We start from the raw sequence: 58,617 nt of genomic DNA, 5'->3' as shown, positions 1-58,617 counted from the left end.
CATTTATTCAATTATTGATTGATTTATCAATACAGAATTGGGTTAGAATTGGGATACCACACCTTGCAGCATCAGTGATTTGGCAACATATAGTATATCGATCACCCTTTGGAGTATTCGCTTCCTATCGACTGCTCCACTTCAAATAGGCGGAATACTTTTACTGTGTTCAGTTACAGAAAGTCTGTATCATTAACAGTGGCAATAGATCTGTTCTTTAAACCTGAATGTAACAGCTCCTATTTCGGTCGTGAGGGATGAGGGAGAACCACCCAACCTCAATAGTTGAATAAATATGCCACATTTGAAGGAAGACAAAAATGAAGAAGACTGCATCTTGTCTTCTTAGTCTTAGTTTTACTTTATTTTAATAACATTGCATAGTAATGGAGATAAATTTCACCACGGTGGTTGTCATTTTGGAAAGAAATGGGAAGCTTTAATGTCAGATTATGGTAATGAAAGAGAACAGAAAGATGAAATGTAGTTGATAGAAAGGTATTTTGCATTTCTTTAGGGCAGTGCGCACACATTTTGTTAAAAAGTGTTCACTGAAGTTTACAAGTTTTGCATGTAATATTATGTGATTTTATTATGTGTAACCATTACTCAGACTGATTGAGACGTTAAGTTATAAGCATTCCATTTTTTTCACAAGTATTCAAACTGGCATTACAAAGACAGATTTTTCAAGTCTGCAAAACTTTCTTACGACCACAGAACCTCAAACACAAGTACAAAGTCCTTCCTACAAAGATTCAAAACTGAGCATCGACATTTTAAGACTGGTTCCAACAAGCTGTCAAAACTTTCCCTGCTCTGAGGCCCTGCCCAAGATCACGGGCCGGTCCTCAGTGAGTTTGTGGAATGGTGTGACAGCTCCCGTTTGGAGCTGAATGTCACCAAGACCAAGGAGATGTTCGTGGATTTCACCAAGAATGGAGTGGGAAGGACTGCGACCATAATTCATGGGGAACCAGTGGAAGCTGTACACCAATACAAATACCTGGGCAGTGTCATTGATGACAAACTGCACTTTGAAGCCAACACAGAGGCTAGGGCTGGGCGATATGGTTTTACTCAATATCACGATATGGTTGAATTGATTTGAATTGAATTGAAGTAACTGCCACAATCTGAAAGCTTAAAGCTAAATCGACAGCTGTTTGGTAATGTTTCCACCCAAAGATCACCTTCACGTTTGTCGAGTACCAAAACCAAATTGTGACCTCTTTGAACTCGCACATTAAACTAGAAAGGATTAAGCCAAATTGAATCCATTCCAGAGAGTATAGCAAATATAACATAAGCTGCTGCATCTAATCGACGAAGGGTTTTCGATCTGACAGTAAAGAAGTTGAACCCATTTAGAATTACTGCTAACAATTGCCGTTAGAAATAAAACATCCAGTGATCTATGTACACGCACATGCCTTAATCAGTGTACAAGCTCAGTGGAAAAACCCTGAGACGGTTCTCCTCTCCTCTAACCTGGATGCATTTCTATAAAAAGACAGGACGCTGTGGTAGTGTGCACTCTTTAGATACGCCTCTATTCTCAGAACCAGGCAACCAGGGCAGTTAGCTTGGTTTATTGAAAAACTCCACAGAGGAAGACAACATCAGCTGAGCTTAGCCATACATGGGCTGACCTAGTTCCCCCGTTTTCTTTTTCCAATAAATTAGACTCATCTTCTGAAATTGCCTCGTTTTCTGCGTTTCCAAGTCTTTTTCGGACTACAGCTTTACGTTGTCAAAAGAAGGAAAAGAAAGAACATTGATGGCATTGCCAATATCATGCTGAAATGCAGAAGAGTGGCGGTTTGTGCGCCTCTCTCGCCATTCGATTTCCGATCTTCCCAAAAAAAGCAATAAGCCAACTACAATTATTACAGAACTCAGGCTCTAGAGTGTTAAATAAGACCAGGAGTAGAGCACTTATTAACCCAGTTCCTAAGTCTCTGCACGGGTTACCTATTAGTTTCCGCATTGATTTTAAGGTTCTTTTATTGATCTCTAACTCAAATCTCTATTTTTAGAACAAATCTTTGTAGACATGTGCCTTTTACAAGCCAAAAAATCTATGGCATTAACATGGAAAAGTACCGGCAAGAGAAGACAAACAAGAAAGGTTTCAAAATATCTGGGGCCCATTTATAAATTATATTAGGGACAAGGATTTATATCATATGTTGGACGAGTCTGGGGAAGGGTAATTATAGCCTCTGCAATAGAGGTCATTTAAGCAACTGTTTTAGATGAATGTAGTGCAATATAAGTGATGAATCTACTCACCCTCATGCCAAATGAAACACAAGTGAAATTTGTTAGTCCGTATAACACACAGGGAGGTTGCCAGCACAACTTGGTAGCAGCCTTCTCCAAAACAACTGAAGTCAATGGGGACCTGTTCTTTAGAGTTCTTAATCCTCTGCTGCACAGGAAGTGATGCGTTTTATGTTTCCGGTTTGTTTGGAATAAACAGAAGAAGAAGAACTGGATAGTTAGCATGAGCTGTGATAGCCGCCATGCTAAAAAGCAGTTAATCCCATTCTGTAGCCCTTTGCTCTAATATTCTATATGCACAAACTATAATCTTGGTTAAGGACAAATATTCCACAGCTAGACCACATTATCATTGATTGCCATGGAGGAAAAGAGGAATATTTGCAAAAAAAACCCCATAATAATATTTGATAATATTGGATATTGCGGTATTTTCTGCAGTATTGAATATCGCTCACCCTCCCCCTCACAACTGGGCAAACTTTTACATTTATAAACCTGTAATCTACTAGTGGTAGGATGGTAAAAAAAAACAGTTGTAGTGAAAAATATTGTCATTTTATTTCAAGTGTATTCCCTTTTCCCCAATCAGCCCATTTTCCCTTCCTGGAAATGGCAGGGATGAGCAAATTACACCAAATGGCTGTTGTTTTTGCTTGAATAGAAAGATTAAATTAGGCTATTAGTAACAATAATAATAATAAAAACACGACCGACATTATTACATTTTGGATATCGCCCAAGCCTAGATGCAACAGTGTGGTAATGTTCTACAGAACTCTCTTGGTTCTGGTCTATGTGAAACACTTCCTCCAAGAAGCTGTCACGCTCCACATGTAAGTTTAGTAAACAGCAGGCAAGTTATGACTGTACAGTGTCCTGAGGGAGTGTGTGTGTGTGTGTGTGTGTGTGTGTGTGTGTGTAACAGAGAGGGATAGAGAGAGAATATGTGAGAGATAGAGTGTAAGAGCGTGTAGTGAAGGAAGGAGAATCATTTTCATGGCCAGTCACTTTTCATGGCTTGTAACTTTTCTTTTTTTCTTTTCTAATTTTTTTTTTTTTTTTGGTTTTAAATGGAGAAAGTAGTGGAATAAAAAGCCGGGGGAAGTGGCACCTCCAGGCAGGAACATGTACATAAAAGTGGACAGGATGAGGAGAGTAAAGCAACAAATGCTGGCATTCATCCAGTGTGTGTGTGTGTGTCTGTGAGTGTATGTGTGTGTGTGTGTGTGTGTGTGTGTGGAAGGCTGAAACAGCATTTAAACCTTCATGGGACACTAAAACTGCTACTAGTGCTACTATTAATACCAAACATATTCATGTATACTTGTGTGGAATCTGATCAAAATCCCATTAGAGTCAGTTCAGGTTAAGCTCTTCACATAGACAACCAGTGTAGTATTGATCAATTCTACAATAGATATGTAATCAATCAAACTGCATCATATCCATCATATCAGAAGTGGAAGACACTGACTGGACCAGATCCCATTTTTAACAAAACACCAGTATCGGCCCCTGTATATCCGTCTTAAACCTAGTGTGAATAATAATGGGCGTCAAATTGGAGTTTATAGAGTGAGATTGCTCTGGGGCACTGAGCTGAAATCCCCCCCCCCCCCCCCTCCCCTCCCCTCCCCTCCTCCTCCCCTCCCTATCCTGTCCTTAATGGGAAAAACATTAAACTGAGCTGACCACACACCAGTGCCAAGGGGGAATCTCCACACTTTTTTAAACTGAGGATTTATCATTTAAAGAACCAGAGTCCCAGCTCTCCAGAATCAAGCAAGCATATTTTAACATGAAATCTGTTTTTAGGGTGGGGGGGTTTATAAGTCAGTCACACAGGCAGCATTAACACCCATTTTGCTGGAGGTGCGGTTTAATGGCACTGTCTATTCTGTTCCAAATAACTGGTTTAGCCCTGCTTTAACAGCCTGTTAAAACTGCACCTGTCCTCTATAAACGGTGTTTATCTGTGCTGGTAAACTTTACTCACATTACTCTGGTGTATTTAGATTTTATAAAGATTTATAGAGTTGAGAAAACCCAAAGGCAGTGTATTTATGTGAAAAACACAAAACCATATTTTTTTCTAATTATTCTACAGGATATTGTGGGGAAACAGCCAACATCAGTAGGCTACTGCATTATTTTCTGAATGGATTTTTTTTCAAAGTGGCACATTCTCACTGGTCACATCATCTTACTATAGCCCCGATACGTTCAGTTCTTGTATGGCGAGGAAGTCACACCAAACTCCATTCGAAAATCTGACAATTTCATGCCTCCTTGCGTATTAGCAGTAGATATACCTGGTAGAGCCTAATTAAGAACTTTTCTGAATGATAAATATGTTACACTTTTGTATTCGGCATAGCTCTGATACAACAAGCTGCACTTATTACCGTAATATTTCAACTTTCAACAAAAAAATTATTGAAATAAAGTGCTGCTTGGTGCATCATTTATATGCCGAATTTACCAGAAGACCTTACCAATTTATAAAAGTTCTTAAGCAATGTTCTACGAGTTGTCTATATTTGCCAATGAGCAAGTAAACATCAAATGAACAGACTTCTGAATGGAGTTCTGCGTGACATTCTTTCTCCGCTTAAGAGAACGGCACGCATCGGGGCCAGTAACGGTTCGTCTTACCTATGCTGGTTTCGCACGGTCCTTTCTGGATCTGGCTGATGCCGGGGAGCCCCTGCTGCAGCGCCTTCCTGCTGGTCGCCTTCAGCTGGCACACGTTGCCGTACGTCTTCCCGTCGCTGCCGCACACCTCCTGCCTGAACTTGCACTGGCAGAAGCCCTTGGAGAGCCGCTTGCCCGCCGGGTGCTTGCACTCCAGGCCGTCCCCGCAGGGCAGGTCGTCCTTGCGGCCGCAGGGCTCGCCTTCCCCCTGGGCGCACACCAGGCAGCAGTTGCAGCGGTCCGGCACGTAGCCGCTGGGGCAGCTGGGGCTCGGGCAGGTACTCACATCGCACCGCGTCGGACACTTGGCTTTCGGCTCGGCGTGCGCGAACTCCTTGAGGTAAAGGGACACGATGGCGAACAGTAGGATTTGCATTTTTTATTTTATTATTATTTTAAACTTGAAGGATGCTGAGAGGATAAAACGAAGGAGGAGAGGATGAGGAGTTTACGCTGAGATCATAGTCGGTGAAGAAGCTGGAGTGGCTCTTTGGAGACTGCACCTTTACGCATCACTTTCCCGGGACTCTACAGACGGAATTTCTCATGCACGAAAAGACAGCGGGTGTATCTTTGTTGCTGCAGCATACATTAGAATAGACCAACTCAAATAATCTTGGAAATTCCACGATATATATAAAAAATGGATCCTAGACCCGCGCGTAATTGTGCGTCCAGAGGCGACTACCAACGAGCTGGAGTTGCTCAACAGTGTGACGGACTGTAGTGTTTTTCTGTCTTTTGTATGACCAAGTTTAGGGAAGATCCAGTTGGCTATCAGTCTCTTTTTTTATCCGGGTCTGCCCACTGCAGCCGGGCCGGGCCGGAGAGAGAGGGAGGAGACCTGGGGAGCAGCTGCGGTCCTGGAGGCGTGGTGTCGGAGCTCACTTGACTTCTCCATCATCCTCGGTACAGATATTACATTCATCACCGCAACCATGCGTGACATGAACTACACTGACTTCAAAAATCACATCTCTAAACATGCCAAAGAAATGGCAGCAGGGTGTTTGGTGACTGTGCTGCCTTCAAGTGCTCCTCGTAAACTTCTACTTCCCATTTTTTGGTGGTGGTTTTGTTTTAGAATTTAAATGGCACAAAGCTAATTTGTGATGCAGCACATCAATGAAGAGGAGAAAATGTACATCAGGCATTTGATTGATGTTTTTATTAATTTATTAGCCAAAACGTGTTGTATATGCGTGATGTAAGATGTAAACAATTAGTTAGCTGTCTGTTTTGTATGTTCACATGTCATTAGCAGGACAAATACATTTCCATTGAATTGGAAAGTAATTCTAACTTAAATGAACTATTATTATTTATGAAATTGACTGAAATTCCAATCCAATAAAATACAACCAGACACTAATGTTCAGTTCATTTTATCTATTTCAGTCTAGTTGATATCAAACCAAACAAATTTGTATTTGTGTTGGTTGGGTATATTATGCTTTCTTGAAAATGTGTTTATATGGATAAAAATAACATAATATTTTTTCTTAATACCTATAATAAAGCTCTTTTAAAAAAGCTCTATAAAAATAAAATAAACAAAATATAAAAAATAAATAATAAAATAATAATAAAACAAATAATAATAATACAAATAATTAAAACAATAAATAAAATAAAACAAACTGTAAAAATAAAATGCATCAATTCCTGTGTGCTAGATGATTTTTCCCGGGAAAGAGCTACCAGACACCAGCTGTTTAGAACAGACAATATAAAAGCTTTTATGAACTGGATATAGGTTGAATCACTGCTGAATTATATCCATTAGCAATAGCAAAATGGAAATGTATTTATATGAAAATGTTGCTTATATGTACTTTAACTTCTGGGACTCCAGAGAAATGTTAAATGAATTTGGAGTGTTGATGTAAATAACTGTCATTGATCCACACCGGCCTGCAGGCAGGCAGGCAGGCAGGCAGGCAGGTCCACGTGCTGTGCTGCTTTTTTCTTTCTTTTCAAAACATTAAGTAATTCATTCTTCCCTCCAGACTTGGGATATGAGGACATGCTTTCATTAGAGTCCCCTTGTAAGGGCAATTTAACATGACCAGACCATGCACTTGCTCTCTCTCTTGAGCTCACACACACACACACACACACACACACACACACACACATTTGTCTTACTATACGTGTGAGGACCTTCCAGGACATTACATCCCTCACCGCTAACCTGAACATAAATTAGGCTCCATGCTAACACTTTAGCGTACACTATGTTGAATGATAGGCTCCATGCTACTTTAGCATACACTATGTCAGTGGTTCTCAACGTGGGGTCCGGGGACCACCAGTAGTCCTTGAGGGGGTTCCAGGGGGTCCCCAGCAAACTGATAAATTGTTGAACTTCACCATTATTTAATTTACAAGAAGTCAACACAATTAGAGATTGTAGAAGAATGACTGTTTTGATCTCTGTTATCTCTCTACCTACAATACAGATAGTCATGGAATTCTGGAGAAAATCATATCTGACAATAAAAATATTCTCAGATTTGGGTTCGAGAGGCAAAATCTCCCTCTAATGGGGGTCCGTGGCTCTAATGTGGACTAAATTAGGGGTCCATGATATGAAAAAGGTTGAGAATCACTGCACTATGTTGAGTGATAGTAGGCTCCATGCTAACACTTTAATGTACCCAATGTTCAGTGATCACTTAATGGCTAAATTGACCAAGAAGACAATCTACGAAACGCTCACTGTAACCCTGAACCCATGTCCTAATCCTAATGTAGCCCCTGATAGAAATGAGGACCGTCCAAACTGACCTCACTTTGCAAAAATGTCGCTACTCCAAAGGTCTAAAAACTCCAAGTGGTTCTCACGAGGATAGATCGCACAAGAACTGAAACACACACACAGACACACAGACAGACACAGACACTGCAGATGTCAGCCTGTTTTTAATACATACTTTCCCCCTGGCAGGCTGACATTCATAGGGGGTTCAATGGGGTTCTGGACCGGGCCTAAACCACGGATGGAAGACAGTCCAGGTTTGTTTGGGTAGACAAGAGGGGTGTCGACCAAGTCATATGTATTTCAGCCGACCGTGGGTGTGTTTATTTGAAATGGCGACGTCAGACACTTGAGGAAACACAGGCCTCCTTGTTCACTGGGAATAAACACTATTTCTGGGGTTAATGGAGGGATACAGGCAGCACTTGGTGATATTTGTCTGGGTTTTCATTCTTTATGACTCATTTGATCAAATACTATAGAACTATAATAATTCTATGATAACGGTTTCGTGAAACCATAGGTGAGAAAAATAACATCAAGTACAGTAAAGTCACTATAAACTCACTATTGAGTGCGGCAGACACTACAAGTCCCTATAGGAATATTATAGGAATATTATAGTGAGTTTTCATTAAGGACATTTCAATGGAAAAATGTCCAGAAATTGTGGTTTTATTAACAATCTCAGTCTTTCTATTAGCACACACACACACACACACATACACACACACACACACACACAAATTCAATCATCATTCCCATGATATGCGGTGGAAACAGCTTGCTGATTTGGCAGTCAAGGCCCACAAATAGACGTTACTATATGTGGTACAATTTCCATCTGATGCCAAATTCTTCCAGGCCAATGAGGTATGGAGTCTCAGAGTGCATTATGGGTCACTAGGGAAACTCAGGCCTCCTGTCATTACAGGAATATAACGGCAGACATTTGCTCTCTTTGTATTTTAGGTCAGATGTGAGGGAAACGAACAGTTTGGTTTCATCAGTACAAATACAGAAATCACAACATGACCTGTACACCTAAATTCAATTATGCGGACACGGTGAGAAAGGTTCATGTAAAATAAACCTGGGTGGATGAAGGGAACCGGGAGGCGCTTTGTTTCAACAAACATTTCAATCTGAGGGAAACCTGATCTCCTGAGAAGTGAAGGTGTTTCTGTCAAGCATCCTATCTGTGGATCATTACAATAACTGTTACAGCAAAGATGGATGATATATGATTTTTAAGTTGCATCTCAGATTTCTCTTCCCTCTCTGGTTGAACTCACACACACATATACTGTATAGATATATATATATACAGTCTCAGGCTGAATGCTGAGTTAGTCAGTTAGTCGTCAGTTGGAGCCAAGAGCAACAGAAACTGAATCTGCAGGCCTGTTATCATGGCTTCACACACCAGCATTCATTCATCCTCTCTCTTCCACTCCCTCCCTCCATCTGCAGTTGTTCCATCTGTATTTCCTCCACCCAGGTGCATAGAGAGCGCTGACACATTTAAGTAATTGTCAAATTTAATCTCAGCATATGGTTCACATTAAAACAGTGGTTCTCAAAGTGGGGTCCGGGGACCACCAGGGGTCCTTGAGGGGGTTCCAGGGGGTCCCCAGCAAATTGATGAATTATTAAACTTCAGCATTATTTCATTTACAAGAAGTTAACACAGCTAGAGAATGTAGAAGAATGACTGTTTTGATCAAAGTTTCACTGTTATCTCTCCACCTACAATACAGGTAATCTTGGAATTATGGACAAAATCATATCTAACAATAAAAATATTCTCAGATTTGGGTCCAAGAGGAAAAATCTCATCAAACTGGGGTCCGTGGCCCTAACGTGGACTAAATTAGGGGTCCTTGATATGAAAAAGGTTGAGAATCACTGCATTAAAACATTCCCACCCTGATTGGCGACATGTAATTCAAGAGAGAAGCGTAGAAAAAAAAGGCACGTCTGTGGCACATGGATGATATTTCCCTCTGGTATTTGTGGTCTATGTGGTTGATGACAGATGTACAGTATGTGGGTCAGTCTGTTGGTCTTCACTGTAACAGCATACAGTCTGTTTAATCCAATAGGAACCTGTAGCATAAGAGTCCAGTATAATGTGTTGTGCAGCAGGAGCTGTGGTCTGTTCCAGGTCTGTCGCCTCCATTCAAAGGCCCGACTTTTTTATCTTTGATAGTTATTTTCACTGTCCCACAACACAAAATACATACTGCAACATAATATATCTGCAGGTGTTGAGAAGGTTGCAGATCAATGCCAATGACTCAATGATTACTTCGCCAGATGTTGAGATTTCTGGTTTTCAAATCTCACTTTCTGGCCTGCACTAAAAAAAACATCTCCCCACCCATAAGAGTTTTAGAGAGTTTTAGAGAACTGTTGACGTTGTTGCAGTTCCTACTGATTGCCAACAGAGGCCGACACAGGCCATGGACTACTTAATGCAGATTTAAGGTACTGTAGAACTTGCAAAAATCTTACAAATTTGAAAAATTACATATTTACAAGCTTATATACTTCTATCTGGTGTAAGTTTTTATTTTCAGACTGAGAGACAGACCAGGGGAGATACAGGAGAGAGAGCTAGACCGATATATGGGGCCCTATATAAATCAGATCTAGTCCAGTCAGTGTAATTTACTTTTGATATGATGGATATGATGCAGTTTGATTGATTACATATTTATTGTAGAATTGATCAATACTATGCTGGTTGTCTATGGGAAGAACATAACCTGAATTGATTCTAATGACATTTGTAATATATGGAAACACTGAATACTTGTTAATTTTGGGGAATGTTTTGGCATGGAAATGTTCAAACTGAAAGATATTGTCTATCAGCACAAAATGTCAGCTATTGGCAGCTTCATCCAAATATATCAGTGTTGACCTTCAAAAAGCCATATAGGTACCATCATACAGAAGGTGAAAAAAAGCAAAGATTGAGGGACAGAATTGCATAAAATAAAATAAAAAAACAGAGCACTGCTTTTGTTTAGAGAATGTAGAAATGATTGGTGATCTTTGGAAGAACAGAGCTGCTTTGTGGCAAGACAAGAATCAAAAATTCCAAGGCAACTCTCTCTACTGAAAATATTATAAAGCCTTTGGTTATGTGGCTATTGCATCTTGCAAGATTAAAAACGCACCTCAGCATTTGCGGCATGGTTGCCGTCATCAAGGAGCACAATTTGCTGAGATGCTTCTGAGAAACCCACTTTCACTGTTGAAATGGCACTTCACAAGATGATAAGGAAGAAAGATTACAGCTCCTCTTAGAAAACGAGATGTCAACCAGCTCTTTTCCTTCTTCTGATATGACATGAATGTGGCATTAAGCTTCTAAGATGGCCATTTTGCAAAGGTATTTAAGATCCATTGTCTCTTTGTCATGTAACCCCGATGAAGACCTCCTGCCAAAACACGTTGGTTTCTCCAAGAGTTGCTGAATTTGTTCTTCCTTTCACGCTTCATTCATGCACCTTGATTGTAAGGTGAGGTAGCGACAGTTTTGTTTATCTTGTGAAAGGCTTCCCAAGGTCTTCCCAAGGTCTTCCCAAGACGTTTTCTTCTTCCCTATCGTCCGGCGGCCTTGTACTGCGAGGTGCTGCTGCACTGCTGGTCTGGTGCGATGTTGATCCTCCTCACGTTCAGGTCCGCGGCGAATCCTCTCGCCTTCTGGTAGAAGAAGAGAGAGAGCTCGCGGTCTACGAGGAAGTTGTGATAGATGGTGGCCAGGCGGGTACAGAGCTGCAGCTGTGACTTCTTGTTGCCCAGATCCATGGCTGCGGCCAGAGCCAGGTGGTAGTAGCCTGCAGCGTCAAATGGGTCCTACAGAGGTGACAGTGAAACGTTCAGATGTAGCCATCAGAGAAAACCTGTCTTTTACAGTCCTTTCAGGAATCTACAGTTTAGCAATCACAGTATTTAATGCAAGTTCGACTTTACTTGAACTTCAGATTAGCAGCTATGGAAGAATATGGGCATCTCAGCTTTCATTGTGGCTCTATATTTACACAGGTTTTCAATGTTGTACCAAGGTCTTCAAAGTCTATGGTAGTTGGTAACCTCCAGACTCACATGATTGAAAACCACTGACCTAAAATACAGTTAAATCAATAGTTCCCCCATCATCTAGTCCTTTACCTTCAGGTCGTAGAAGATGATGTCCCCCAGTATCTGGTACACCCTGACGTAGTACAGTGTTTCCTCATCGAACTGCAGAGGCGTTGGACAAAGCGTCAGGCTCTTCAGGTAATAGTGCTCAGCCAGTTCAAACTGGTCCAGACAGTGGTACAGAGCGGCCAGGCGGTGGTAGGACACCCGCTCATTCAGACGCTCACCTATATTTAAACCAAAAAGACATCATCATAGATTGTTATGAAATGTTTCAACTTAAAGAGTAGCCTAACTAAACCCCAAACCTGAATCTGTGTAAAGCCTGACATCTAATGGTAAAAAGCATACTACTGAAATTGCCATCTGCTATTGGCTGATCTTCAGTGCCAGGTGATGTCACCACCTGTTACTCTATAGAAGGTGACATCACCTGGCACCAAAGATCAGCCAATAGCAGATGGCCATTTCAGTAGCATGCTTGTTATCATTTGATGTCAGGCTTTTAGTTACTCTTTAAATATACAACTTTTAAATACATTTTTAATGCCTATTAGAACAACTGTAAGCCTATCAGAATATCGCTCTGTGTGACTCATCCTGTTTCAACATCCCCCCTCAACAGGTTTTAAGATTATTATTACTAATATTTTGATCAATTATCAATTGGTGCATTTTGAATGTTTGACTGCTTAAGTCCATGTCCAGTACCGTGATACAGTCTTTGTAGTCTTACTTTGTTGTAATTTATCTGTGAATTACAGTAATGTCACATGGTGTTTGTTTCAATGTCTGTATTTATTTGATGCAGTAATAATAAATAAGATAAAGCTCTGAGTGACTGGGCTGATTCCTCATCAGAAACAGTGCACCAAGAAATTACAACATTTTTTATTAATAGCCTACCTTTAAAACTGAATTTAAGACTTTATTGAATCCTTTATTTAACTGTACTCAAAACCATTTAAGGCCTTGAATAAAATAATTGAAGACATTTTAAGGCCTTTTCAGGACCTGAAGATATCCTGTTGTCTGCATATGCATTTGTTATGAATTTGTCAGTGCTGTGATTATTGTCAGTATCAAGGCCAGTTGTGTTAAACACTGACATCTAGTGCTCAAAAGTAGAAAAGCAGTTGCTGCTTTTCTACATCCTGTCTTAATAAAGAGTGAAAAGGTGAAGAAGCACATGGGTAAAGATGATGTAATAACGTGAAAGTAAATAGTATGAGTATATAATTTTTTTTTATTAAATAGAAAAATTAAATAAAAAGAGATTTTATTTGGGTAATAGAAATAATAATAATAAAAAACAATTTGTATTATTTGACCCCAGAGGATAGCTCAAGAAAGTGTTGCTCAAAACACTTGACTTACTTCCATCATGGGAATAATAAATTCACATACAACACAAAACACAAGCAAAAGATCCAATCAAAATGAAGATAAATCATTACAGAAAAGCCAGTCTAAAAAAAAAGAGATTTTATCGATGTTAATGATGAGGAAGAATATTTTAGAAAAGTTCAAGTGTTTTTCTTCTGTGTTGTTTGTTATTGACTTCAGTTATGGGTGAGTCATGCATCACGAGTGGATGTTTATTTTAAATATCTTAATTGTGTGTAGTGGACGTTGGCCTTTAGTGGTAGTGTTTTAAATCACTGTCACAAAGACAATAAAAGGTCATAAGGTAATAAAAGGGTAAATATTGGCTCTATATATCAGTCTAACCCTAGTTTTAAGTATAAAATTATATTTAGAAAGTGTTAAATTTGTGTTGCAGTTGGTCTCCTCACCCAGTGTGATGCTGATGTCCAGTGCGGTCTGAGCGAACTCCACAGCTTCCCCATAGAGCTTCAGACTGAGCATCAGCTCCACCAGCTTATTGCACAACCTCAGCCTGGTACGAACACTGCCGCTCTTCACTGCAATGGGCAGAGCACGGTCCTATGTGGTGGAATACACACATATACACACATCAGTACACACACACACACACATACTGTATATAGAGTATACACACACAGCTCCACCAAATTATTACATGAGATGGGATGAAACTTCAATGATCCTTGTGGGGAAATTGGGTCGTTAGAGCAGCAAACCAAAATAGATACAGCAAAGAAAAATATAATACAAATAAGAATAGAGCAAATTAGAGATATTAAACATGCAAACAAACTTGACTTACAATTAGAACACCAGAACAAAAGTATGAAATATATGAATTACAGCATGTATATACAATGTGCAGCAGTAGAGCATACTGAGACAAAGAAATTAAAGCATGAATGAAATACGTAAGTTCAGAAAAAAAAACGATATATATATATATATATACATAACAGGTGAAAATATGAGAATATGAAGAAAACACATATGTGAGTTTTAATGTACATGATGTGAAAAAATGTGCACTGTATTTACATTAGCAGGCCTACAGAGGGTCATACATATGTAAAGAAAGTGTCGAGGCAGATACAAAAACGATTCAACCTTTCAAATATAATAAATTTATAGATAACATATGTACAGAACATACAGATTTGGATATGTGCATTCACTTGGAGGAACACTAGCACTAACTGTACCACTAGAGGGAGACAGAGGCTACCCATCCTCTCCACCATGCTCTCATTTGTTTACAGAAATGATACTGTGGTACCAATGATAATGTTTAAAAATGGGATGCATTGCTAGTGGTCTTGAAAAAGAGCATCGGTGGATTAGGCTTGGGTGATATCCAAAATGCAATATCACAATGCTGTCCCTCCAAAACATTGTGATATACGATATTATCGATATTAACATAGACTCGTCGATTTTGGGGTTATATCATGACCAGGAAGCTATACAACCCAAGGTACTACATTACATTACATTACATTACGTCATTTAGCAGACGCTTTTGTCCAAAGTGACTTACAATAGTACATTTTGTCAACAGTAGTGAAACCAACTGTGCATCACAGTCTTCATCATCTAAGACTTTTAATAGGAATAAGTAGCATTCGTCGTTTTTTTAAGTTTAAGAAGGGTAAGAAGATATACCCTGTTACAAGCGGGCAGCTGAGCCGATCTTTTGACCGATCTTCTTCTCCCACCCCTAACGAGGGTCAGGGGTGGGAGAAGACAGAGGGAGGGATTTTGGAGCCTGTCTGGTCTTGTGGACCAATTCTGCCCCCATCTCTCATTGACCTGTTGGCTGCTGGTGTCGTCAGTGATGATAATGAGGGGGAAGAGGATGAGGTGGAGATTGATGATGAGATGGATGACGATGATGATCAGTGAAAGCTAGTAGCTAGTATTAACAGATTGCCATCAATGTCAGTTAGAGTGACTGTCATCCATTTAATAACCTTGCAATTGATATAAGAGAATAAACTAGTTTCATTTGGCTATTGCAGGAAACTATTGCGAAACAAAATAGCAAAAGTAATATTGTTATGAGCCTAAAATTTGTTATTTGCCTGTTTTTCACCAATAAAGAATGGTTGTACCATGTCAATGACCTTTTCATTTGATTCCTGGTGTCAAAATTTTATGAAAAAGTGGGTTCATTTGTCTTTGTGTGTTGTCTGGTTCAGGAGTTATGAAAATCAGCGTTTTTCGCCACTCACGTGGACATCAATTCAATATGGCCGCCAAACGAACCCCATGGGCCATTAGTTGACCTTGGTAACATGAAAAATTCTTAACTAGACACCATTAGGGTCCTAAAAAAACAGGTTACAAAAAAATACATGGGAACCTATTTCTCCTGCTAGACTAATAGGTTAGTTCAAGAAGGGTCCAGGTGTAACCTGAAGAGATCCGTACTACCAAAGTTCAACATCATGACCCAATATATGGGTCTAACACTAGCATCCACATGAGGCCATACCCTGTAGAAGCAGACAGCCTTGTCTCGGTCCTGGCAGCTGTTGAAGAAAACATCTCCTGCAGCTTCCAGGAGCTTCAGGATGAAGCCGGTGTCTCCTGTACTGAGACTGACATCCTGAGCCACCTGGACAATACATGAACAAGAGGAAAAGCTTTTATTCCAAAATGCTACATATTGAGTTGAAATGTATCACTCTATTGTTCAAAAATGAATGATTTAATTCCAAAAATATTAGTATTTTGTAGAAAAGGTGTTAAAATACCTAATGACACCCAATTAGTTTACAATGCATGCTGTATGTAATTAGATTTTTTAGCATTTGCATTAGCTTGGATGTGACAGTAAAGATTATTTCCTGGTGGAGACTGAGATGAAAACACTTGACTCGCAATGAAATTCTCCATGGAAGTTGTTTTTCAAACTGGACAAGAACCGTCCGAGAGACATTAGACTGTCATGGTCTCTGTAGACCTGGTTTCAGACCTGGACGTATAGATCCACCAGTTCGGTCTGGCCCAGCATGTGGTAGATCTTCCCCGCCTGCAGCCAGCCGTAGGCCTCCTTCTCCCTGCAGCCCAGGTCGATGAAAATACCCAGACTCCTCTTGGTGTGGTCAAGAGCCGTCCGGTACGCCCTGAAAACACACACAAACAACAACGCTCTGCATCACATGCTTTCACTCCAGCAATTTTTCAATTTTCATTTCATTTTTCATCAGACTGCTTAGTAGGAAGGATGCAAAATAGCCATCGGGAGTCTCATCAATCTGTGATGTTCAATGTTATTTTGTGATGAAATGTTGTAATGCTGTACCTACTTTCCCTCAACCTGCCTCATCTACTTCTACTGCAGAATCTACTGATTTCCTACATTTCCCAGAATGCCTTTCAACAACCCCCAATAATGGGTGTAAAGTTTTTCTATTTACCTGTGGGTTGTGCATGACTGGAGAAAAGTTGGCTTGATATTGGCTATTGGCTAGTCTGTGGATAGATTTTCTCAAATATTAAAACCAATGGTAGTAAATTGTTTTTCCCCTTCCAGTAATCACACTTCTGTGTTTGTGACATTAGAGGAATGCAAGCTCTGATATTTAGCCTGGCGTTAGCTTTTTACTAATATGGATTACAATTATGCTTTACAGTTCATGAAGGCAGTGTTAATTTGTCAAAATTATCTCATATAACAAATTGTATGAATTGCCTGCATTAAACACAGAGCGTATTTTTGGCATCAGTCCAAAACCACGGTAACACTTTACAATAAGGGTACATTAATTAAGGGTTAATTAATGCTTAATAATCATTAACTAACCCTTAATTAACAGTTAACTAATGTGTCTGGTAATCATTTACTAATGGTGTTCATGTTAACTAAGGTATTAATTTATGCATTATTTAATAGTCATCTTTATAAACTATTAAATAATGTATAAATTAATACCTTAGTTCAGTGATTCTCAAACTTTTTCATATCAAGGACCCCAACTTTAGGCCACATTAGGGCCACAGACCCCCATTTGATGAGATTTTGTCTCTCGGACCCAAATCTGAGAATATTTTTTTTTTGTTGTTATAAATGATTTTGTCCAGAATTCCATGACTATCTGTATTGCAGGTAGAGAGATAACAGTGAAACTGTGACCAAAACAGTTCTCTAATTGTGTTAACTTCTTGTAAATGAAATAATGGTGAAGTTTAACAATTCATCATTTTGCTGGGGACCCCCTGTAACTCCCTCAAGGACCCCTGGTGGTCCCCGGACCCCACGTTGAGAACCACTGCCTTAGTTAACATGAACACTATTAGTAAATTACACATGAGTTAACTGTTAATTAAGGGTTAGTTCACGCTTATTAAGCATGAACTAACCCTTAATTAATGTACCCTTATTGTAAAGTGTTACCAAAACCACATTCAAAAATCCATTGAAGTTATAGTGGGGCTGCGGCCAATGAACCATGGCGGAGCTAACTTCCGGGTTGGCCTACAGAAAAAACGTCATCGCTGGACCACTCTATAGCTACACATACACACACACACACACACACACACACACACCTGTCCGTCCCCAGGCTGAGGTAGAGCTGGCTGATGGTTTCCAGTGCCACTCCCTCCTGTCCTCGGTCTCCTCGGCTCCTCAGCAGGTCGACCTGGTGTTGGTTGTAGATGATGCACTGGGCCTGGTCCGGACTCACCGAGCCGTGCAGCTGGCAGAGGAGCTGGGTCGCAGCGAGCTGGCCTGGCATGACAATACATATGATTTATTGGCATTATTTGCCAAGTATGAATGCAAAGTAGGGTGTTAATGGAAAAGAGCATGAGCACTATTCCTGGACAGCTAAAGGTTAAAAAATAAGAGAAATTAAAGCTGCAAGCAGCCTCGAAAGGTGTTATTTGGACTTACGGTTCAGGAGGAGAAGATTGTCAAAGGTTTTTCAAAATTTCCAAGATGGCGGGAAATCTATCCAGGCGGACCTTATGGGTCCCAATTTGAAATTTGTTCAGCATGCCAAATGACAGCTATATACCAAGTTTCAAGTGTCTAGGTCAAACGGGGCGGCCTGGATGACCGTTTAAGTTTCACTGCGTGTTATAGTGCCCCCTGTGGCTGAAATGTAACAAAATCGTTTGGAGACCTTCTTACCGGGAATTGCGATGTTTGCGCCAAATTTGAAAAGTTTTGACCAATCAGACTAGGAGATAGAGCCATTTACAATAGGGGAATAATAATAAGAAGAATCTGACCAAAAACAATAGGTATTCCCAGCTAAAGAGAAATTATATAATACAATATGTTATAGTTATAATAGAGAATGAGAGTAAAAGAGGGCATACAAGAAAGACCCAATACTTGACTCACAGTCTGAACGGTTGGCCTTGATAGCGAGCAGCAGGGCCCACTCATAGCATCCCTTCCCATAGTCCAGCTGGCCCTGCTTCACATAGTGCTGTCCCAGCTCCAGCAGCACGGTGATGAAGTTCACCTCATGACCCGCTTCATCCAGCTCAGAGAAGAGCTGCACAGCCTCGGTCAGATGCCTCTCCGCTAGTCCTTTGGCCCCGGCCTTCAGACACAACAGCCCTGCAGGAAGAGGGAGAAGTACAGAAGAGAATGAGTATACAAGAAGAAGAGTTTTTTTTTTTTATATTATAACTGTCAGTGTTGTGGAAATTTGAGAAACTCTCCCTTCTGCTCGTCAACAGAATCAAACCGGTTTAGAAATCCAGTCTACTTCATGGTGAAAATGACATCATGTACGCCCAGATTTTAATGAACGCTCCGATTGGTCGAAAGTATGCATAGTTAATGAGCCAGGGACAGTGTGAAAGAGAGCAAGGAGAAATGTGACAGACAGTTTGCCTTGGTGACAATAATGCAGTTATGTGCAGTTTTCCACTTCACTCTTTATCTTGAACAGGCGTATTATTTTTCCATCAGACTAATGAAGCTGAGCGGAAGTTAAGCTGATGAGGGAGCTGGTGTGTGTGTGTGTGTGTGTGTGTGTGTGTGTGGATGAGTGAGTTAGGCAGAGACTCGGAGGGAAGGAGAGAAAATCCTCTGATAACATTTGGCTTGTTCTTTCTTTTTGGCATGAAATTTTACATTTTACATTTCAAATATTTAATTATTTTCGCAATAGGAAAATAAAAAATATTTACTTTAGCACAGATTGTACTGTGAACTTCAACTAGATACTTCCGCTTCGGCCATGATGGCCAATAAGAAATGGGTGTTGCTCATTGTTGTTGGACAGGAGCAACCCCTTCAACCCCCTGAGGATTGGCTTAGCATTGAGAAAGGGGTACTTAGACATCCATATCCAAGCATAACTAAAAAAATAATTAAGTGACTTGGATTGTAGGAGATGCAAAAGTGTAGGAGAGTATAGGAGATGCAAAAATTGAACAAGAAGTACTTTTTCTGTCTACATAAAATTGTATCTCTTTGTTTTTAATTATTTTAAAATGTTTCTTTATCATATCTACATGCTTTTAATCCAAAGACGAAGTAGCGGAAGGGCCAGAGATTATATATTCATTGAATTCATAAAAAAAAAATCAGCTAGAAAAACTTCTGTGCACCGAGTCGACATATAAGACAGTGACAAAAAGCTGCCTGATAAAGCTTTTTGTTTGTTGGACTGGCCTTTGGCAGTGTGAATATTAATTCTGGCACTGGTGGTGTGTAATTTGGGTTTGTTTGGGGAATAAAGTCCTCTGTGCTGAAGGCTGAGGAAAGAACGGACAGAACTGAGGAAAGAACGGACAGAACCAGAAACTCTCCAGTGTCTGTTCCTTCAGTAATCTCACAGGAATAGTGTCCAGAGGAAGAACAATCTTAAGCACATATGTCACCTAGGTTAGCCTGGGCTACAGCCCAGTTGGGTCGGTCCTCATCCTCTTCGCAGATGTCAATAGCTGCCTGGTAGCTCTCTGCTGCCCTCCGGAGGTCACCCATGCACCGAAGCGCCACACCACGCATGTTGAGGAGCACACCTTCACATCAAAGGAAATCAGATGAGTGTCTGTTTTAATATCCCTGGAATAGGCCAGTACCATTACCCAAGATAGTTTTTTAAAGGTGCTATGTGTAGCACTGTAACATTGATAAATTGTTACCGTCTTAATTTTGAGACATAGTGTAATTACTGTAAACAAATGAGACCATTACTGAGAAGCCTCTACTGGCCTCTACACTGCATTTGCCAGGAAATCTGCTTGATTGCATTACAGCACAAAACAGGAAAAAGGCGCTTTGAGACTCTGAGAGGCAGAGTTTTGGCAATGGCAGATGGTAGAAGGAATGAAAGGCCAATGGAGAAATCACTTCCAACATGTATATCACAATTCATTCAAAAGACAAAGAGAAAACCTTTGATTGAAGAAGTAATATCGTTGACAGAATGCAACAGGGTTTATGGGAAATGTGGTCTGAATTTTGATTAACACTAACACTAACAATACCACAATGTAAGATAGAGGCTACCCATCATCTCAACCATGGTCTCATTTGCATGCAGTAATTATACCAAGGTATGATCAAAGTTAATATATTGATGTTTAAAACTACTACATGCAACACATTTAACTACAGAACACCACAGACCTTCCTGAGGGGTGGTGCAGTGTTCCGGCATGGAAGCTAGGACAGAGTCCAGGATGTCCAGAGCGACATCTGGCTGGTTGTCATTAATGTGAAGCCATCCTAGCCAGATGAGGGCGCTGTTTCTCTCTGGGACGGAGACAGAGAGGCCTTGTGAAGGCGGACTGTGGTTGATCAGAGCATGCATGTAGCAGACAGCACGTCCAACCATTCTGTGCTTCTGAAACAGCTGGGAGAGACAAAGAGTGAGCGGCAGGCTCAGCACATGGCAGCGGTCGCCTCCTCCTCCATTTTGTCCAACCTCGGTAAAAGAGAGCGCTCGGTGTAAATACGGAACCACCTGAGCCGGAATGGAGGCTTCCTGTTTTGTGATCCCGTAGAGTCTGTTGGCGTTGTCCAGAACCAGAACCATGTCGCTGAGGCAGTCGCTCAGCGTGGCAGACGGCTGCAGAGAAGCTCTTCGGACTGAACTGACACTGAGGTGGGGAAGGCAGAGCTCACTGTAGAGCCTCCCCAGGGTCAGGTATCCATGACTGGGAGGTATGGTCCATGTTCTGGGAGTGTCTGCAGAAAGAGCAAGTAGCCTCTCGATATAAGGCACAGCGCGGACACCCTCACCACACCTCCAGTGGCGCTTCGCCACTAGGAAACAGGCCCGGGCCTCCGCCATCTTGTTGTGAGACAGAACCGCTTTCTTCAGAATGTACTTAAGAACCTGCAAGTCGTCCTCCATGCTCACCACGCAGTCTGGGACGCCCATGATCAAGGCAGCGATACGCTCCGTCAGAGCAAAGTACTTTTCGGTGTTTTTCTGCGTAAAATATATGACAGCCAGGTTGGCGTAGATGCTAGCCAGTAGCCTCAGGTCCGCAAAGCCCTCTCGCGGCACGCTGAGGGCTTCCTCAAAGTAAACCCGGGCCTGGCTGAACTTTGACCTCCCGCCACAGAGCTTGCCCAACAGGAAGCACAGGCGGCTCTGCGACCAAAAGAGGCGCTTCTTCCTGGCTGTTTCCCTAGCGACACCCAGAAAGGCCGTCAGCTCGTCCTCGTCGGATTGGCCAACGAAGGTGGAGGAGGCGAGGAGTTCCGGGGTCAGTCCGTAGAGGACGCCAAACTCTAGTTTGTAGTCACGGCTGTCCAGAAAGGAGAGGAGGGGAATAAAGTTCTCTGTGCTGTTATTTCCCTCTACAACTGGGTGAACAGTGAAACAGGGGGGCTCGGGATCTGACGTCTTAGTAGCCTGGATTGAGTCCTCTTGAGTCCCGTTTGTGGTTGCAATGGAATGAGATGATGAAACATTCCCCTGGATAAGAATCCTCTCAATATTTCTCTTCAATTCAGACTGCTGAGTAGACACTTTGCCTGAAGAACCGTCTGGAAATGATTATTGGGAGTATAAACTCAATGTTGTAATATGGAGGAGACAAGGTTCTTTGAGATCCATCAAAACAGTAAATATAAACTGAGTATCATTGGGGGGCTATTTGTGCCAAAATGTATGGGGAGAAACAGAAAGCTTACTTGACGTTTTCTTTTCAGCACCTTGGTGATTGATCAGATCTGAGAATGAACAATTCAAAGCAAAAGAATATGAATGAAAAGATACGTATAACACTTAACAAACAGCTAGTAATGAAAGCAAGTTGATCAGGCAGCTATTTAGCTATTTTTACCTAGAGCTCTACCAAAAAGTATTGGTTTCATGCCTGAGATGCCTCAATTCAGTCAAAACTCAAGGACACATACGTACATACTGTGACCGAAGTATTCAAAAGAAGCAGTAAGTACAAAAATGTCCTTTTTGTTACTCTGCACACACATACTTTTGGGATATTATCCTAACATCCTAGAATAGATACAGTCATCCAAAAAAATCAGATATGAGCAGCAATTTGGGATTGAGAACGAAGGCCCGCAGTGTGAATATAGCCATTGAGACTTTAATCAGGTAGAACCCACCTTCAAATCTAGATCTAAAGATGAATTCTCCAGGCAAGATTTCTGTCTTACCCAGCTTGTAGTTACAACCAATATCATTTTGAGATGTCGTCTTCAGCAAGGCAATCGTCTCGTCTATGACTTGCTCCTCATTCAGACTGAAGAAGACCCTTTCCTCTTTATCCAAGAAGATGTCTGTTGAGCTGGAAGGGTGACAGAGAGACAGATACCCTATGTACTGACCCATCAAGCTCAGCCAAATGCCATCTGAGTCATATGGTGCAGTGATCGAAACAGTAATACTGGTGACACACTTACTCACAAATGTCATTGGACGGTTTGACCAGGCTCGTCTTGACCAGCCCCACCTCTCCCGTTGCCTCCATCCTCCCCGTGAACCAATCGAAACAAGACACCAGGAGCCCCACAATGACGATGCGATCGCCGGGCGCCACGCTCAGCTCGTCGGGGCCCTCGGCGTCGTACTCCGCCGTGGCCAGACAGGTTCCTCTGGCTGAAGGGGGTGAGGGAGGTGAGGAAGAGAGGGAGAATAGGGAGGAAAGAGAAGGAGAGAGATGGAGGTTTCGGATGGAGTATGGAGTGTCATGGATAAGATTAGATTAGGTGAAATGTTAAAGGGGCTACAAGTCAGGCTTTTACTCTCCCATAGCACCAAATGTCCATATATATCTTATGGTCACTGGTCATCACTGGAGGGTTTGATAGGGTTGTTGATCAATACCAATGACTCAACAATTACTTAGACAGCTGCTGAGATTTCTGGCTTTCAAAACTCACACTCTGGGCTGTACTCTGTTTTGGAACAATATTTTGGAGTTTCAAGACACTCCCAAATTACTGTAAGGTATACAATATATGCAAATGAGAGAAAATGTGGGAATATGAAGAAAATGTGCATAATTTTCATATTAACAGGTCTATAGAAGGCCTTATGTATGCATAGAAATTGTGCAGGTGTGCAGAGGTGTGCTGTAAAATTTAGCTAGTCAGTTTACAGATGTAGATAACATGTACCAGCCATGCAGTTTTGGAGTGTGTGATTGTGTGGAGGGTGACTATAATTCTACAAATTGAAAAATTTGAGGTTTAATTGAGTTTGATTTATTGCCAAATGTGCAAAACAACACAGTCTGGAGTTGATTTGACTGCACTTACCAAACTGGAGAGGGAAGTCACAGGCAGGTTTCCCACCGCCAACTAAAATGTTCTCTGCACAAGATTTGAGAAACCATCTGTGGGCAAATAAGACCATATGAGTTTACTATTTACTATTTACTATGTACTATTCAACAGGCACCTACATCTTTCTGAATAATGGTTACAGTCCAGAACAAACAAGAACAGTCACAAATAGAATAGAATACAATAAAATGGTATAGAATAGAAAGTTTGACTCATTGATTGACAAGTCAGTGTGGACCAAATCCTCCTGCGAGGGCACACACACCACACACACACACACACACACACGCACACACACACAGATCTGACTCACTGATAAAAGGGGATGACAGGCTCTAAGGCGGGTTTGCGTTTTGTGCCCCGGGTTCCATCAGCCAGGCAGAGGACAGTCCACCCTGAGCCCAGGAAGGGAGGCTCAAACTGGGCTACGTCTCCCTGCTCCAGGTACAGGTCGCCTCCAGAGGTGGAGCTGTCAAACATCTGGTTGGAACTACAGCTGGCAAACAACGAACCTGAGGACAGAGAGAAAGTATTTTGGTTTTAGCGTCCCAATGCAGTTGCAGAGGCAGTGCCATAAAGCAATCCAGCAGATTTCCCTCCAAATCCGACCCAGGGACACACAATGAAAAATGCAGAGTAGAGGTCGGTAGAGGCTAGCAGTCTTCTCAGTGATGGTCTTGTTTGTTTACGGTAATTATACTAATGTCTCAAAATGTATGTGGTGATGATTTATTGATGTTAAAATGCTACACAGGGCACCTTAAATAACTGTATTCCATCACCCACCATCTTGCATGAGGATGCCTTTGTAGATGAGGTTGAGTGTTTCCTCCTGGATGGAAACCTCAATACCGACGTCTTCCTCCAGAGAACTGAGCCAGAACTCTTGGTCTAACAACAGATTCTCCATACACTGACCTAGAAAACCTGGAGGAGAGGAGAGTGAGTAGAAAAGAAGTGATGTGATGACATGAAATTAAATAATATTTCAAATTATTACTAATATTATTAATAGTAGTAGCAGTAGCAGCAGCAGTAGTGGTGATAGTGGTAATAGTAGTTGAGTTATTGTTATATAATAGTAATAATAATAATAATAATGATAATAATAATAAACTTTATGAGATACATATCTTAAATGTCCTTTTATGTCTGTGTTAATACAATGCAGTAAGTATCTCTAATGATTGGCTATTGCAGCGGTTGCTTCACCGTAAATGCTTAACTGCAAATACAGTCAAAATCACTGCCACTGAAAGCCATTTCATTCTTGCAATGCACACCTATTGAGTAATATGTGGTGAACTTCCATATTTCTTCAAATGTTTTGAATGTCACAAATATGATGTTTTCTTCACTGTTGATGGAGAGGAGATGAGCTGACAACTCCTAGAGAGAGAAGAGAAAAGGTTTCACAATAAACAGACACTTATGTAATGTTTGTTCTCAAAACAAGACAACTTCATGACAACTTAGTAGAAGTGGCTACATGAAGTTAGAATGTGTCATGGCTCATAAATAGCCTCAAATATGAGACGTGAGTCATCAAGTGGGAATTGTACTATAACAAAAACAACTTTCAAATGTGAAATTGGTAAAAAAAAAAAAAATGCATTTGAATTTGCTGGTGCTAGTTCCCGCTTCACTTTGTGTAGCAACCATGGGATCCGTACTTCATATTTCCGTCCATGTGGTATTCATACAGACGTGTTTCAAATACTGCATTTGCATACTGACATGTCACATACTAAAAACTGCATACAACTTGTATGTAGTATGACAACAACAAAGGTCATGTCCAAATTGTCTAAATCTCACGTGCTAAGCTGGCTAACGCCAAACTAACACAGTTGGTGGACTTGGTGGACTAACTGTAGCTAAAAACCACTGCGCAGCGGATGAATACGTGGTTGCTGACCAGAAATAGTTCCAAAAATAAACCTGGCTACATCAGCTATATATATTGAGTAATGATAATTAATTTTTAAAATGTATGAATCTACATGCTATATAATAAAAAAACAGTACCAACTTTTTACTACTTAAAGGTTAGTCGTCTTAGTTTGGATAATGTTAGTTGCCTATCAACATAGTCATGTCAACATAGTATTAAAGTGTTAGCATGGAGCACCTGAGCTAATGATCTACCTGGGACACATGGATGGTTACTGGTGGCGGTGTCTATGTTCTCATCATTTAATGGGTAAGTTGACCAATGGGACTATCTACTAAAAACATGATGTATCCCTTTAACTTTCAATTCAGCCATCAGCCAATTTATTGAGGAAGTAGGTATTCTTTACAGCTCACAGTGTCAGGAGCTGAACATAAATCTGGTAGCCAGGTGTGTGTGTGTGTGTGTGCATGTGTGTGCGCGTGTGTGTGTGTGTCAGGTTTGTACCATGAATAGAGCGTTGACCTCGGTGCTGTCAGCCTGCAGAATGCGCAGTTTCCCTCTCAGCATTTCCTGTGACTCCTCATCTCCAGGAAGTCGGTCAGGACCCGCCACCATGGCCAGCAGCATCGGCAGGGCTAAACCCACAACACACTGAATTAGTACAAACCAATAGGTGATATTTACGTGAGTATGAAGGAGGATGACAACACCCCCAAATGATTAAATGCATCCTCATGGTTGTCCTTTTAGGATAAGATGAAAGTTTAATGATCTCAGGGAATTTGGGTTGTTGCAGCAGCAAAATAGCAATACAGCGAAGTACTAATACAGATTTTCTTTTATTACACCAGTAATTTCAACAAAGTAATTAGCCTACTTCTACTTAATAGGGTGTTTTGGTACTCTTTCCACCCAAGCTAGCAGCATGAAGACGCTCCCTCTCTAGTTAATGTTTACTAAAAGACACAAAAGCTGAGTGGTTTCTGCTGCGGTAGCAAAAACACTTGCTGATGCAATAGAACATGATCCACATTCCACGTAACCTTGCAAATTAAAAAAAAGGAGGTTATGTGTGAACCAGCAAAATTAGCATATTGACTTGATAGCATCTAATATCATTTACCACAAAACCTCCAAACCTGATGATATCCACTAAATTTCTGATTGACAAGATATCATTATTTGGTCAATATGATAAATTATTAGATGTAGGGACTGACAACCTTGGTCGTAATTTTTGCTTGACTTGTGCTCTCCATTATTGTCAAAAACTATAAGATCAACTTTGGACTCAGGATACGACACCTTGCCATAAGCAAGTGACATCCATGCTTAAAATAGCTACCTAATGTTGCTGGGCTACCTGTGAATCTAACCTCATTTAATGTGTTGAGTTGATGAAACTGTGTAACTGACTGACTCAGGGAGATTAATCAATGACTTCAGAGGTGCTCATAGGTTCAAGGTACTGTACAAACCACTTCAAATTCTCACATGATTTTCCACAGAGAGGTCAGCTCAGTTTTATAGATCATTATGCTTTTTTATGTTTGCACTCATGTGAGTATTGTGTTTTATAGGGGCTGACAATACTAATTATATTTGTATGACGTATTTCTTTACAAACTTTCTGTAAAGTACACCATGAGAATCATCCATGCCTATACAAACAGCTGCAAAATACATTGAACAAAATAAACATATTAAAGGTGCTACATGTAGCATTTTAGCACCACTAATCAATCCCACATTCATTTTGAGACATGATCATATAATTACCGCAAACAAACAAGACTATCGCCAAGCAGATTGGGAGCCTTTATTGGCCTCTACACTGCATTTTACATTGTGTGCCACCGCAAATATCTGCTGGATCGGATTTGGAGGGAAATCTGCTGGATTGCTTTACGGCACAGAACAGGAAGAGAGCGCTGTTCTTCCAGAGCAAACAGAGCAAAAGCTTTAAGAGTTTCTGGCAATGGCAGACGGTGGAAGTAGTGAAAGGCCGATGGAAAAATCACTTGCAACATGTTTATCCTCTTCACAGAGGGGGAGGGGAGACAGGAAGCAACGGGGCTTATGGGAAATGTGGTCTAATTTGAGAGGCACTACCGCTAAGAATACTACTGGTATGAGACAGAGACGACCAATCATCTCCCCTCTTCCTTTGTTTACAGTAATTATACCAAAGTAGCACAATTAATTTGACAATGATATAATGATGTTTAATTGTCTAGCTTGCAAGTTGTTCATTACAAATCAGTAATCACTATTAGCCTATATTATTACATTCTTATATTATTTGGTATCACTGTTGAAAATGAGGAAAAGGGAATTGATGACATCACACAATGCTGTATGGGATGAGTCGTTCATTCCCTCTTAAAAAAAGGTATGTACACAGTAGAGCTGCAACGATTAATCAATTAATCGATTAATTGGTTTGAGTAATTTTTTAAGAAAAATAAGTCAAAATTCTCTGATTCCAGCTTAAATGTGAATATTTTCTGGTTTCTTTACTCCTCTGAGTTGTGTTGTGGACAAAACAAGACATTTGAGGACGTCATCTTGGGCTTTGGGAAACACTGATCCACATTTTTCACCATTTTCTGACATTTTATAGACCAAACAACTAATCGATTAAACAAGAAAATAATTGACAGATTAATCGACAATGAAAATAATCGTTAGTTGCAGCCCTAGTACACAGTCTTGAACCCTTTTTTCTGAATCTATTATTATAAGCCTGTGATTCAGCTGGTAGCTGGTTGATTTGGTTCAAAACGTAAAACTCTTTATATTAGGATTAAAAGAAAATTAATTTGAAATTTACTCGCAGAACTCGGGCCATTGAAACAGGGCGTGATGTATACTGTAATGACACTAATAGAATAATGGAGCTGCTTCAGTAGGTGCAGATCTTTCAATTCAACATTATCCTTTAAATTGAGGTCCGGGCCTCCAAATTTGGACGGGTTAAGCCAACGTTCTGGTGCCAGTACCAACAAATCCAGCGATTCAAGACCAAGAAGTCTGTGACAGACTCCACACTAGGACGTTACCTGTTGGGAAGTTTTCCTCAGCTGTTGACAGAGTTCTCCTCAGACTCGCAGCATCCCTGGAGAGACCACGCTCTGTAAAATAAACGAAGGAACACTTTAGAACTTCCATATGTTACTGGAACCTTGTTGCATTATGGCAAGCTGTCAGTGTCAGGTGAAAGTTTTTTTTATCTCCAAATGTCAGAAACAAAGAAAACAACCCTTGGCGACAATGGGTTTTGAGAATGTTTCATAAGCTGAAGGGTGGTAGAATTTACTCAGCCTATAGAGAAACCATGTAATCCTTCAATTGAAGTTAAAATATCAAAATCACCAACATTTCAGTTACAAGGTTTACGAGGTTTTTACACGACAAGTGCTTGTTGCTTCCCTGTAGAGGAGTTGTTTAGATCAATAGCTCTCAAAAGTGGGGTCCTTGAGGGGGTTCTAGGGGTCCTTGAAGGGGGTTCTATGTGTCCTGGAGGGGGTTCCAGGGGTCATTGAGGGGGTTCTAGAGGTCCTTGAAGGGGTTCTATGTGTCCTGGAGGGGGTTCGAGGGGTCATTGAGGGGGTTTCAGGACTCTGTGAGGGGACTTCAGGGGTCCTTGAAGGGGTTCTAGAGGTCCTTGAGGGGATTCTAGGGGTCCTGGAGGGGGTTCCTGGGGTCCTTGAGGGGGTTCTAGAGATCCTTGAGGGGGTTCCATGGCTCCTTGAGGGGGTTCTAGAGGTCCTTGAGGGGGTTCAAGGGTGCCCGCAGCAAAATAAGGAATAGTTTAATTCCTCTATAATTTCAGTGTGTAGACAGTTCTACAATTCAATACTGAATCAACAAGATGATCTTACCACATAAATCCCTGGGACTAAGTCTGATCAAATGGGGGTCTGTGGTTTAATTTGGGCCTATTTGGGGGTCCGAGACATGAAAACGAGGACACCTCCTGGTTTAATGCATTCTAGTTTTGGGCTTCCCATTGACCCATTGGTTTAAGGGCTTCCCATAGACAACCAGTGTAGTATTGATCAATTCTACAATAAATATGTAATCAATCAAACTGCATCATATCCACCGTACGAGAGGTGAACAACACTGACTGGACCAGATCTGATTTTTAATAAAAGGACTATATCGGCCCCCATATATCAGTCTAACCCTCCTGTAGCCTACATCACTATATTCTAACCATCCATTACTGTATTATAATGATTCCTATGTAGATGTATCAGGTAGGGAGTCTAGAAAAGAAAAATAATAATTTCTTTACTACAAGAACATGGACCTTTCTGGGAGGTTAAGCACTGATACCCATCTCAAAATTATCCTTATTGCTTTTGATTTATTCATCTTCATCTTCAGTATGAGAAACTTATTAGCTTGTCCATCACTTTTATTATAAGTGTATGACAACTCCAGGAAAACAAGACTAGTATCTTTCCTGTGTGTGATTGGGTGATAGTGCCCCGACCCCCACTGCCCCACACATACACACACACACACACACACACACACACACACACACACAGAAAAAACAGGAGGCATCTGGCCAGCTCCGATTTCAGTGTGTCCCTCAGCTAAACAGGAAAAATCGCACATGAGAGCATGAAAACATAATATCAAAATAATATTTCTATGTCTGTAGTACCCAGTACTGAGTTCATTGTGGCCTTATTGTAGTGTTTTTATCTCCTTTGATATCACTGTAATACTCCTATGATATTCCTATAATGACATATACTGTCTGCCATACTCACCCGAATGAAAAGTTACTGGGCATATCAATATTCTTATCGTAACATAATATAGTAGGCTAATATATAGTCGTATAATATTTATAAAAATATTGACCTTGAAATCGTGTTCCTGTAACATCAACATTCCTATAATGTCCTATAGGAATGTTAAGTGTTTCTTTGATACTGAATGGTGTCACTATAATATTACTATATATAGTAATACTATAGTGACTACAATAATGACTTACAGTGTGTCTGTGATACTCAATAGTGAGTTTAGTGGCCTTATAGTACTTAAGCTTTTTAAATCTCCTATAGAATCACTATAATATATTCAGTGTTGAAAGGCTTCAATATTCCTATAGGAACTTATAGTTTTTCTGTGATAGTTCTGTGATAGCCTATTTGGGAAGTATCCTTCTGAAATGTATTATAGTATTATTATAGTTCTATTATAGTTCTATTATTATAGTTCTAAGGGAATAACTTTGAGTTTGTTGTTCACAACATTGCCGTCACTAAAAAGTTCATAGTACAGCCTATTTCTAACAGACTAAAATGTGTAGTTGCATAAATCATATTTGAGAGCAGGAGTGTGTGAAGGCCTGTTGTAGGTTTACCTTGTTTATGCCACTCATGAAAAAGAACTATAAGGATCCTATAGATTCCAGAGAGATATCACAGAAAAACTATAAGTTCCTATAGGAATAGTATAGGCTTTAGGAATATTATAGCCTAGAAGATAAAAACTATCTAGTCACGATAAAGTCACTATAAATTCATATTGAGTACTACAGACATTTAACTCTCTATTCTAATATTATAGAAATAGTATAGTGATAGCCTACCATAGGAGAAAAATATATTATAAAAGACTATGCATTCATGTACAATTTTGCAATAGGAATATAGTATTTTTTCACTAGGATGAGTGGTAGATACACTTTAAGTCCCTATAGTGATATATAGGATTATTACAGGACATTATAGTGACTTTCGTACCCATTTTGCTGTGTCGGGTCGTTTTCTCCGCCACGTCCCGGTACTGCTGCTGGTCGTCGGTAGAGATCTGTCTCCGGGACCGACGGGTCCCGGGGTCTCGGTCAGTGCTGGCTGACATCTCGGATCAAATAGTGCAGTCTCCCTGGTCCCGGGGCCCGTGTACGGTAAACTCCACCACACATCACATGCCTCTCCACGAAATGTGCAATAAACTTGAGGAGACAGCAGCGTCAAGCCGGACAGAATGAAACAACATGGGACTTCTGACCTGACCTTTCAAAATAAAAGCCTTATTGCCGAACAGTGTTTGCTCAATTCAGTAATAAATAATTTAGCTTATTACTTTCTAAGAGCGGTAATTAGTTACACTACTGGTTATATTACTATTCTGTAACAATCTCAAAATTGGAAATTTCACCTTTTCTTCCCATCTTAAATCAGAATCAGTCAGTTCCCTCTCCTGTGAATGATCAGGAAACCAAACAATGTTCATGTCCGATGTTCTTGTCGTCCTTTCACTGGATAAAATCAAAGTAGAGGGAACACTTCCACCCAGAGAAAGTCAATTTTTAAAATAACCACTTATAAATATAACCACAATAACCGTATTATTAGGCTACATGTAACATGTGTTGCAATGTGATTTTTAGTAAAACGATGTACAAAAATGAAAATAAGCAGGTACTGATAAACAGTTCAAATACACCTGTTATGCTTTTATTTTGAAGGCGAAATCGCTTAACTTCCGGTACTTCTCGCTTACTCTGCCAGGCTTGACGCAGAATTGACATTCCATTATTACAGCTACATTGACATATTATCTATATATACTGTATATATTTGATCTATTTTTTGTATATTTTTTTATTTTCTTGATTATATTATTAACGTTTTAACTTATTCATATTATATGTATTGCTATTATTTTATAATTAACAATACGCTATATATTTTATATCAATTCCCAATAGCCAGATACAATTCTCAGTGCAAAATACATTCTTTTGCGCTTTTGTAAGTTGTAAACAACCGATAAAAGGCCTCATCCTGCCTCTAAAATCAAGCCTGGATCTTCCAGGTTAATAATCACTGACTGAACAAATAAACGTCCTTCCTTTTTCCAAATCCCAAAAAGGAGTGAAGCCACATAACAGGGAGCAGAGTTTTATTCATTCTCTTACATGCAACAACAGTGTTTTCCTAAATATAACCAAGAACTCTCTCTTACTTTCTCAAACCCGCTCTCACACACACTTTCTCATTCTCACACACACTCTCTCTCTTCAAACTCTCACCCATTTTTCCTCTCTGGGGAATGTGTGGGTGTGTGTGCGTGTGTGTGTGTGTGTGTGTGTGGGCCCAGGCCAGTGTCTAGGCTTCATACAATGTGTGTGTTTTCCCTCAAACATCCCAGGAACAGACTCAGCATTTCCTTTCCTCCCTCTGCTCAGTTCCTCTGTCAGCCCAGAGCCACAGCCAGGCTCTAATGCTATAATGTTGCTCTGGAAATGGATGAACATTTAAACTTTTTTACAGTTGGATACATGCACTTCTCAATGCTAAGTCACTTTTTCAAAACTCTTCACACAGTCAGCACAACAGCGTTCTATGTGGACCAAACTGTGAATGATTTTTCATTCGCTTTGACACAAAATGCATCCAGTGACCACAATTTCCAAAATTCTTGAATTACTGTAAACAATGAATAAACTCCTTGTGAAGTGTATAAGGTATGGATGTATTATAGAAATAATACAGTTTTTTATAATTGTTTACACACTAAAACTGGAACTTGGGACACAGTCACTAAAACCTGAAACTCATGTATCAAATCCCTAAACCAAGTCTGCAAACCCACAAGCACATTTTCTGCTTTTCACTTAGTTTGCAATTCTCAGTCACACTTTTTGCAAAACACTACACACAGTAATGTGTAGTTTTCTCTCACTCTCTACATTAGGCACAACATTCAGAAACTAAAATCATGTGTTCATTTGAAAGCACTGCTATCCCAAATGCTTAATTCATTTACCAATTGTTCACATCCACTCATCACACATATAAACACTAATATCTGAATTGTTCATAGAGCTGTAGCTCTATAAAAAAGGCCACAGGTGAGCTCTCTTGTTTTTGAGAACAATGTTGCAGTGAGAGCTAGAGGAAGAGGAGGAAGAGGAGGAAGAAAAAGACAAAGAAGAGCAAGGAGAACAGTTATCTCAGATGAGATCCGGGTCACTTTGGTTCACCATGTGGTCCACATGGGTTGAGCATGAGGGAGTCTGGGCAGAGAGTCCAGACCAACCTGAGCTTCACTGCTGCTTCCATCATCCAGACATTCAGGCATGAGAACAGGCAAGTAACCTGATCTCTACACCATGCTGCTGTTCTTTATACTGTAGTATACTGTAGTAGTAGTAGTAGTAGTAGTAGTAGTAGTAGTAGTAGTAGTGGTCCTACACATCAGTAGGCCTGTGCTACTCAGTGATGGTTGGCCATCCTACTGCATTGTGTTTTGTATCTAGAACACCTCACACATCCAACACATTCAAGTGTTGAAATAAAAAAATTTGTGATTGAAATAAAGTATTTGTGTGTTACTATATTACTGTATACTGTAACAGTATTTTACAACAGGCTACTGTGCTTGAGTGTACCTCTGAACATGCAAAAGGCATAAGCTTACTGATGAGATATTCATAATAGTGTTTTCCGTTGAGCACATCAGTGTGTAGTCAGTTGTTAGAAAGATGTACTCATATGATGGTTGTGTTTCATTTTGCCAGTGATTTGTGGAGTTTTGCATTTTGTGTTAGTGGTTTTGTGTTTTGTGTTTAGAGTTTTGAGAAAATGAGCCCTAGTTTCAGAAAATGTGTGTGAACAATTGTGAAAAACTGTAATGGTGTGTGTCCTTGTCCGTATTTTTGAAGTAATGACAAAACAGTCAAAAGATAACAGGTAACAGCAATAACTGAGAAAGTTGGATTGTCAACAGAAAACAGTATAAAAATATCACAGAACAGAGAACACATGCTTCTGCCATCTTAGCTTCGGTGCTTGAGAGCTTTATTTTTGAAAGTATACCGAGAGTAGTTACTTGGAGCACTCTTATTTTGGAAGTATACCAGAAGCACAATTACTTGGAGCACCGGAAGTAGTTTGACATAGGTATTGTCACTAGGCTAGCTTTGGATCTGCTACAGATAAGAATGATGCGACAAAAAGGCCTTGTCCACAAAGTGCGGTACAAGTGTGAAACCATACTCAATTTGTATGGGTAAAACAATAAATCAACATTTTCTGTGGTTGCTTTTTCTGTTTTCTATAATTTATGTGATATGTATATGGTGTATGGTATGGTATTTGTCGATACCTTTTCATGACTGTCAAACAACAGCAAGATCATTAAAATGTTTTTTCTTGAAGTCTCAAAGTCTCAAAATGCTAGCATGACTCCTCTCTTGAACGGAAGTTTGCTAGCTTGTGAGCATTGTGTGACTTCCAGAAAATAAACATTTTAATGATGATGCAGCTGATACAGCTTACTTAGCTTATGTATCAGTAGAGAAACCTTGAGATACTTTGTCAAAACCACCAAATGTCTGAATAACGGACAGATATTTGGGGAATTATTTAGAAGGATTCAACAGCAGCTTCAGTCTGGACAGCGCCACCTGGTGTGGAATCAAACTGCTCTGAAGTTAAGGGATGAGAAAACCTACCAGATCCCATTTAGACTCAGTGAGGTGAAGGTACCCAATCCAACTGACACCCATCACTTTCTTCTTGCTTTCATTGTCTTGTTGAGGCTGGGTTTAAATTCTGCAGTGGGAGACGACATGGTCCTCCTAGGTCCAGTCTGTTTCCAAGTTACAAACCATTTACAACCAGTCTATATCCAGTCTATATCCAGTCTACTTCCAGGTAACAGTCAATGTTCATCAGAGTTCAGGTGCAGCTCTGTCCTCAGTGTGCAGAATAGAGAATGTTGCTGATGCAGTAACATTATGACACAATAATACAGGAGATCAGATCATATGAAACTATATCGCCCCCTGTGGGGAAACTGGGCTAATGCAGCAACAAATAGTAATAGGATATATAAGGAATATGAGCAGTAGTGGGGTTGTATGAAAATGAAAATATGCTCTTCAATTCCAACATGTTAAGTAGACTGTATGAGCCCCCATTACGGTTTTTTCTGATTGCTTAGGCACTATCTTTGAAACTATAGGCTATTTTTGCAAAACTCTACACACTAACCACAAAACCTTACACCAAACCAGCAAAACATTATACATCTCTTGCAAAAGCAAACAATTCTTGCAAAACTCTTCAAACCCTTTTAAAAATTGTGTTTTTGCGTCAATACAGTACACACAAACCATCATTTGAATAAGCACACGAAGCACCAACTATGCACTGATAGTATAAATGAAAAACACTTAGGGCTTTCGCTTTTTCTGTGTGCAGGGCAGAGCAGTTTGCAATAAAGTTTTGTCATACATGTAGTAAACACACATACACACAGGTATCCAAAAGTGTAAAATATGGATGTGTATTCCAAACATAGCACACTATCAATACAAATAAGGGGAAAAAGTTCTTTTTTTTCTCAAAATGTTCTACAGTAATACTCCTCAAACAACAAAAGCGCAGTAGAAACAAAAACATTTGTGCTAGAAAAAAAAGAACAGAAAAAAATAGGTTAATCTCACCTTCTTTGTGGGTCTGGCCATAAATTCTAGGTCTAAGGTCTAGCAGTGTTGCTAGAAGTGTGTTACAGTATTACTGTAAATTACAAACTGAGTATAAAGCAGTGAGTTGTGTTTACAGTTTTGCAAAAAGTGTGTTATAAAATTACAAACTTCCCATTGATCCCTATCAATGGGAAATGAACCCGTCCATACCCATGCTGATTGGTCGTTGTGCAAGGATCGTCCATTAGACCAGAATGGATCTTAGATTAGACACCATCAGAAGATTTGTAAAAAGTAGCAACTTTTTGACTTTGTCTCAATTGCACCCCCACGGATTATGATGGGGGGATCCAATCACGGATTTTCTAGTTTTAAAAGGGGGGGGGGGGGGGGGGGGGTTTACAATATCAGTCAGGACATTTTATTACATTATTGGTCAAGTTATTACATTATTGGGTTTTATTACATTTTCGATCAAGTTAAGTGCAAATCTTATTACATTTTCAGGAAATTATTACATTATTGGGTGTTACAATCACTGTTAGTGTTTAAGCATTCAGAAAAAACTATAAGACAAAACAGTAGAGAGGAAGATTGAGGGGAAAAGTACATTAACTTACATTGGAGTTGAACCTTTCAGCAAACTGAGACTCCTTGATTTTCACTAAACTACACAGGGAGATGAAACATCCGGGGCAAGACAACATATCCATATTATCTGATGTGTTACAGTGAGTGTTGTCATGTGTAAAGTTTGAGGTCACTACTTTTGTACATTTGTGAATGAATGGTAGGCCTATCACACATCTAAAATACTCAAGAGGCTTGTATACAGCACACCCTCAGCAACAATATGCTGCACTGGGTCGGCCTATTTGAAATGGCCTATGACTTTTTGAGAGCTACCACAATGATCATGATGAACTTGCATGTGAGAGGCAAGGAGAGAAAATGCAACAGGAAAAGGTGATTAAAATAAAAATATTTTTACCCTCAACAGTAGGCTAACATGCAACAATTTCAAAGATGTTACTGAGTTAGTTCATATAATATCAAATCAATTCATCTAGCACTAACCTGTGGATGTCATGTCTGGGGATACAGATATGCAGAAAAGAAAGTGTGTAACATTAGTGGAATTATTTAAATAAATGTGTTGCAGTGCTTCAGTGCATAAAATTGAATAGCCCCGTTGGGACCAAGGAGGTTCTGGGACTGGCACTGGAAAAAACAACGATTTCTGTCTAGCAGTGCCCCCTGGGTAATGTAGTTTATTTAGGGCCATGAATCGCCCAGAGAGATTGGTAGAGGGCAGAAAAGAGTACCGGCAGCGTTTGAGAAGTGCCGGTGTTCCGGTGTGCCAGAAAAAGTCACGGTACGCCAAAGAATAAAATGTAGCCTAGAAGTGCCGGTACTGCGTACCGGTGAGTACCGGCCCACTTCTAGCCCTGGTCTTTTGTGATGCTGAAATGAATCATTTCAAAATGTTTGAAATTAATAATTTCATTTTTTTTATGCTTTGTTAGCCTATTTCTTATAAAAGCCATGGTGCTGTAGGCGGACAAATGACAAATTAGCGTTTCCATTGTTACTCCTAGAGTGTTTTTTTGTTTTGTTTACAGTCTGTAGCAGGTGGTACCTGTGGCTTGCCGTATCCACCTGTCTTGATTGCTGATAGGGAGCTGGATATATAGCAGGGTAGGTGTGTCTTTTATTTTGTTGCTCTCTTCCGGGTTGGAGGACGGAGAGGAGTTTGTCTCATCCTCGTGGATGAGTGTTTGTCCGATGGGGGTAAGGGATTGAAAATGTTTTTAGTCTATAAGTAAATTGAAGTGGACTATTGTGTTTTTGACTGTAATTCTCTGTGCATTTCAGTGCGATATTGCAGCATGTTAGTGTGCTTGCAGCTGGTCGGAAGTAGACCTGGTGTGGGAGAGTCCATGCCGACGCAGCAGGTCGGAGCGGAGCGGGGTTTTTAAACTATTAAAAACCCCGCTCCGCTCCGCCCCGCCTACGCGCGATGCGTCCGTGTCCCATGTATCTCGGCCGTAATTCACAAGCCCCGGCACCGGCAAACACAGTGTACCCGGATTACAAAAGAAACAGCTCGATTTAGTGTTACTCACTGCACATCTGAAGAAGACACAGAGCGCTGTCTAACTTCTACACAACTCGGTCTTCCAGGATTAACTTGAAACGGTTTACGGAAAAATGACAACACGATTTACCCTGGTCTGTGTATTCTTTCTCCTATCTAATGCCAGTCCCGTTTTGATCTATCGGCGAGTGATTTTGGGAGATTCCGTTAAAGTACCTTACGGTGAACAGTGCGAGGAGGGCAAAGCGGTCAGGTGTGCCCACCTGCAGGATGACAAGAGGCGGTCGGTGGCAGTTCTTCACCAGGGGGGCGTCTTCGAGGCGGCCGTCGGGTATGAAGACAGGATCAAACTGGAGCCTGGTAGGAACTTTTCCCTCATTTTCACCCGAACTGTTTACAACGACAATGGAGTTTATGTGTGCACGTGCGGCAGTCGTGAGTTACCCGATGTGCAGCTCGATATTGATATACCACCCCGTGAAGAATCTGTGTTTGAAGGACAAAACGTGACACTAAAATGTTACTCTGTCACCGCTGGTGTAACTAGTAACTTTATACGGTGGAAAAGGGACGAAAAGCTTGTCTTTGAGCTGGATGTTGCCTCTGGCCGCTGTGGTCCAGGATTTCAAGGAAGAGTGTCTGTCTCAGCTGATGGCTACAGAGACGGAGATATGTCTCTGAGACTGACGGGGGTTCAGCAGGAGGACAGAGGTGTGTTCCGCTGCTATACAGACAAGAAGAGAGCGAGAGGAAACCCTGCTTCGGTGAGACTGACTGTCAAGACGGCTGTGGATAAGGGAGAGGAAGCAGCGGGGACTCTGACCGCAGTCATCACAGCAGCTGTGACAGCTTTGATTTGCGTTCCTTTGGGCTGGTGCCTGAAATCCAAGTGTAGCCCACCACTGTCAGATTTGAGAAATGATTGCGAGCCTCTTCATTCCCCTGCAGCCAATGGGAGGCCTCCGACGCTGGAACGATTATTGATGAGGAGCACCGGCGCGTGCTCACCTCTCCCTCCCTCTCCCGCCTCCACGCCCGGCTCAAATCACGCTGTCGTGCCTTGAGTGCGGCTCTGTCCTGAAAGCTGCTTCCACTTTAACTCTTCCTCGCCGAGAGTGCCTCGTCTGACTGAAGATCCAACGGACCAGAAAGAGGACCGAGGGTCCTGGGAGACCGCCGCCGGCCGACCCCAGCGCGCCGGCGATAGTAGCTACCGTTTATGGGACATTCCACTTTTTTAAATTTCACCTCTTAAGAACCGCTTATAATTATCCCATTTATTACAAAAGTATAACTCCAGATATTTTCCCTTTAGGAATCCTCATCTGATTTCCCTCCTCATATCTTTAAATTGGTTCAGTCTGTGTGTTAAATAGTCTAAACTCGCATTTACATGAGAGAAGTTGTTCTGTCTTCTGTGTGTGTAAGTCTCTTTGATATCTGAGGTCACTGAAGTCCTAAGAACTAGAAGAATAGTGAATAACTGTTTGGAAATACATTTCCAGCCTATATGCCCATATTACTATGTTAACCCATATAGAAACATATTAACAAAGAATCTATATTTTCCCAATAATACCCCTGACTATGACTCATTCAGTAAATGCACATACCTATGGGTGCCTTAGTTTCAACTGGAAGTCCCGGTTCAAGCCCCTCTGTCTGGCTTCAAACGTGCTGCTCTGTAGCTGAGCCTGACCTCTGACCTCTGACCTCACTGAGGATGGGGCCAGAGAAAAGACAACTTCCAATACTGTGGCACAGGTAGGCCACATCTGTCGAATACATGTGCCTTATGTGTCTTAATGCTATTCTTCTTGCTATGTTCTTATTTATATCCTGTTTAGCTCAAATGAAATGAAATTACCACATTTTTCTCTTTGATAGAATACTTGTTGTAAATTTTGCATCATAAAATGTGCAAAAAATCAAGGTCTCTGCAAACTTGTGAGCATGTCTGTGTTGGTTTAGCCTTCAGCCACTGTCTATGAATATGGACACTCAGGTGATTCTTCCATCAGTATGTATCCTGTTGGGACAAAAAGCATGTAATAAAATTTTTCATCATATTTCACTACTGGTTCGTCTTTAATATGCACCCTTCTTTTCTCTGCTGGTGCATTCAAACAACACAAGGTAAAACAGACGTATGTTTTCCTCTTGTAGATTAGAATCATACACAGACAAGTTTTTATTCATTTTCCACATTAAATTATGGAGTCACCTGGAATCTGTTATTCTACATACACAAAACTTATAATGGAGAAGCTACAACAAAAAAAATCTACACCGTTTACAAGTGCATGGTGATAAAATGAATATACAATAAAATAAGTATAACAATCCATGAAGTCGCTCGCACAATGTAAGCACACTGCCCATATATTATGTTTTACGTCAACATGGTCGATTTGAAGACCAGACAATAAAACATTCCCGCACAACAATTATTGATTAACTGACTGACGAACCTAGAGTTTTCAAAAACATAAGACAGAGCGATTAAGGGTGCGACCTTTCAGCAAGACATATTACGAAGCCAGATTAATACAAAAGATTTCGATAAATTGACAGAGATCAGACAGGGGGTAAAGAAACAAGAAAACAATATACAAAAATGATATGAAAACATATTGGCAAATATACAGCGCACAACAGAACGTATAAGAATGAAAAAGGACACAGTTTCACAATTACATGTTTCTACAATTACATGTCATGTGTTTCTAAAGTAACTCACTTTGTTAGAATACATTTTGGAATTACATTGAGGAATCAGACAGTCTGGCAGGCCAGTGCTACGTTTTAGAGTGTGTTCTCACGTAGTTTATGATACAACAATAACAATTTTTTAAGAAGAAATCATTTAAATTATCTGCACTTCTCCAAAACTTGCTGCTACTCATCATCTACTTGGGTTATGTTTTTGGCAGATATATTGTCTTTGCTTTAAACAATGAATAAACTCCTTCTGAAGTGTATAAGGCATGGATATGGTGTATAAGGCCCCCCTTTTATGATATAGGAACATTTGCAGCCCCCCCCCTTTTTTTTGCAGGCTCAGTTATCCCCCACCTGGCATCACAAATTTAGTATGTCACACACAGCAGGGAATCCACCAAAGGTATTACATTTCAAAATTATTCACACTAATACAATCAACCATACCTAGGAACCGGCTCTCAGATGACAAACAATAACTTGATTCTGTCTAATTAAATATTGCATTTGTTTCATTTTCAAAATAAAATGTCTGTTCTTGTACATGAGATGTTAAAACCCTGTTCAGTTACCGTTCACATACACTTCACTCTGTACACAGTGACTGATGGATCCTGTTTGTTTACAAAGAAATGGGCAGTAAACCTATATGAAAATGCAAACTTTAAAGACCCAATAGACAACTTTTTGGCTTTAACTTCTCATTATGAAGTAAATGTTGATTGCACAGTGTAATGGCTATAGAATAATGACACCATCGGCGTTTAGATTGGTTCCCTCTAAGCCTCGCTTTCACTATGCAATTCTGTCTGCCACCGGGTACGATCTCCTAGGAAAATGAAGGCTCGATTTACGGCACAAAGGAAGTGCGTCATCAATTGCGCAACCAAAAGAGGATAGGATAGGTTTTCCCCGGTAGCGGTAGCATTAGCCATGTTGCTAACGCTAACGCTAGCAGCCAGAAAACGAACCAGGAGCTACAAGGAAGCCAGGACCAGCCAGAAACAAACATCTATGTTTGTTTCAAACATCTATGATTGTTTCTGGAACAAAAGAATCAAACATCTAACTATGTTTGTTTCTGGCTGCTAGCGTTAGCTAGCGTAGCTAGCGTTAGCAACGTTAGCCATGTTGCAGCCAGAAACAAACAAATGATCCATTGTCCGTTTGATAATCTAAACAAAGAACACGTTTTCTTGCAGTGGCCTTTCTAAAATGAGCAGTGGTGAAAGGTACTATATTGTGTTATGATCAAGGAGTTGATAAGCAGACAGATGGTTTGTTCTATTGCACGGAGCTAGGCTCTAATGGAAAGCAATCCGGTTGTCTTTGTGACAGCAGCGCAAACAACAATACCACTTGGAAACACTAGGGGGGGACAACTGGGGGAAAGCTGAAAAGTTGTCTATCCACTTTAAAATTCTCCCAGTGAGTGAAGCATCATTTCAGCAGCTGTCTTTTGGTCAGCAGTTTGAGTGCTTCTCCACACAGGACACGTCTCCCCCTCAGCTCACACAGAGACACCGAGGAACCAAACTCAAACCCAAACGCAGGATAGAGTGGTCCAGTGAATGTGGAGTGGAAGGTGTGGAGGTGGCTCAGTGTGTCAGATGAAACTCTGTAGAAGGACAGAGAGCCAGCAGGCCAGTCCAGATACACTGCTACTCTGTTAGAGCCAGAGGAGGGGAGGGGGGAATGTATGAATGTCCCTCTGTTATTGTGCCAGGCAGAGTAACTATCATCAGAGCAGTCCAGACTCCAGGACTTGTCATTCCTTCCAAACTTGCAGTCATCACACCCTCCTTTCCAACTGATTGCACTGTAAGTCACTCCTATATAAACCTCTCCTTCCCTCTCGACCTCCCAGTAACAGCGACCGGTCAGACCATTTTGACACAGCAGCTGTTCCCAGTGGACAAATCTCTCTGGGTGATCAAGACTTGGCTTCCTTTCTCTCACTGCTGTCACCTTTCTGTTGTCTTCAGACAGGAACAGGTTTCTGTGTGCTGTTTTTGGGTCCAGTGTGAGTTCACAGGCATCTGATGGAGAGAACAAGACACAATACAGCAGCAGTTTCTCATTTAACAAGCCTGCTCTGGTTATTTGTTGATTTATTGACAGTTCATTTCTTAGCAGCTTCATGATGGCACATGATGTCAGTCTCAGTAGGATCTGAATGAATGGATGAATGTTACATACTGTGGTGTAGATGGACTTCCTATCTCAATAGTTGAATGTGTGCTGCTTTGTTACCATGAATCAAACTAAATACACACTTACACTTCCTCAGACCTGTCTTCAACCAGTGCACTCCACCATGGTCCACACTGGGAGAATAAACAAAGTCAGACCAGCAGATTCTCTTTGACGATGTAAACATGGGTACTTAATAACCTTCCCAATGAATGACTTCCACTCACATCCACCATTACACATTAAACAGTATTCCTCAGCTCCTCAGTCTGACAGAAAATGTGTGTGAGCTCTCAGCCTTCTACCTCCATACCTGAGAGTGTCCAGTCTCCAGTGTGGATCCTCCAGTCCAGCAGAGAGCAGCTTCACTTCTCCTGGGTGATTGTAGCTCAGGTCCAGCTCTCTCAGATGGGAGGGGTTGGAGCTCAGAGCCGAGGCCAGAGAAGCACAGCCTTCCTCTGTGAGCAGACAGCCTGACAGCCTGCACGCACGCACACACACACACACACACACACACACACACACACACACACACCAGCAAACTGCTGCATAGTGTTGCATTTTCTTCCAATAGTGTATAGTTTGTAGTGCTAGGAGATAAAACAATATCGGTAACTGTCTTGGTTAAATTTTCCTCAATTTCTAAATAAAAGCAGCTCGATAATTTTCAATAATGACCAGCAGAGTTCCTCTGTTAAAGCATAATTCTGGTTATTTTCAACCTGGTCCTTATTTTCCTACTTTGCCAACACACACACAAGTGCTCACTCACTTCCTTATTTACTTTGCTGGCTGCCAGTTTTCTGCTGCGTTCTGGTCATACTGGAAGAAATGCTGCTTTGTTTTTTTATGCTTATTTAAAGATGGTTATAGTGTTGAAAAATAGGACTGAAAAACCATTTCACTCCTGCTTCTTGTCTGTTTTTTTTTTATTTTAAATGAAAGTTGACAGTTTGATCTATTCAACTATTATTCAGAAGCAAATTAACCCTTTAAATTTGACAGAAATAGTGATTTTACATGTATCGTGATAAAACTCGATATTGCCCAATATGAACATTTTAATCATTTTAACATTTTCAGCCATATCTCCCAGCACTAATAGTTTGTTTATTCTTGAGGATTGCTTTTGCAAGCTTTTGTACAGGTTTTCTGAACAAGAGAGAAACTCCTTGTTTAAAAAGAGTTAGATGTTGGATTTTCTCATTAGTGCACTGCTCTGAAATTAGTTATGATAATGCAAAAACTGTAATTGTCTCCAATATTAACAGTTGACCCAAGGATCGGGTTTGTGTTTTCATTTCAGTTCTCGACTCAATTTGTGACAGAATCTGACAGGTCCTTTACTGTAGGTTTCAACAATAGAAGCAGTAAGGAGAGGAAATAATATTCTCAGAGGCTAGAAACTAGTGATAACTGTTGGTATCCCAGCTAGTTTCAAAACGAACATCAGCAGGAATATCTTACAGAGTTAGGGTTAGGGTTTATTAATGTACCCTTATTGTAAAGTGTTACCCTGACATTAATGTGCATGTAAAGCAGAATTTAAATGGTGGTCTGTAATACTGACCTGAGAGTCTCCAGTTTACAGTGTGGACTCTCCAGTCCAGCAGAGAGCAGCTTCACTCCTGAATCCTGCAGGTCGTTGTTACGCAGGTCCAGCTCTCTCAGACTGGAGGACTGGGAGCTGAGAAGTGACAACAACTCCTGACAGCATTTCTCTGTGAGTTTGTCTTGATTTAACCTGACAAAATATATATAAAAAAATATTTACTCTCTAGGCATTTCACTTTTCAGCGTTCAGAGTTCCAGAGTTCAGAAGGGGTTCAGTGTCTTACTACACTTGGGCAGGGAACATTTGGTGTTTCAGAGATCAAAAGTGATGCTTTAACCCCACGGAAGTAATAACAGAAGAAGTAGTAGTGTTTACATTCTCTGAAGCTCATGTTCTGGGATATTTCTCACCATGAATTCAGTGACATCTGGTAGGCTTTATAATTTGGGGATGAAGTGTCCTACAGATCAATATATTTACAGCCCTCCTCAGCATGTCTCTCTTCTATCTGCTCCATTGTCTTCACTGTCGGCGGACAGCAACCGGATACAGGTAGGAGGATGTACGAAGCGGGCCAATCACCGTTCTTGTGGTTGTGCTTTGCCCTACGTGTAGTTAGATTTTTGGAGAGGTGCACGTAAGCTACGGCGGGTCCCTCTGCGGGTGAGGTTTGACGTGGAAGTATAATTTCCACTTAAGGGTGGACCGATCATGCTTTCCCATTGTAAAATATATATGAACCCCAGCAAACCTAATCAATCTCAGGATGTGTCCATGTGATCAAAGGACCTAAAACACAGTATTGTTGGGTCACAGCCCTGTGCTCCCCAGGGGTTCAGATCCCTCTCCCATGTGGTCTCACCTGACAGGGGAGTGACCTGGCGTAAATGTGCCTTGGCCATGCACAGAGCATGTCAGGAATCCAGCCGAGGTCCACTGATTTTCTCTTTATGCATATTCAGTTAATTTTGTGTTTGCCTTTTGCCTGTCTTGTTTTCTGCTCTGTATGTCTGTGTCCAGTTCCCATACATCCAGCCCCTCCTGCTTCAGCTCCAATGATTGGTTTACCTGTTTCCTGCTCTTACCTGTTCCGCCTTGTCTCCGCCTCCTCTGCACCATCTACCAGGCAATCTTCTGCCAGTCCATCAAAGCACACCTGTCTCCACTTCTCGTTAGCTAGATGGTGTATATATACCTTGTGTTGTCAGTCAGTCTTTTCCAGTTCGTCCCAGTGTTTTCTCCTGTGTGTCGTTCCAGCCCGTTTCCTGTAGCCCGTAACTTGTTATTGGGAACGTATCTATGTTCCCAAGGTCCTATGTTACCAGGGTCCTATATTCCCCAGATTTATATGGCACATAATAGGAACATGACAAAGGGTCCTATGTTCCCCAGTTCTACATATGTGCTCTCCCAGGGTCCTATGTTCCCAGGGTCCTGTGTTTAACCCTAACCCTAACCCTAACTAACCATATTAAGCAAATACAGAGCTGGGGAACATCTTTTTCAGGTTCCCATTATGTGCTATATAGAGCTGGGGAACACAGGACCCTGGTAACATAGGACCTTGGGAACATAGGACCCTGGGAGAGCACATATGTAGAACTGGGGAACATAGGACCCTGGGAACATAGGACCATTTGTCATGTTCCCATTATTTGCCATATAAATCTGGGGAACATAGGACCCTGGGAACATAGGAATGATTCCTTGTTATGACCTTTTGCCTGGCTACTGGATTCTGACTCAGCTCACTGTTTCTGTACTGTTGCCTGGCTTGTTTGGATTACCTGGTTCTGACTTGGATTTGGACTGTGGTATTCGGCTCAGTAACGACCCTTGAACTTTTACCCCTGCCTCTGCCTGGTGTGTTCCGCTTTTGGGTCCTAACTACAAACCTGACAGAGCAGAAGAACAAAGGAATATTTCCTGTTCTGTGCAAAATCTGAAAAGTTTACCAATATCATAATTTAATTGAGCTCACTCAGTGGAAAAATACACTGAGTGATACATATGAGTGTTTGATTGTTTTACAAGGTGTGGAACATGCCTTTTATGCTCATAAAATTATCTCCATTTCTGATACATGCAGAATCAAGTAGTAACACTGGAATCACATCCCCGCCTCAGGTTATTGAAATGACCAAAGGGCTGTCACCTGCCCCCTTGGTGCACCCCAGATAAAACTTCTCCCTCAACTCCTCCAAGGGGGTTCAAAGTAGATATGTGAAGCATGAAGGGCTCTGAGAATCTGCTAATGAACCGAACAACCTATGAGATGAACTGCCCGAGATGAACCTTCTCATGTTGGGACGTGTCACTCCACTGCCAGGATCCTTCACCAGGATCCTTCAAGATGGGGACTCGAGTTAAGCCGAGTAAGTGCGACTCGCTCTCAAGTTGCACTGAAGCCGCATGCAAATTGACCTCAGACTCGACTTGGACTTCCCCTCAAATGACTTCAGACTTGACTCAGACTCTAGGTTAGTGACTTGTGAACAATGAGCATCTGTAAAAGAATGGCATTTCACTGTAGAGACATAATAAGACGTAATATAATCACCTGGCTGTAAATTTCTTAGGGATAACTGTTAGGGTTTAAACAGACCATCCGAGACTTGACTCGTGACCAAAGACGTGAGACTTGACTCGGACTTGAGCTCAAAGACTTGAGACTTGACTTGGACTTGAGCTCAAAGACTTGAGATTTGACTTGGACTTGCATTAAGTAACTTGTGAGCATCTGATATGACCACAAATAAAACAAGCACAGATCCTGTACAGACCCACAGCGCATGTGTTGAATTCAATAGGCCCTTTTCACATTGTCATGGTAACAGCTTCCATGCTGAGAAACCGGTGCATCACAACTTCCTGTGGCAAGTTTCTTTTTGCGACTTATTGACAAACCAATCCAACAAAGACAACAAAAACAACTAAATTGTAATGGTTACTAGCACTAGATACATAATGTAACAAATTACAATTTTTGGGCAGGTTGTGAAGTGAGTGAAGGCCATAGCTGGCAACAGGTAGTTGGAACGCACTGGTTTCTCAATGCAGAAGCATCCGTCTGTAACCATAGTAACATTTACTTCAGACCAATATGGCAGCTACCATTGCCTGTATTTCACTTGTGTATTTTTGGTTTACTTGACACCAGTAACACCAGTAACCAGATCCGTCAATGTATCCATAAGATCTTAATAAACCGGCACTGACAGTGGCGTCATATTCTCTTTTTCCACCGCATGGACTTAATACTTTTAACCTCAACATTTGGGCCGGGCCAAGACCTCAGAACTGGTAGGAACAACCACAATGTTGAGGAAATAGACTGGATAGAAAATTTGAGAATGTCTCACAACAGTTATCTCTGTCTCTTTCAAATTAACGATGATAATGTGACGTAACGTAACGAGTGTTGCACCTTACGTCATGTAACAACCAGTTGTCCAGTCTGGTTCTGGTTCACACTACTCGGACTAACCAAATCCGCTCTCAAATTCAGTAGTCAATACCTGAATTTTCAGGTAGTGAGCTCAGCTGTAGAATGCAGTTTTAGTAACCGAAGTGTGTGAACTTAACAGGATTAAGCACTCCAATGAGGGGTGACAACCGTATTTAGTTGCAGTGTAGTGGCATTTAGCCCATAGGCGAGGGGCCATGTCTTAGTCAAAGACACCCTCTAGAGGCCATCTCACGAAGCAACATCAGAAAACAGGATGCAATGTTATAGTTACAAGATATTTCTCCACAAACGCATAATAAACTGATTTTACCTGAGACTTTCCAGTCTACAGTGTGGACTCTCCAGTCCAGCAGAGAGCAGCTTCACTCCTGAATCCTGCAGGTTGTTGTTACTCAGGTCCAGCTCTCTCAGACTAGAGAAATGGGAGCTGAGAACTGAGGCCAGAGCTTCACAGCTTCTCTCTGACAGCTTACAGCCATTCACCCTCCATGGACAGGAAAACATATGGAAATGTTAATCTCTTATATTTACTGTCATTATTGTCTGTGTTTTTTGGGCACTGCTTTCATATTATTACAACTAATAATAATAGACTGTCTTTATGTATCCCATATCTAAAGCAGAGTTTACAGTGTGCTTTGCATGGTCCATGGACTAACAATGCCAGGGAAACTGCTTTGATTCCCACTGGGGTCACCCATGCTAACAATGTACTCACACATGGTAGTGTAAGGTGATTTGATAAATAAATCCACCAAATGGGTTATGTTTTGTTATGCTGTACAATTAGCCATAACAAATAAAATGAAGTGGATATAGATTAGGCAACACTTTAAAAAATAAGTGTTTCTATATAATGATAATATAAAATATAAACATGGGAAACAACAAGATTAAGAAGAGAGGAAGGACAAAAAGCAAATACATAAAAGCAAGTCAATAAAACTATGTTTTACAGTATACTGAATCTACCAGTTTATGTCCCTCAGGAAGGCACTGCATAGTGTCACAAAAGTGTCATCAGGGCTCACCTTTAGTCTTGAGTCTAGACTAAGGCAATCTCGGAACCCATCATCTATCGGTCTGACGATGATTAGACTCTGGGGGGCGACGACCAATATTTTGGGGTTTCCTGTGTAACCAGCGGACATCCGGGCCAAGACTTTCTCTTCTGTGTGCCGTCATTGTTTACAGTCCGATTAGCAACTTGAGACGTGAGAATGGAACGTTTCTCCACACAGTACACAAACATTGATACTTTTTGTGGGTGTTTTAGGTCCAGACGACATTTCGGCTAATCTCTATAAACAGATATCTGCATATGAGACGTCGTCTCATATGCATATCTGAACTCCATTCAACTCCATTCTCGCCCCCAGAGTCTAATCATCGTCAGACCGATAGACGATGGGTTCCGAGATTGAGACTAAGGGAAAGTCAGAAGGACCCGAAGATCTCAGCTTGCTCTCTGGCTCATTGGGAACTAAGAGGTCCACAGTGTAATTTAGCCATGCTTTAAATGTGTTCAGTGAAATTGTAATATTAATTCTATATCTAACTGGTAACCAGTGGAAAGATGTTAAAATTGGGGATATGGTGATCTTACCTTACCACTGGATAAAATCCTAGCTGCTCTATTCTGAACAAGCTTGAGATGTGAATTAGTGGCTGAGACAGGTATAGAGAGAGGCACAGTAATCTAAATGACAAAATATTAAAGCATGGGTGAACTGAAAACTTGCAGGGTCACCCTTTGCAGATTCAAGAATCCTGACCTGAGAGAGACTGTTCTGAGAGCATGGACCTTAGTTTGGAGAAATGTGTCAAATCAACTGAGAAAAACTGTAACCTGATCTTACCTGAGAGTTTCCAGTCTACAGGGTGGACTCCGCAGTCCAGCAGAGAGCAGCTTCACTCCTGAATCCTGCAGGTCGTTGTTACTCAGGTCCAGCTCTCTCAGATTAGAGGACTGGCATCTGAGAACTGAGGCCAGAGCTGCACAGCTTCTCTCTGATAGCTCACAGTCACTCAGCCTGTGGAAGAATTCAAAAACACTTTGAAACTTTGAAAATATGTATCTTTTACTTTCTTTTGTAAAAGATCACGTCATATATTTAATCTATCGAGTTATCTATGCACTTACACAGATTTATTGGAGGCTTTGACCACTGGCAGCAGCCTCAGAAGAGCCTCCTCTGAAGCAGAGTATTTCTTCAGGTCAAACACATCCAGCTCTTTTTCTGATGACAGTAAGATGAAGACCAGAGCCGACCACTGAGCAGGGCAGAGTTCGCCTGTGGAGAGACTTCCTGATCTCAGGTGCTGTTGGATCTCCTCCACTAGAGAACAGTCATTTAGCTCATTCAGACAGTGGAACAGATTGATGCTTCTCTCTGGAGAGGGATTCTCCCTGATCCTCTCCTTGATGTATTTGACTGTTTCCGGATTGGTCTGTGAGCTACTTCCTGTCTGTGTCAGCAGGCCTCGTAGGAGAGTCTGATTGGTCTCCAGTGAAAGGCCCAGGAGGAAGCGGAGAAACAAGTCCAGGTGTCCATTTGGACTCTGTAAGGCCGCGTCCACAGCACTCTGGTAGAGGTGATCTACCAGACACCGGCCTATTCCTCCAAAGGTTGAGGTTGATTGCAGTAGATTGACACCAGAGTCAATGAATGAGACGATGACATAAACAGCAGCCAGAAACTCCTGAATGCTCAGATGGACAAAGCAGAACACCTTGTCCTGGTACAGCCCACGCTCCTCTTTAAAGATCTGTGTGAACACTCCTGAGTACACTGAGGCTGCTCTGATCTCAATGCCACATTCTGTCAGGTCTGCTTCATAGAAGATCAGGTTGCCTTTCTCCAGCTGGTCGAAAGCCAGTTTTCCCAGAGAGATAATCATATTCCTGCTCTCTGTATTCCAGATTGGATCTGTCTCATCTCTCCCATGATACTTGACGTTCCCCAGTTTGGTTTGAACCAGCAGGAAGTGGATGTACATTTCAGTCAGGGTCTTGGGCAAGTCTCCTCTCTCTTCTGTTCCCAACACATGCTCCAGAACTGCAGCAGTGATCCAGCAGAAGACTGGGATGTGGCACATGATGCGGAGGCTTTGTGAAGTCTTGATGTGGGAGATGATTCTGCTGGAAAGCTCCTCATCAGTGACTCTTTTCCTGAAGTACTCCTCCTTCTGTGGGTCAGTGAAGCCTCTCACTTCTGTCACCATGTCAACACACTCAGGAGGGATCTGATTGGCTGCTGCAGGTCGTGTGGTTATCCAGAGGCAAGCAGAGGGAAGCAGTTTCCCCTTGATGAGGTTTGTCAGCAGCACATCCACTGAGGTTGACTCTGTAACATCAGTCAGGATCTCATTGTTGTGGAAGTCTAGAGGAAGTCGACACTCATCCAGACCATCAAAGATGAACACAACCTGGAACTTGTCAAACCTGCAGATTCCTGCTTCTTTGGTCTCAGTAAAGAAGTGATGAAGAAGTTCCACCAAGCTGCACTTTTTCCCTTTCAGCAAATTCAGCTCTCGGAAAGTGAATGGAAATGTGAACTGTATATCATGGTTGGCTTTGTCTTCAGCCCAGTCCAGAGTGAACTTCTGTGTTAAGACTGTTTTCCCAATGCCAGCCACTCCCTTTGTCATCACTGTTCTGATTGGTTTAACTCTTCCAGGTAAGGGTTTAAAAACGTCTTCACATTTGATTGGTGTTTCTGGTCTCACTGGTGTCCTGGATGCCTTTTCAATCTGTCTGACCTCATGTTCATCATTGACCTCTCCACTCCCTCCCTCTGTGATGTAGAGCTCTGTGTAGATCTGATTCAGAAGTGTTGGGTTTCCTGCTTTGGCAATCCCCTCAAACAAACACTGAAACTTCTCCTTCAGATTGGATTTGAATTTACGTTGGCAGATGGAAGCAAGAGTTTCTGAATGAGCAAAGAACAAATAACTTCAATGAGTGGATGTTTTGGTAAAAATGAGAAATGTGAACATTTCCTGGTAAATGTATACATTAGGGTTCGACCAATATATAGGTTTGCCGATATATCAAGGCGATACCGCCTTTTTTTTAATATCTGATATCAACGTGTCCATGTCTTTCGTCTCCAGTATGAAATAGGTTATTCTCTAGCTTCCTTATATTAAAAAGGTTACTCTATTCACCTCCTGGCTCGCTTATTTTGTCTAATTCTGCCATCTAGTGGCTATTCAGAAAACAGTCACCCTCAACCACTGGCTGTTGGTCTGAGAAGGACCTAACTGTAGGCTTGTGGGAGGATGACGTATTAAATGTGGGCGGTCCAAAAGTTTGTTTGACGTTTGACCCGCCCCACTCATCGAATGATTTGTGGCAGCTGAAGCAGAAGTGTAGGCTGAAGCTTTCCTGTGGTTGACTAACGGCTAAGTGACTAAGACAGTTTTCCGTTAGCCGCAAAGTAGTTTTCTTCGGCAACTAAACAAAGCAACGAATGGTAAGTATAGTCAAGACGCCCGTGCACAGAAAACAGATTTTCATGTTTAAATCTACAGTATACAGTATGTTCATCAACAACTGAGGTACCATTGACATAATTACATCAGACAACCAGCAGATGGCAATGAACCAAGTAAAAATTGACTGACACACGTTTAATGCGTCATCAGGTTTGACCCGGCCATGATCAGCACGTCACCAATGGCAATGAACCTAGTATTGACTCACACGTTTGACCCCGCCCACGTTTAGCATGTCACGGTCCTGCAAGCCCGCAGTTAGGGATACTTGGGGGAAGCTCAGTTTGCTGGCAGGCAATTTTGGAGCAGCTGACTGCCTGGATTAGGGCTGTTCGATTCCAGAAATTTTTTAATCGACTCTATCAATTCCCAATAGTTGGAATCTGAATCGATTCCAGACAAAATACCGCCACACTACCAATGTGTGTGGTGTAGAATTAGGCATTTTCTCAACAGTCAGCAACAGTGTCTAATACCTGGTCTAAGCTCTCCCTCTGCTGCTCTCTTACTCTGTTGCCGAGCAAACTTGAGCCACTTATCAGAATCGCCAGAGAGGAATTAATTAGTTGTTTGAACCATGGAACGCCAACACTGCACAATTTATGGGCCAAGAAAAGCAAAAAAAACTGCAAAAACAGTGTGTTTCTCTGAAGACCTTAAGGTGAAACGCAAAAAGTTATGTGACCTAACCTTTAGCTAGCTAACAACTGTTGTTAATATTTTAAGAGTAGGCTTAGGTAGGCTAACATTCCATGGGCCCTTTTCACAAACATGGCTGCCATAGGTATAGATCGGTTCTCACCATTGCCAGCGATGTTAAAAAGCAAACTTTCTGTCGCCCATACTCCCAACTTGCTCTGTCTGTGATCACTTACTTTGTGTTGCAACATAACGTATAACACAATATAGGTGTTGTCACTGATATATCTTTCTGTTTCTGTTGTCAATGACTGCACACCTATAAAAAACTGCTTTGATTGAGGGTCACAAAATACTAACAGTACAGAAATTACCGTTAGCCTGTTAGCATTTTGTGATCCTTGATCACAGATTTGTCATCTATAGTATTTTTTTTTGCATAGTCATTTTGAAATTGAAGATATTGAATATCGGCAAAAAATATTGGAATATAATATCGGTATTGTCCTTAAAACAGTGGTTCTCAACATGGGGTACGGGGACCACCAGGGGTCCTTGGGGAGGTTCCAGGGGGTTCCCAGCAAATGGATGAATTGTTAAACTTCACCATTATTTCATTTACAAGAAGTTCGCATAATTAGAGAATGTAGAAGAAAAGACTGTTTTGATCATAGTTTGGCTGTTATCTCTCTACCTACAATACAGATAGTCGTGGAATTCTGGACAAATCATATCTAACAATAAAAATATTCTCAGATTTGGGTCCGAGAGACAAAATCTCATCAAATGGGGGTCCGTGGCTCTAATGTGTACTAAATTAGGGGTCCTTGATAGGAAAAAGGTTGAGAATCACTGCCTTAAAAAACCCATATTAGTCGAACCCTAGTTTATACAGTATATCCCCACTCCATGGCATCAGTTCAGCTCATATATCAAAAGAGAGAGTCCGCAATGGCTTCCATGGCATTTATTCGTATTACCATGTGAGGTTTCGAGCATGTGCTTTTCTTCAGACAACTATTCAGCTCATCACTGCTGAGTGGACAAACAGGTCCTGACTGGGTGCAGCTCAATGTGAAAGGCATCTGGTGTGGTGTGTTGTTTTTTTGTTTTTTTTACAGTGTTCACCACTGTGTTCAGCGTATTACACTAACATTAACAATAATAATATATATATAAAATGTAATTTTACCTGATTATCCAGAGGGATTGTGCTCATTTACCTTTGAATCTTAAATTGAATAGATATTGTTTCGCAAATGTTTAGATTTACAGCTGAGTTTGTAAATACATCTTCCCTTTTTCCCACCATTTCCCCTTTCATGTTAAACCTGTTAAAAGCGTCTTACTGCTCTGCAGAGAGTCAGCCAGCTCCTCCTGCTTCATTCTCCTCAGGAAGTGCAGTGTGATCTGCAGAACTGCCTCTCTGCCGCTCCACCTGTGCTCTTCCTCCTCACTGTCCACCACCTCCTCATCCTCCCTCTGCCTCTCTAAATATTCTGGGTAATCTGGACTCAGAGCCCTCTGGAACCTCTTCAGCTCGGTCTTCACAAAGGTGACAATGTTCTCCTCAAGCAGCTAGAACAGAGTAATATATGAATTAAACTTTCTTTCTAAAATCGTGGAACAAACATCAGATCCATCTTGCATAGATTTTTCAACATTTCACTCAAAAAGGTGTGTACATTTACACACCCTAAACATCAGATCCATCTTGCATAGATTTTTCAACATTTCACTCAAAAAGGTGTGTACATTTACACACCATAAATATGGAGTCCAGGTCTGCTTGATGCTCCTGGGCAGACTGACCACTTAGAACCTCTGACCTCTCCTGGTGGACTCTGTGAAAAAACAAAACATGAGATGATAATAATACTAATACTAATACTAATACTAATTAAAATGCATTTTATTTGTACTGCACTTTTCATTCACAATTAATCTCAAAGTGCTACAGAGTTAAAAACAAAACATAAAACAGAACGAAGAAAATAATCATTAAACAAAAGTTAACATGAAAAAGCCTTCCTAAATAAAAAGGTCCAAACAGCATAACTCAAGTGGTCTGAAGCCTAACGATTGCACTGTGGTTCCAAAACGGCAATATTTTCCTCATTATCTCCTAGAGTTTCATTGTAAAACACAGAAGATCAAACAGCCTTGCCATCACACTGGAGTGTTTGTGGCTAACAGTATGAAGGGTCAGACCAATCTCATGACTGAGAGTCTGATGACAACAAACCCATCTGTTTTTATCATCAGTTTTACATTTTTACCTTTTATCAATAGAGTGGTGCCCATGTTTGAAGTGACTCCTCATGGACATAAAGCTGGGTACAGAGGAGCCTGATCTCTTCTGCCGGATCCTGATGGAAACACAGGATGGACAAAGCAGGGGTGATGGTAGAAAAAGGCTAGACAGACAGCAGTTTGACAGTTGCTGCCTTGGAGTGAATGAGTAACACTCCTCCCTCCCTCCATGACTTCCTTCAAAGTGCCCTTAAACAAGAAAATTAAGCCCCAACTTGCTCTGGCGGAACAATAAAAGGCAGCTCCCAGGTGTGAATATATTACTGTATGTATGTGAAGAAGAGTGATGCTGAAAAAGAGCATGCATGCTGAGCAAACCTCTGCATAAGTAATAGTTAAAACATTTTAAATGCTAGTAACAAATTACCTCTTTTCAGAAGAATGGTGTTCATCTTTAAAATCAATAGGGTCAGATTTTGACCGGCCACTCCTCATGGACACGCAGCTGGGTTGAGGGGAGTCTGGTCTGTCCTGCTGGACTCTGGTAGACAGAGAAGAAGACCACCAAGGTAGGAAATTAACTTTTTAGTCAACCAGCCACAGTAGCACGTGGACACCCAGAAACCCAGAAAAAAGAGGTCACAAAAAGTATTTCCTCTCATACACCCATAAGTGTAGGAACTTGCTCTGGATAAGTGTGTTAGTAGTGAAACACATAAAAGAGCTATTTATAAATGCAATACGGTGAACATTTGAAAGTTTGAATGACATTGCTAGATTTACCGATACAAGCTGCATTTATGTCCTAAAAAGTGTGCGGAAGAATAATAATAATAACTAGGAGAGTTTACATTTTCTGAAGAATTGTTTAAGTCCTACTTGCACGCAGTTCCACGTCTTCCCGGACTACACCCCCGCGGTCTCCATGAAGCGGGCATGTTTTACGGAGGTGAGACGTACTCTGCGTGGGATATCTGGTGCGAAATATGGATTCATATATCCAGCCCGACTGAGAGTGACTCTCCCCGGCCAAAAAGAAAGGAGGTTCACAGACGCAAAAGAAGCCATGGAATATGTTAACCGTGACTCCACACCATGACTGACTCTGGAAGATTATGATGTGGACACTTTGTTGTAACGATAGATCCACAAATCTCTGCTTTTTCTACTTTAAATGATGGCATCTACTCCCACAACTGTGGGAGCTCAGGTTCATGTCGATTTGGTTCTTTGTTGAGGTAGTGTTTCTAGCCGGCTTCTCTGGCTTAGCCCCCCTTTATATTTGGGGTGTCACGTCGTTCTTGTGCTACGACTAGACCTGTTCATGTCTGTATTGTTCTGCCCTTTGCTTGTTGTTTTTCTTATGGAGTTCCGGGGGCTGGGAGGGGGGGGTGAAGATCCTTTTCAAATTACGGTAGCATCTGGTTCAGAGATCTATATTTCCCAATACAGAATAAATTTACATGACGGTGACTATAGCTGATCCGAGAGGGGGTGTAGGCCTACCAGGGATAACGTTTACCTCCCTTAATGTTAAAGGGTTAAATAACCCAATAAAAAAGGGGAAGATACTTTCTTACCTCAAATCTATATCAGCGGACATCATATTTATACAGGAAACGCACCTTATAGATGTAGCACATTCCAGGCTTAGAGGCAGGTGGATAGGACAGACCTTTCACTCCTCTTTTTCTACAAAAGCAAGGGGGGTTGCCATACTTCTCAGGAAAAATATTCCCTTTAAGCACATAGATACAATTACGGATAATCAGGGTAGATTTCTTATTGTCACAGGGGAACTATATTCATGTCCAGTAACATTACTAAATGGCCCCAACTTTGACAACCCCAATTTTTATAGTAAAGCGTTCTCACTTATACCAGCATCAACACCTCAGACCAATCTGATAATTGGTGGGGATTTTAACTGTGTATTAGACCCTTACCTAGATAAATCTTCACAACAAAACCCAAGAAATTCCAACACAGCTGAGTTGCTTACATCATTTGCCACCAATTCAAATCTAGTGGATATTTGGAGGGTGCTAAATCCTACTGGCCGAGATTACTCTTTCTTCTCTCCAGGTGTGAATATATTACTGTATGTATGTGAAGAGGAGTGATGCTGAAAAAGAGCATGCATGCTGAGCAAACCTCTGCATAAGTAATAGTTAAAACATTTTAAATGCTAGTAACAACTTCTTTTCAGAAGAATGGTGTTCATCTTTAAAATCAATAGGGTCAGATTTTGACCGGTCACTCCTCATGGACACGCAGCTGGGTTGAGGGGAGTCTGGTCTGTCCTGCTGGACTCTGGTAGACAGAGAAGAAGACCACCAAGGTAGGAAGTTCACTTTTTAGTCAACCAGCCACAGTAGCAGGTGGACACCCAGAAACCCAGAAAAAAGAGGTCACAAAAAGTATTTCCTCTCCTACACCCATAAGTGTAGGAACTTGCTCTGGATAAGTGTGTTAGTAGTGAAACACATAAAAGAGCTATTTATAAATGCAATACGGTGAACATTTGAAAGTTTGAATGGCATTGCTAGATTTACCGATACAAGCTGCATTTATGTCCTAAAAAATGCGCGGAAGAACAATAATAATAACTAGGAGAGTTTAAATTTTCTGAAGAATTGTTTAAGTCCTACTTGCTTCAGCAGCTACCCACATAGGAGGGGACGTTCTGGGGACCTTGCGTAATGTTCCCTAAAAGTTCTGTAAAGGTGACAAACGTCCCGAACCTTTACAGAACTTTCCAGAACGTTCCTAAAATGTCCTCTTTTGGT

At 41.1% G+C, this 58,617-nt stretch overlaps 3 protein-coding genes across 3 annotated transcripts; all 3 read right to left on the bottom strand.

Annotated features, from left to right (window-relative positions):
* Window positions 1–4,944: 4,944 nt before the first annotated feature.
* On the bottom strand, window positions 4,945–5,359 carry LOC139667343 (serine protease HTRA3-like; the record flags this gene model as incomplete). Its single annotated transcript, XM_071546796.1, has 1 exon — window positions 4,945–5,359. A coding segment is annotated over exon 1 (415 nt), but the record flags the coding sequence as incomplete, so codon positions are not given.
* Window positions 5,360–11,359: 6,000 nt separating this feature from the next.
* Window positions 11,360–31,818, bottom strand: LOC139667342 (SH3 domain and tetratricopeptide repeat-containing protein 1). The gene is made up of 18 exons (XM_071546795.1): window positions 31,701–31,818; window positions 28,989–29,060; window positions 26,431–26,561; window positions 25,313–25,418; window positions 24,816–24,956; window positions 24,343–24,541; window positions 24,003–24,079; window positions 23,145–23,340; window positions 22,899–23,029; window positions 20,892–22,262; window positions 20,141–20,281; window positions 18,645–18,866; window positions 17,843–18,023; window positions 16,266–16,416; window positions 15,783–15,905; window positions 13,696–13,846; window positions 11,930–12,126; window positions 11,360–11,614 (listed from the first exon to the last, which is right to left on the bottom strand). Exons 1-18 carry the CDS (start codon window positions 31,816–31,818, stop codon window positions 11,360–11,362), a joined length of 3,963 nt encoding a protein of 1,320 aa, XP_071402896.1.
* Window positions 31,819–40,586: 8,768 nt separating this feature from the next.
* Window positions 40,587–56,302, bottom strand: LOC139667340 (NLR family CARD domain-containing protein 3-like). The gene is made up of 11 exons (XM_071546794.1): window positions 56,256–56,302; window positions 55,855–55,944; window positions 55,341–55,419; window positions 54,925–55,153; window positions 50,580–52,368; window positions 50,296–50,469; window positions 48,747–48,920; window positions 44,983–45,156; window positions 43,726–43,893; window positions 43,500–43,546; window positions 40,587–43,258 (listed from the first exon to the last, which is right to left on the bottom strand). The coding sequence occupies exons 2-11, from the start codon at window positions 55,902–55,904 to the stop codon at window positions 42,660–42,662; spliced, it is 3,483 nt and encodes a 1,160-aa protein (XP_071402895.1). The 5' UTR covers window positions 55,905–55,944; window positions 56,256–56,302; the 3' UTR covers window positions 40,587–42,659.
* Window positions 56,303–58,617: the final 2,315 nt, after the last annotated feature.

The sequence above is a fragment of the Centroberyx affinis genome, unplaced genomic scaffold, assembly GCF_046629955.1.
Source record: "Centroberyx affinis isolate AG114_WGS23_722 - 3 ecotype Tasmania unplaced genomic scaffold, CSIRO-AGI_Caff_v1 ptg005455l_1, whole genome shotgun sequence".
Classification (NCBI taxonomy): Eukaryota; Metazoa; Chordata; class Actinopteri; order Beryciformes; family Berycidae; genus Centroberyx; species Centroberyx affinis.
The sequence above is the reverse complement of the archived record's forward strand: the minus strand, read 5'-3'. Positions and strand labels throughout refer to the sequence as shown.

Bases quoted from the DNA above. Each gene is read 5' to 3' on its own strand.
- LOC139667342 (XM_071546795.1), bottom strand. From the start codon at position 31,818: ATGTCAGCCAGCACTGACCGAGACCCCGGGACCCGTCGGTCCCGGAGA. The intron at 22,263-22,898 runs GTAAGACAGAAA...AATCATTTCCAG, and splicing joins TGGTTGTAACTACAAGCTGG to ACGGTTCTTCAGGCAAAGTG. The intron at 16,417-17,842 runs GTGTGTGTGTGT...GTGTGTTTTCAG, and splicing joins CTCAGCCTGGGGACGGACAG to GGCGTACCGGACGGCTCTTG.
- LOC139667340 (XM_071546794.1), bottom strand. From the start codon at position 55,904: ATGTCCATGAGGAGTCACTTCAAACATGGGCACCACTCTATTGATAAA. The intron at 55,420-55,854 runs GTAAAAATGTAA...GTTTTTTCACAG, and splicing joins CACCACTCTATTGATAAAAG to AGTCCACCAGGAGAGGTCAG. The intron at 50,470-50,579 runs GTAAGTGCATAG...ATTCTTCCACAG, and splicing joins AAAGCCTCCAATAAATCTGT to GCTGAGTGACTGTGAGCTAT.